The sequence below is a fragment of the Simochromis diagramma genome, unplaced genomic scaffold (assembly GCF_900408965.1).
Source record: "Simochromis diagramma unplaced genomic scaffold, fSimDia1.1 OVJJ01000606.1, whole genome shotgun sequence".
Taxonomy (NCBI): domain Eukaryota; kingdom Metazoa; phylum Chordata; class Actinopteri; order Cichliformes; family Cichlidae; genus Simochromis; species Simochromis diagramma.
In genome coordinates this window covers 683,948-754,587 of record NW_024387233.1, presented here as the reverse complement: position 1 = coordinate 754,587, position 70,640 = coordinate 683,948, and the positions used below count along the sequence as shown (strand labels likewise).

The 70,640-nt window shown below is 42.2% G+C and overlaps 5 protein-coding genes across 10 annotated transcripts in view; 1 reads left to right on the top strand and 4 right to left on the bottom strand.

Annotated features, from left to right (window-relative positions):
* The first annotated feature begins 7,538 nt into the window (after positions 1-7,538).
* On the top strand, positions 7,539-9,804 carry LOC120746904 (gastrula zinc finger protein XlCGF8.2DB-like). Its single transcript, XM_040052435.1, has 3 exons — positions 7,539-7,553; positions 7,768-8,866; positions 9,372-9,804. The coding sequence occupies exons 1-2, from the start codon at positions 7,539-7,541 to the stop codon at positions 8,863-8,865; spliced, it is 1,113 nt and encodes a 370-aa protein (XP_039908369.1). The 3' UTR covers position 8,866; positions 9,372-9,804.
* Positions 9,805-23,870: 14,066 nt separating this feature from the next.
* Positions 23,871-40,551, bottom strand: LOC120746931 (gastrula zinc finger protein XlCGF26.1-like). Of its 4 annotated transcripts, XM_040052494.1 has the most exons (5): positions 40,081-40,551; positions 39,608-39,793; positions 26,083-26,369; positions 25,884-25,943; positions 23,871-25,810 (listed from the first exon to the last, which is right to left on the bottom strand). In XM_040052494.1, exon 5 carries the CDS (start codon positions 25,773-25,775, stop codon positions 24,321-24,323), a length of 1,455 nt encoding a protein of 484 aa, XP_039908428.1. In that variant the 5' UTR covers positions 25,776-25,810; positions 25,884-25,943; positions 26,083-26,369; positions 39,608-39,793; positions 40,081-40,551; the 3' UTR covers positions 23,871-24,320. The 4 variants fall into 4 exon arrangements, with proteins under 4 accessions (XP_039908428.1, XP_039908427.1, XP_039908426.1 ...); XM_040052493.1 differs by having other exon boundaries at positions 25,884-26,369; XM_040052492.1 differs by lacking the exons at positions 25,884-25,943; positions 26,083-26,369 and having other exon boundaries at positions 40,081-40,543.
* A 4,065-nt stretch (positions 40,552-44,616) lies between these two features.
* Positions 44,617-54,997, bottom strand: chrnd (cholinergic receptor, nicotinic, delta (muscle)). Of its 2 annotated transcripts, XM_040052477.1 has the most exons (12): positions 54,866-54,997; positions 52,890-53,035; positions 52,722-52,766; positions 52,443-52,552; positions 51,357-51,512; positions 51,088-51,200; positions 50,023-50,223; positions 49,462-49,573; positions 48,466-48,580; positions 47,017-47,227; positions 46,637-46,755; positions 44,617-45,465 (listed from the first exon to the last, which is right to left on the bottom strand). In XM_040052477.1, the coding sequence occupies exons 1-12, from the start codon at positions 54,921-54,923 to the stop codon at positions 45,283-45,285; spliced, it is 1,569 nt and encodes a 522-aa protein (XP_039908411.1). In that variant the 5' UTR covers positions 54,924-54,997; the 3' UTR covers positions 44,617-45,282. The 2 variants fall into 2 exon arrangements, with proteins under 2 accessions (XP_039908411.1, XP_039908412.1); XM_040052478.1 differs by lacking the exon at positions 51,357-51,512 and having other exon boundaries at positions 45,107-45,465.
* Positions 54,998-56,883: 1,886 nt separating this feature from the next.
* Positions 56,884-62,236, bottom strand: LOC120746938 (protein CIP2A homolog). 2 transcript variants are annotated; one of them, XM_040052509.1, is made up of 10 exons: positions 61,864-62,235; positions 61,622-61,740; positions 61,350-61,530; positions 60,078-60,152; positions 59,749-59,859; positions 59,103-59,299; positions 58,516-58,629; positions 58,346-58,428; positions 57,899-58,038; positions 56,885-57,326 (listed from the first exon to the last, which is right to left on the bottom strand). In XM_040052509.1, exons 1-10 carry the CDS (start codon positions 61,921-61,923, stop codon positions 57,180-57,182), a joined length of 1,227 nt encoding a protein of 408 aa, XP_039908443.1. In that variant the 5' UTR covers positions 61,924-62,235; the 3' UTR covers positions 56,885-57,179. The 2 variants fall into 2 exon arrangements, with proteins under 2 accessions (XP_039908444.1, XP_039908443.1); XM_040052510.1 differs by lacking the exon at positions 60,078-60,152 and having other exon boundaries at positions 56,884-57,326; positions 61,864-62,236.
* A 6,672-nt stretch (positions 62,237-68,908) lies between these two features.
* Positions 68,909-70,640, bottom strand: part of LOC120746903 (acetylcholine receptor subunit delta-like) — a 2,319-nt gene continuing 587 nt past the window's right edge. Inside the window, exons 2-4 of the mRNA XM_040052434.1 lie at positions 69,254-69,399; positions 69,079-69,123; positions 68,909-68,935 (exon numbers count right to left, since the gene is read on the bottom strand). Of these exons, the coding sequence (XP_039908368.1) occupies positions 68,909-68,935; positions 69,079-69,123; positions 69,254-69,399 (218 nt within the window). The remainder of the gene's footprint in view (positions 68,936-69,078; positions 69,124-69,253; positions 69,400-70,640) is intronic.

Here is a 70,640-nt window from a genome sequence, read left to right as displayed (position 1 = left end):
TCAAGGTGCTTCAACAATCATATGACCCCGGGGCCTGGCGCCTGTTGCTCGGTCAGGCTTCCTCCGGGGTGCGGGAGGCCCTCGGGCCTCTGGCCTCTGGGCCTGCGGCTCGGTTCACTCTGGCACAGCTGGCTGCCGGCAGAGCCGGCGGGCATGCCGGTGCAGCCCCCTCTAGCTTCTGCTCGATGGCTACTGGGTGACCCCTCGTCTGGGGATCCTCAGCCCTTCCCATGAGGGTGGCACGGATGCCCCTCCAGTGGTCCTCCTTGGGCTCTCGCACTCTGGGGCCTCTGGATGTCTGGGGCCTGGATCTCCTCCATGCCTACTTCATGCCCTGGGGGACAGGGCTATGGCTCTCTACATCCTCTTGCAGACCATTACATGGGGAAACCATTTGAATATAAGCGCGCTGATCCACACGTGTGCACATGGGTGTTCACTGTTCGTAGACTTAAATCACACCTTTCTTGGTTGCTACGTCAAAGCACATTGTGCGCTGTCTGTCCTGCGTACTGCACAACAACATTCAATATTTAGTGTTTACTGCTGTTTACACTTAGCTAGATTAATGCGATGCTAGAATAATGTGTTGTGTTTAGTATGTTGCTTTGGGTTTTTTTGCTTGTTTTCTATTCTTTTTCTCTCAGCAGGTGATCCAGGAGGTTTTTTTCCCCTTTCTCACTGTCCCTCTCCCCTTCTGTTTTTCTTTTCCTTCCTCTTTCTTTCTCCCTTTCCTATCCCTCACTCATGTCTGTCCCGTCTGTAACAACTGAAAATAAAATAAAATAAATAATAAAAACAAAGGTCGATCAAATGGACCAATACGGCAATGCCATGATGACCCATTTGGCAAAATAAATCCATTGGGTATCCTTGTTGGTCTTCAGACAACAATTCTGACGGCTAAAGAACCAAATGGGACAGGAAAAAAAAAAAAAAAGAAATTCCCTGACAGATAGCAATGCTCAAAAAGGCATATATTTCAATTCAATTCAATTTTATTTATATAGCGCCAAATCACAACAAAGGTCGCCTCAAGGTGCTTCAACAATCATATGACCCCCTATGAGCAGCACTTTGGCAACAGCGGGAAGGAAAAACTCCCTTTTAACAGGAAGAAACCTCCGGCAGAACAGAGGCGGAGGCAGACATTTGAAACACCCGGGGCTTAGCCCTAAAGGGTAGTATGAATGTGGGATTTTTTTTTTTATTTTTTTTTTGGGGGGGGGGGGGTAGAAATGACTGAAAGATTAATTGGCTCTGTTTTGAGTTTTGTTCAAAAAAGAATGACTTCATATAGGGAAAAATATATATCACATGTGCAGGACACCTTAAACTAGTTTTTTAATTAAGCAGCAAGGCAGAACAAAGTCGGGGCTGTATCAAGACACGAGGACTAAACCCCAATTCAACCAGACCCAGAACTGATCCTGAATTAAAACAGGACTACAACAGTTCAATATCAGGACTACTTGGGATTTAACCAAGACGGAACCACAATCAGAACTAGATGATAGTAGCACTAAAAATCATCATAGACCTGCACTACACTTGTTTTTTTTAATTCTACCAAAGTACAATATTTAGATTTAGAAAAGTTTATATAATTATTTAGCCTTGTTGTGCAAACAAGCCTGCAAAACATAATAAATGTAGAATTTGAAAAATAGCAAACCTAAAAAGAAACACTAGGTACGAGATACATGAGGACCTATGATACGGTGATACTTTTGGTAAACAACCATTTGACTAACATGTGTGTCTCACCTGCTCTTGTTCCATCTCTGTTCTGTCCTCATTCTCCATCTCCCTCTCTGCTCCTCTCTCTCCCTCTCTGTTCCTCTCTCTCCCTCTTTGTGCTGACAATCATCAAATATACAGTTGAAACCACATATTTATGTACTCTTCAGATAAAAACACAAACACTTTTTTAATTGTAACATCAAATCAGACTAAATATTTTTTTTTTAGATTGATAAATATAAAAAACATATTTGTTAACTTTAAGAGTAAAGAGATAAATTGTCTGTATTTCTTAATTGCAAATGGCACAAATTGTATTCAAAATTGAGCCACACTTATGGAGCTCCACAGTTCTTTTTCTGGTGTTTTGGTTGACATCTCTTGATTTTCCCATGTCACAGAAACAGGCTCTGTGTTTTGCCTTATATGCATCCACAGCTGTGCCACCAATTTACTCACATGGACTCTACGAACCTATCAGAAGCTTCTTCAGCTCAGAATGGAATCGTGTGGAGTTTCTTATTAATTAACAATAAACTTAGTGTATATGTGCTCCTAAATTTGATGAAAGTGATAAAAATAGACAGCTCTGTCTCTCTTTATTCTGACATTTAACTAATTCAAAAGATATTTCAATATTTATCTAAAACAAAAGTTTACTCTAAATTGATGTTGTACAGTAAAAATGTTTTATGTTTTCTCCCTAAAGTGTATGTAAATATCTGGTTACAAATGTGAATATCCTGCTGTGTACTGAAATCCCTCTTGTTTTGCATAGAAATATACTGAACAACATACAAAGCATAATATATAAAATAACATTTACCTGAGTTTTTTCTTTGAAAGAAGCCTCTAATGTCCATTCTTATATTTCAGTACATAACTGAAACCGATTTAGTCGGGGAGGGTAAGAACTGAAAATATGAAATAAACACACGTAAGCTAAGACTCTCTAAAAAAATAGAATTTGTTCGGCTTTTCATTTCGCCATTTGTTGATTCACTTGAAGAGCAAGTAACGTAATATTGGTCAAGTGATCAGTTTGATATCAATCTTTCGTGATGCACCGTCATATTTACATTATTTGTACGCTACGAATGATTTGCTTTGGTACCTGGTCAAACTTTAGCTCTCCTTAGTATGGCTGGCTCCGTTTCTCCAACAGCGCACTCACAGGCAGCAGCTGCCCCGCCCCCTCGCTCAGTTGCTTAGTGCCTGAGCTCGGATCATACCAATATCAGGGGGGATTCACGCACAGTTGTAAATTCCCACAGTGTGCATTATGTGCTTCGAATATTGTGTGTACTTTTTGTTTTATACAGTTGTCAGCCAGGCATCTAACTATGAAAAAATTACACTCCAAAAGACCCCGGGCTTCTGACAAAACAACCGGGGCTTAAGCCCAGTAAGCCACCCCCACGCTCCGCCCCTGCGGCAGAACCAGGCTCAGGGAGGGGCGGGGCCATCTGCTGTGACCGGTTGGGGTGAGAGAAGGAAGACAGGATAAAGACATGCTGTGGAAGAGAGACAGAGGTTAATAACAGATATGATTCAATGCAGAGAGGTCTATTAATACATAGTGAGTGAGAAAGATGACTGAGGAAGAAATACTCAATACATCATGGGAATCCCCCGGCAGCCTACGTCTATTGCAGCATAACTAAGGGAGGATTCAGAGTCACCTGGTCCAGCCCTAACTATATGCTTTAGCAAAAAGGAAAGTTTTAAGCCTAATCTTAAAAGTAGATAGTGTCTGTCTCCCGAATCCAAACTGGAAGCTGGTTCCACAGAAGAGGGGCCTGAAAACTGAAGGCTCTGCCTCCCATTCTACTTTTAAATACTCTAGGAACAACAAGTAGGCCTGCAGAGCGAGAGCGAAGTGCTCTAATAGGGTGATATGGTACTACAAGGTCATTAAGATAAGATGGGGCCTGATTATTTGAGACCTTGTATGTGAGGAGCAGGATTTTGAATTCAATTCTGGATTTAACAGGAAGCCAATGAAGGGAAGCCAAAACAGGAGAAATCTGCTCTCTTTCTAGTCCCTGTCAGTACTCTTGCTGCAGCATTTTGGATTAGCTGAAGGCTTTTCAGCGAGTTTTTTGGACATCCTGATAATAATGAATTACAGTCGTCCAGCCTGGAAGTAATAAATGCATGAACTAGTTTTTCAGCGTCACTCTGAGACAGGATATTTCTAACTTTAGAGATGTTGCGCATTAAGAAAGCAGTCTTACATATTTGTTTAATAAGTGCGTTGAAGGACATGTCCTGGTCAAAAATGACTCCAAGGTTCCTCACAGCGTTACTGGAGGCCAAGGTAATGCCATCCAGAGTAAGAATCTGGTTAGATACCATATTTCTAAGATTTTCAGGGCCGAGTACAATAACCTCAGTTTTATCTGAATTAAGAAGCAGAAAGTTAGCGGCCATCCAGGTCTTTATGTCTTTAAGACATTCCTGCAGTTTAACTAATTGGTGTGTGTTATCTGGCTTCATGGATAGATAGAGCTGGGTGTCATCAGCATAGCAGTGAAAATTTATGCTATGTCTTCTAATGATGCTGCCTAAGGGAAGCATGTATAATGTAAGCAGAATTGGTCCTAGCACTGAACCCTGTGGAACTCCATAATTAACCTCAGTGTGTGAAGAGGACTCTCCATTTACATGCACAAACTGGAGTCTATTAGATAGATATGATACAAACCACTGCAGTGCAGTACCTGTAATACCTACAGCATGTTCTAATCGCTCTAATAGGATATTATGGTCAATAGTATCGAATGCTGCACTGAGGTCTAGCAGGACAAGCACAGAGATGAGTCCACTGTCAGAGGCCATAAGAAGATCATTTGTAGCCTTCACTAAAGCTGTTGAAACCTGACTGAAACTCTTAAAATAAGCCATTCCTCTGCAGATGATCTGTTAGCTGTTTGACAACTACTCTTTCAAAGATTTTTGATATGAAAGGAAGGTTGGAGATTGGCCTATGATTAGCTAAGACTGCTGGATCTAGAGATGCTTTTTGAGTAAAGGTTTAACTACAGCCAGCTTGAAGGCCTGTGGTACATAGAGGATTATTAGAGATAGTTTGATCATGTTGAGGCTGTCATTTTTAGCATTTACATCAGGGGTCAGCAACCCTAGGCACGCGTGCCACAGTTTGCACGCGAAGGGTTAAGTGTTGGCACAACCAATGCTGGACTGGCCATCGGGCATTTCCTCGGTGGCCCGGTAACTTTTTTTCCCCTCTGTACACAAATATTAAAATAAACAATAAAAACAATAGACATTATATACAATGTAAAAGATCAAATGTAAATAATGTAAAAAAATAAAATAAAATATGTAGATCAACAAAAGGCTTGTTTGAACAGAAAAGTTTTTAACTGTTTTTTAAAAGAATCCACAGAGTCAAGCAAACGTAATTGATGTGGTAAACTGTTCTACAGGCTTGGTGCAACTGACCGAAAGGCTCTGTCCCCTTTTGTCTTCAGTCGTGTACGGGGAACAACTAACAGACTCTGAGTCTGTGAGTGGAGATGACAAGCAGCAGTGTATTTTATAAGAAGCTTGGATAAATAATCTGGGGCCTGGCCATTTAGTGCTCTGTATGTTAAAACAAGAATTTTTAAAGCAAATTCTAAACTGTATTGGGAGCCAATGTAAAGAATATAAGATGGGAGTGATGTGAACACGCTTGGTAGAGCGAGTTAGTTGTCTGGCTGCTGCGTTTTGTATTGCCTGGAGGCGACAGAGAGATGATTTATCCAAGCTAGTAAACAGGGAATTACAGTAATCTAAGCGTGATGACACAAATGCCTGAATGAGTTTTTCCAGTTCAGCTGAGGAAATCACATGTCGCAGTTTAGAGATGTTTCTTAAATGATAGAAACAGGAACGAGAAAAATATTTTACATGAGAGTCAAGGCCCAAAGAAGAGTCGAATATTACTCCAAGACTGTGAATATTTTACTTGACAGACTGTGCAGTGAGAATTCAGTCAAAGCATTTACCTGAGATGTGAAAAAACTAAGCTGAACTCTACATCTTGTTGTGGTCTCCTGTGGCTTTAGGTGCTGACATGCCTTCCATCTGTTTTCTAGCATTTTCATTTACAACCGTAAAATATCTCCACATGGTGCTCCTCTCTCTCTCTCTCTGCAGCCCAAATGCGTCTTCCGAGCGCATCTGAGTCACGTGACCGCACAGTAACAAATCCCAGCAGGGCAAGAAGAAGGGGGCGGAGCAAAGTGAGTCTCCCGCATAAGAAGCGGTGTTCAAACAGACAGAGCTGCTTTTTCATCCAAAGGGAGTAAAGTTCTAAATTTAGAGGAGAGGGACGAACTAAAGCATCGATCATAAACCACTACCACCGTTTGGATCGATATCTGCATCGATCTGCCCACCCTTGTCTCCTGGATCGTAGCTGAGATCAGCGTGAACCACGTGGGTCTCTGCTCCCTGATCTGTTTCCTGTGTTTGGAAAGAGTTGCAGCTTCATCTCGGAGTTTCTCTCGGTTTGTGGGCTCATCTAAAGGTAAGCACCGAGCTAACTTTACTGTGAGTTCAGTTCATGTTGAGTTTAGCTCCTGAATGAGGTCTTCTGCTGCTCTCCTCGGTGTCTGTTCACAGTTTATTGTGAACACGTTGAGAGAAGAGTGAGAGAGTGTTTGGAGAAAAACACCAACTAATCATTAGCTCAGCATGCTGGGAGAAGTTGGAGCAGAAAAGTCTTTTCATTGTCCCTGCAGCTGTTTTTCTGCCTGCACCAAACCTCTACAGCCTCGTTTCTATTTGAAGTGATAACAGGAAATGGATGAGAGCGATCTGCTGCAGTATCAGGGTCACAATAAACGTTATTGTCCAGCTGCTGTGGATGAACACATGAGAGGAAGTGGTTTTCTTTTTTTAATTAGCAAAAGAAAAACACCAACTAATCATTGGCTCAGCACGCTGGGAGAAGTTGAGCATTTGCTGGCAGAAAGTTGGAGTAGAAAAGTCTTTTCACTGATAGAAGCTCATTGATCAATGGTCATGAGTACCTTTCACGAAGAGTTTGGGGAATGGCTGCAATCACATGGTCATGAGAATTTGCATATTAACGGTCAAGGAACTGACCTCCCAGCCCATTGTTCCTTCAGTGGTGCTAGTTTCAGTCATTGTGTAGGTGGAGCTGGGGGCCTGAAGGAGTTGAAAGTGTGGGGTGGGGGAGTAACAGGTCTGTCCCTGTTTGTGGAAACCACAGGAGGAGCTGTTCAGGCTGTTGCTGGGTGTGAATTGTTGATGGAGTCTTTAAACTTGTAGTTGCTGTTTTCCAGACTGAAGCAGAGTCGTTAGCTGAAAACTGGTTTTAGAGGTTCATTCAGGACACCTTCTCAGGCTCTTACAGCCTTACCTGTATCATAACAAAGTGTATAAACCCCAATCCACCTTTAACATGGTCCTTCTCCCAAACCTTCAAATAGGACTTTCTGGCCCTGTCATAGTAAAGGGCTGCTTAGAATATTAGAGCCAATGTCACAAAGTTCCTCCTGAAGTATAAGTGAGTGAGAGAGTTTCCTCACTTTGCAGCACAACACGTCTCACAAGATTTCTACAAGCAATCAGAGTGAAATTTGTACTTTGTGTTGTCAGATGAACATATGAGACACTTTGACTCTTCAGTGCAGTGTGGAGCCTAACAAAGATCTGTTTTGTGTCCCAGCTGATCAGCAGGAGGAGAAGAGTCTGACGGAGCAGCAGAGGAACATTTTCAGCCATCTGGACTCAGCTGAGTCACTACAGAGGAAACGATGAGCTCAACACAGGTGTGTGTGTGTGTGTGTGTGTGTGTGTGTGTGTGTGTGTGTGTGTGTGTGTGTGTGTGTGTGTGTGTGCGCACGCACGCACACTCGGTGGTCCAAATGTGGTATAGATAATCTCTGTAGCACACTCGGACCACCCATAAAGGGTTAATGGAGTTCAGTTTGTTCCACGACTGCATTTCACTCACTGCCTCTGTTTGTTTCTCTGTCACTGCAGGACCAACGTGGACCAAGAAGTCAGCGCTCTCAGGAGGCCGACAAACCTCACAGAAGAAAGGGAGAGAGAAAATACAGTTGTGACGAGTGTGGGAAGGATTTTACCGTTAAAGCTTCCCTAAAAATGCATCAGGTCATCCACACTGGAGAGAGACCGTTCAGCTGTGACGAGTGCGGAAAGTCTTTTACCCTGTCTGGAAACTTAAAAAAACACCTACTCATCCACACTGGAGAGAGACCATTCAGCTGTGGAGACTGTGGAAAGTCTTTTACCGAGTCTGGAACCTTTAAAAAACACCAACTCATCCACACTGGAGAGAGACCGTTCAGCTGTGGAGACTGTGGAAAGTCTTTTACCGAGTCTGGAAACTTAAAAAAACACCAACTCATCCACACTGGAGAGAGACCGTTCAGCTGTGGAGACTGTGGAAAGTCTTTTACCCTGTCTGGAAGCTTAAAAAACCACCAACTCATCCACACTGGAGAGAGACCATTCAGCTGTGGAGACTGTGGAAAGTCTTTTACCGAGTCTGGAACCTTTAAAAAACACCAACTCATCCACACTGGAGAGAGACCGTTCAGCTGTGATGAGTGCGGGAAGTCTTTTACCCAGTCTGGAAGCTTAAAAAACCACCAACTCATCCACACTGGAGAGAGACCGTTCAGCTGTGGAGACTGTGGAAAGTCGTTTACTCAGCCTAGAAGCTTAAAATCACATCAACTCATCCACAGTGGAGTTAAAGCGTACAGCTGTGATCAGTGTGGCAGAGCTTTTACTCAGAGTAGCAGCTTACAGAGTCATCTAGTTACCCACTCTGGGATTAAAGCATACAGCTGTGACGTTTGTGGAAAAACCTTCAGCCGGAAACAGAACCGAAATACACACCTACGCATTCACACCGGACATGATGTGTACAGCTGTGATCAGTGTGGTAAACTATGTTTATCAGGCACACAGTTACAACGCCACATGTTTACCCACTCTGAGGAGAGACCTTATAAATGTGACTTGTGTGACAAGACTTTTAAATCTCCACATGACCTGAAAGCACACCAAAAGATCCACACAAGAAAGACTCTACAAGTGCAGTTACTGTGAGGTATGTATCTATATTTTTATCTTGTCAACCCAACTGTTTGAAACAACTTGTATTAGCATGTTAGCAATTTTACTGCATGGAAAAACACCTCTGAGTGATTATTCAAAAGTGTGTGTAAAGTGTGCGTGCTAGTCCCCATAGGGAAATAGTTCCTCTGCATTTAACCCATTCACCCAGTGAAGCAGTGGGCAGCCACCAGTGCAGCGCCCGGGGAGCAGTGTGTAGGGACGGTACCTTGCTCAGGGGTACCTCAGAGTAGCCGTTCAGTGGAGTCGAACCCCCAACCTTCCGATCATGGGGCCACCACTCTACCTACTGAGCTATCCCTGGGGCAGGGATAGCTCAGTAGGTCAAATTCTTATGACCATTGATTAGCAAACCCGGGTTAATAGCCATGAGTACCATTCACAGAGTAAAGATTTGCATAATGATTATGAAGGAACTTGTTTTACTGTTACAATGTTCAAAAACATTTACTAAATTATCTCCTCTGTGCAAACATCAGCCTAATCATGCAGGACTGAAATCATTGCCATCTCTGGATCACAGTGAATCTGAAGAGACAGAAAGATCCTCTTCTGGTTTCAGGGTCAGACTTAAACCCTTGAGATCAGACTCCAGAGTTCAGGTAGAGTCTCCTTATCTGATGAGGCAGCTATGAATGAAAACGTGCCTCGTTACATTTTAAGCTTTCTAAACTGTTCTACTGTAGTGTTCATGTTGAGTGGTTAGCTTTGTTCCAGCAGTTGAATCAAAAAATCTGTTTCCTGTTATCATGTTTTTAATGAATGCATCGATCCATGTTTTCTGCAGTTTTTTTCAGCTTGTTTGTTATGAAATCCTGCAACAGTTAAACCAAAATTTTACATGTTAAATAAAGAAATTGTTTACTGACAAAGAGTTTGAGCCGTGATGTCATTTCCTGTATATCAGAGCAACACCTGAAGTTACCACTGTTTAAAGTCATAGTCAAATTATGTGTCAGCATGACCTTGTGAAAACTGCTTGGCGCTGCTTCACTATGTTATCTGCTAACTGTTAGGGCGTAGAAGGACGAAACTCCCAGGATGACCAGTGCCAGGACCTTCCTGATGCAGAGAGTTGTGTGTGGGGGGATAAAGGAGAAGCTGAGGCATCCCAAGGTTAAAGCTGGCATAACTGAACTTTAATGTTTGATGTGTGTTGTGGTTCTCCTGCGCGCAGTAATTAATAGCTTGAACACAGCAGAGCTTGATATAAAGACCTGGGTGACAACTAGCTTTCTGCTGCTGATTATACTTGGCCCTAAAATACCTAGAAATGTGGTATCTAACCAGATACTTGCTCTGGATGCCATTACCTTGGCCTCCAGTCACACCTTGGAGTAATATTTGACCAGGACATTAACCAAATATTTAGGTCTGTGTGATGGACCGAGTTGAAAAAGCAGGAGTCACAAGAATTATTAGAAAAACAGGGTTTTTATTCATTTAACCCAAAAATTATGTTTACAAAAGTAATTAATGTTGAGCTCATAAAAAAGGTCAAAGAAACAAAACTGAACTGAGGCAAAGAACTGCGAACTTAACAAACCAAATGACTGCACAAAGAAATATAACTGACCTAAACATGAAATGGCACAGAAGGTCCATCTGCTGTATATCACTGGGAAAGAAAAGAAAGAGCTAATTTCACACAGAGATGGAGAAAGATAATAAAGACAGGAGAGAAAGAAGAGAGGTGAGCTTTAAGGGTAAGGACTGCTTATATAAAGCGTACAGGTAAGAGTCGGTGAAGGTTCTCAGCCATCCAGGTCATCGTAGTCTAAGGAGCTTGGAAAGAAAAGCGTCTGGACTTCCTTAAGTTGCTTGAAGATGCTTCACCTCTCATCCGAGAAGCTTCTTCAGTTCTCAAGAAGCTCATTACAAAGACGGCAGCTGCAGAGAGTGACGGTACAGTAGAGCGACACAAGAGGGCGCCATTACACAAGCTTACTGCTCACAAGCAGCCAAGCACAGCAGCAACTACGGTATACAACTGGAGTAAGGTGGAAATTAACAAAGGACAGTGTTAAAAGTAGAATGAGAGTGGTGTAAGGCAAGTTGAAAGATCCACAATAAGTTTCTATAACATGTTCATCAAAGGTAACTTAATTTCTGCTGTACTTCAAAGTGATGCTTTGTAGTTTAGGGAAGAGTTCTGTGTGCTTGTTTAAGGTCGAACTATGAGTGAAGTTTGCAGGGTTCTTTCAGTACAAACGCATCTGCATTAAGAGTGAATGTCATTACAGCTAAAGTATATGCAACAGTAACCCCAGAGTAATACTTAAGGATTTTGAAATCTAAACACAGACCATTAAATGACATTTAACTAGACTCACAAGACGGTTGACAAAGATCTCCAAGAGCACTATGCTGTACCACTTACTGCAGTGGAAGAAGATGATGCTGAGCAAATTACAGAACTACAGACTGCTCATAAAAGCGAAAGAGTATGAACACTAACCGAAAAGGCTAAAGAGCTTTAAGAGAAGGACTTAAACATATTGTGGCGTCAGTGGCGAACACCTTCTATGTAATGTAAATGCGTGGGGGGAGGTACAGTATGAGGTCATTGAAAATTAGTTCGGATTTATGTTCTTCACAGAAAATAAGCCAAAGCCAATGAATTTCAGGTTGAAAAAATAATTCATTGTTTAATTTTTCTTTTGAGAAAAACTGAAAACGGGTCTCACAGACCCGAACACCATACAAGGGTTAAAACATGTACCTCGCTCCGCATTCCTAGGGCTGCAAATTGTTAATTTCGCTAGAGTCTGGTATCACGCTGCTTCACGCTTCATTGAGAGCTGCCTACTGGGACATGTGCGCCACAAAACCGGTCTGAGCTGGAAGTGCAGCTTGCCGCTAACTAAACAACAGAGCCCTCTACTGGATACTACGCGTAGCTGTTCAGGCTTAGATCAATAAACAAAACTGGACCTTTACATCCCTGGTGAGGAGGCGGGACACAGCGGAGAATGTAACAGTAATGGTGGGTCAACGGAGCTCGTATTTGTTGCTCTGGATCTTTCTGACGATTGTAGATGGAGGTGAGTGAGATGTTTGCTGTCAGTTGATCAGAGCGTTTGTAAAAAAAAACAAAAAAAGTTTTTTGGGGAACTTGGTCGAAACTTTTCACTGTATTCAGTTTTCACGCTTTGGCTCTGCGACTGGACTTCTTTCCACTTCTTTCGACGTTTCGTGAAGGCATTTACTGCTCCCTCGTGACAAGGCGGGGTTTGTTCATTTATCTATTTATTTATTATCCCTGCTGGAACTGAACCAACGAACTTTTGCTTAGAAGTAACGAAAATAAAGATCTACAATAAGCATCTTAACAGAGTACAGGCTGTAATAAGAAGCTTGACGTCTGTGTTCTTCAAAAGACGCATAAACCTTTTAGTTAAAAACATTAAAAATCAGGAAACAAACTCAGCCCGACTACACGGAATTTCCTGCGACGGAGGGAAAGCCCTGAGAATCTCAGCAGGCTGAACAAAAATCTAAACGTAGACATGATGTCGCAGTCAGGATTTGAGTAATGCGTCGTATTTATCAGTGGGTCTGGAAATGCTTTTAAAGCGGAGAAGTTAACGGTCGGGCTGGGTGGGAGACGTCCTCTTCCTGAGCGACTACAATGGGACAGCAGCAAAAGCACATCTCGGCTTTTATTCGTAGCCAAAGCCAGTTACACGAGTCTGGACGGCACGTCAGTGGATGGGCTCCATAGTTAACTTTGATTATTAGAGGAAACTGTAGTTTGGTTATTGGGGCTTAGAGCAGAGGAGACATGCATCACTGTGCCTGTTAATCATGTAAATATAATCAGTAACTGAAATCTCCGAACACTGAAGTCCTTATGTCTGAATATTTGCGAAGATCAAGTATCAATGTTACTTCCTTTTTCCCTTCCTCTTCTGAAAACCTCATTCTAAGTACTTTAAACATTTCAGTTTACTTTCCAATCAGTCCGCCCGGTTTCACTTACAAAATATTAAACAGAAGTCTAAATTCTGTAATTTAGGTTGTAAAAATACAGCATATCAAAACACAACATAGCTAAAGATCTACAATAATTAAAAGAGTACAGGCTGTAATAATAAGCTCACACTCAGGGTTAGACACAATGTTAATAATGTCTGAGACCTACAGTCAAAAACTAAGAATCCCATCACTCAAAATCTGTTTCACTTAGTGAACTGAACCAAAAGTAAGAGCAGATTTCAAACAAGAGAAGTCCGATAAATCACAGCCGACTGTCCAACATGAATACAAATGTAATAGCCTGCACACACTCATCACCAGCAGGTACATCTTGTTGCGTCCTCTTGCCTTCAGAGCTGCCTTCATCCTTCATTACAAAGACGCAGCTATTTTCTGGAAACCCTCCTCTGAGATTCTGGTCCACGTTGACTTGATAGCTTCTCACAGCTGCTGGAGATTTGTCAGATCCGTGATGTGAATCTGCCGTTCCACCACATCTCATAGTTGCTTTATTGGCTGTCGTTTTATAGCAGTGAACTCACAGCCATTTTCAAGAAGAGAGCGTGCTCTCCTCCTGCCTGGGTGTTTGGAGCTAGATGTGCAGGGGCCACGACTGAGAACAGGCTGCTCAGAGGGTAATTAACACTGCCCAAAAATCACTGGCTGCCCTCTGCGACCCCTGGAGGCCATGGCCAGATCCTCCTGTGTCAGAAAAAGCAGGACTATCTCAGGTGACCTCTCGCACCCCGTCCACCACCTGTTTGACTGCTGCCCTCTGGTCAGTGCCTCGGGTAAATCTCCCACTATTTAAACCCTAGTGGGAGTTGTCCATTAAGACAGAAATAATGGCTGTCCAACACAATTTTTAAGCTCTCCTCTAGTAACAGTACGAAGTTACAACATGTAACCTTTGCAGGAAGAAGTGCTGCAGCTGTTACGTATACAGTGCTGTGTAAAAGTTTTGAGCCACCACTCATGTTTTTATAATTCACTAGAAAAATTGAGGAATTTGTAAACATTCATGGAAATACAGCATATAGGGCAAAATCGGCATTTACACAACTGTAACATGCTTGAAAGTCAACGTTTGGTTTGACCATATTTATTCTTCAACACAGCCTGAACTCTTAGGCAAGCTTATTTCTAATATTTTAAAGTTAGATGTTCTTATGTTTCAGGTACATGGGCCAGACGTGGCTGTCAAAAAGGCCAGGTGGGTCAGATACTAATAGTTGTGCTATGGACAGATTCCCCCACCTGAGCTGTAGATCTCTGCAGCTCGTCTAGAGTCACCATGGGCCTCTTGGCTGCATTTCTGATCAGCATGCTCCTTGTTCGGCCTGTGAGTTTAGGTGGTTGTCTTGGTAGGTTTACAGTTGTGCCATACTCCTTCCATTTCTGAATGATGGCTTGAACAGTGCTCCGTGGGATGTTCAAGGCTTGGGAAATCTTTTTGTAGTCTAAGCCTGCTTTAAATTTCTCAATAACTTTATCCCTGACCTGTCTGGTGTGTTCTTTGGACTTCATGGTGTTGTTGCTCCCAATATTCTCTTAGACAACCTCTGAGGCCGTCACAGAGCAGCTGTATTTGTACTGACATTACATTACACACAGGTGCACTCTGTTTAGTCATTAGCACTCATCAGGCAACGTCTATGTGCAACTGACTGCACTCAGACCAAAGGGGGCTGAATAATTACGCACACCCCACTTTACAGTTATTTATTTGTAAAAAATGTTTGGAGTCATGTATGATTTTCGTTCCACTTCTCACGTGTTCACCACTTTGTGTTGGTCTTTCACGTGGAATTCCAATCAAATTGATTCATGTTTGTGGAAAAGTTCAAGGGGACGAATACTTTTGCAAGCCGCTGTATGTGTTTAGTTTTAGTGTTTGTCTGTTCTGATGTTTCAGATACTGAGGTGTCCTGTGTTTTCATGGAGAGATGCGTCTTACCGTGCAGTTTCAAGATTGGGAATGAAATCGTCATCCACTGGTTTAAGACACCAAGAGACCTTCATGTCCACTCATTCTACTACAGCAGAGACCAGCTTGGAAACCAGGACCAGTACTACAGAAACAGGACTTCACTGTTCAAGGACCAGATCTCCAGTGGAAATGCCTCACTCCAGCTGACAAGTGTGGAGGTTCAGGATGAGGGCAGATATAAGTGCCACACCAGCACCATCAAGGGAAACCAGGAGTCATTTGTCAACCTAAAAGTGGACGGTAGGAGAAACTTGCAGTAAACATCAGCTCAGTTCTCCGTGCACTGTCAGATGAATGAAGATTTTGTGTTCATTTTTGTCATCAGATTAATGATGAGTTTTTGATCCGTGATTTTTTGTTGCAGCTCCAGTTAATAAGGTCAAAATGAATCAGGTTGAAAACAGGATCAGCTGCAGGTCAGAGGGGATCTACCCTGAACCTCAGCTCACCTGGTCCACCAGCCCTCCATCCAACATCACCTTCACTAACACCACCACAGTCGAGCGGACTGAGCAGCTGCTTTACAACATCAGCAGCTCTCAGATGCTTTCAGCTGGTGTTTATCACCTGCTCTTTATCTGCACCATCAGCACTCGCAGGAACAGGAGGAGAGCCACTCTGCAGAGACTATGTGAGTATTTCAACCAAACTAGGAGAACTGCAGATGGGACGTAGATAACTAGGAAAAATATGAAGGAAAACTGCATTAAATATGTTTTCTGTAAAATTAAAACAAACAAACAAAAAAACACAAAACCTGTTTATCTATCCTGATGAAACAATGCAAGGAAATCTCTATCTGTGATGTATCTTCGTCACCTTGCACTTTCAGATAAAATGCAGCATCCACACAAAGACTGTGGACCTTTAAAAAGTGTCAAGATGAACAAGGCGCACCAGAATGATCAAAAAGCAGAAAAGTTAAAGGCGGACTTTGGATGTGGTTTATGCAAAAAAGAAGAAAAAACTGTTGAGCTCTCTCTCATCAAAACACTGTTAGAAAATACAGGAATTTCTTTAAATATCAGTAATAACATACATATATCAGTATGCGGAGGGCTCAGCTGCAGGGGTCTATATGAGCTCAGTGAGAACAAGGAAGATTGGTCTGCCAGCGGGGCAGAGGTCACTGAGGTATTTATTAAGCTGTTTGGTGGTTGGTGCACTGAGGTGGATGAAATTCAACTCAAGTTCTTTTAGGCTTTGGGTCTTGAAGGCTTCTCCTGGGTGACATCAGTGGGGGTTTGGGAACAGCTCCTCCGGATTGGTGCTCTGGATCCACAGAGGAACCAGAGGGTTCACATTTCTCAGCCATCCTGGGAAGGTCCGTGCTACGATACTTTTAGGAAGACTCCAAGCTTCAGGAGGAACAGTGCAGCATGGATCAGTCTGATACCCTGTTACAAATATCTGAGGATATTGACTTGGATGTTTTGTTCTAGAAGTGAAGCACAACAGTGGGTGTGTGATGACATTCGTAGACGACATCACGAGTTCCTGTTGATATCCCAAATTGATGGCTGTCTGAGAGTCCCTCAGAGTCAGGACTCCTCTTCTTTACCATTTTTCCTGCTTTTTGTTACAGAATTAAAATCACCAAACACAAACTTTGTATCCTTAACTTTTGCCGGTGAGTTTAAGTTTCGCTTCTCGTCCAATTGCGTTCTGTCTTCTCTGCATTGTAAGATGCTGTGGCAACAGAACCTGAAAACTCAAGCAAATATCACGTCACCGATGAGTGTTGGACAACGCTCTTTGCTGGGGTCTTTTGGCTGGTGAGGGTTCACTATGTGGTTACCATGGATATGTCTGTGAAGGTTCTCAGTCATCCAGGTCATCGTAGTCAAAGGAGCTTGCAAAGAAAAGCGTCTGGACTTCTTTAAGTTACTTGAAGACGTTTCACCTCTCATCCGAGAAGCTTCTTCAGTTCTAAGGTCAAATGGTGGAGAGTCCCAGATATAAACCTAGTGGGAGTTTCCCCCCACAGAGGGACAAAAGAACCCCCTGATGATCCTCTAATTGCCTGAGCCAAGGTGTGAAACTGGGTGTGGGTCTCAATCAGCCAGAGTTTCGGGTGAGTTCATTGTGAAACCTGGCCCCACCTTATCATGCAAATTCCTGAGATCAGATGGTCCAGGATGTGAGTGGGCGTTAAGGCAAAACGTCTTCAAGTATCTTAAAGAAGTCCAGATGCTTTTCTTTGCAAGCTCCTTTGATTACCATGGATACATGACGCTCTGTGTGGGAGTGCTCGCCTCGGCTCGGTGTTGCTTGGGGCTGCATGGACCTCTTACTAATTTCCCAAGACTGTAGTTTTTAATATTGTTGTTAATCATTTACGTTGTATGCCTTCAGCTGATATCAGTGGTCCCAGCACTGGTGTGACAATCCCCTGCACCCCCTCAAACACTTCACTCACCAACTTCACCCTCCTCTGGAGATTCAACCACACTCAGACCGTCCTGAGCCAGTCCTGGACCGACGTCACCTACTCGGTGTCAGACGGGTGGAGGCAGAAGGTGGAGAATGTGTCCAAGTCAGGCAGCCTCATGCTAAAGGACTTATCCACAAAGCAGGAGGGGATGTACACCTGTAAGCTCAGTAATGCTGAGGAGACGCACATTACCCACATCCACCTGAGAATAACTGAAGGTAAGATCGAGCTGATATAAAACACTGCAGGGAGAAACTTGCCCGGCTGATGACCAGATAAAGCCAGATTTCTAAAGAAATTAATTAATCATTGGGCGATCGTGGCTCAAGAGTTGGGAGTTCGCCTTGTAATCGGAAGGTTGCCGGTTCGAGCCCCGGCTTGGACAGTCTCGGTCGTTGTGTCCTTGGGCAAGACACTTCACCCGTTGCCTACTGGTGGTGGTCAGAAGGCGCCAGTGTCTGGCAGCCTCGCCTCTGTCTGTGCGCCCCAGGGTGGCTATGCAAATAAATTTGGATAATTGGACAAAAGCATAAAGTAAACTACTAAATGTGTATTTTGGACATTTTCTTTGCATTGGTTTAAAAAGTGAAACAACATGACCCAAAATCTCAACTTCTCATAACAAATACCTTCTTACCTGTAGAGTCCTGACTAAATGTGTAACCATGCACCTGCCAGAGCTTTTATTATTGCATTTGTAAAGTGGGGACATTCAGCCAGACAAAGACTTATTCTACTCAGAAATGTTTGCTGTTCAAACATAACTACACAGACCAATAACGTAAAAGTAAAGATTCAGTGTAACTGTATCAAAAGTGAACCTATCAGTGTTTCTGCAGCTATGACCTCGTGTTATTACTGCACGTGAGCTTTACTCATAATTTCCTAAAATAAGACATGTGAGCGACTGTGAGGAGAACAATTGGAGGGGAATTGGACTTTTTTTACAGGTTTCTCTCTTCATGGTTCAGTTAACAAGTTAAAGCTTATTGAGGAAGTGAATCTGTCAGTTGAACCAAAATAGAAAACATAACTAATCCTGATGCAGCAGCAAGTTTTACTGTCACTTAGTCATCATACACTTCAGTTTTTGAATAATTCAGCAGTAAAACAAGCCTGTCGGGATTGCAGTAATATTCTGGTGCGCAAACTAGTATGAAGTATTAAGTCAGCTGTGTTTATACTTATAAAGATCATGTACATTCTTTGATAATCACCAACATTATGATTAGTAACTGTACTTTCATTACACATTTTTCCACAGGGGCTCGCTCCAACACTGCAGTCATTGCTACAGCTGTTATGTGTGGACTGGTATTGATCGGCCTGTCGATCGCTGCCCTAATCTCCATCAGGAGGTCTGTGCTACACTTTGATTACTTTGTTTGACTTTGAGTTGTTTATAGTCCAGGGTTGAATCACTGCAGTGTCTACACACCATAGAGTGTGATGGCGTTTGTTTGTGCTGGTCTGTCTGCATCGTTCTGCCATCCTGAGGGAAACTAATCTGTTCATGTCACACTTTGAGCTGATAAATATTGAACAGCTGGTACTTTTGTTCAAGTAAAAAAAAAAAGAAAGCTGATTCTGTTCATCTGCACGTAGCGTTTTGTGGGAGAAACGTTTCGTCACTCATCCAAGTGACTTCTTCAGTCTCAGCTGACTGCAGGTTTCAATCTTATAAACAGTACATTTGCATAATGACTGAAACCAGCCCACTGAAGGAACAAAGGGCTGGGAGGTCAGTTCCTTAATCTTAAGCAGAGAGTTTAGATGAAGGAACTCGGGAACTATGTTACTGATGACACCCAGTTTGTGCTCCAGTGGATGACGAGAGTCAAACCTTAAATACTGATCCGTATGTGTAGGTTTATGGTGCACGTCTGCTCCCACAAAACGCTACGTGCAGAATCAACTTTTGGAGATTTACTTACCTGGATGATTGAGCATGCACCAAGACAATGAAACTCTCAGGGTTTTTTACAATAGGGTGAAAAGAAAGCACCAAAAACATCAGTGAAGTACAAAAACAATAAAAATATATAACAAATATAACAAGAAACAAACAACTTAATGAAACAGGAAATAAACTAATTCATTGTGGATACAGAAAAATGAATACTAAACTAACGGATCCTATAAATGGATTTTAAAAAATCTAAATTTTTCTACTTGATATGATGTAACAGCTACTGTAGATTAGACATGAATGGCTTTCTGACCTTCTTATTCTGAGGACGAATATGTGTCTTACTGTCTTTTTATTTTGCAGGTGACTGTGTAATGAAGCTGAGCCTCATCTATAACCTTTGTTCATGGCATCAGCTGAGTTTACCTCATCATTGCCAACGTCTCTAATACATAGTTAACCTTTGTTTTCTGATTTTAAATAATACAATTCCATATCAGCTAGTAACACTATAATCACATTACTTTTTTGTGGGACGCTGTAATGTAATATTACATTGATTCATTAATTGTACTAAATTTAATAATCAGGAAGTTAAGAAAGGATTCATCAATCATCCGCAGGACAGTTGGATAGAACAGCAATAATCACATGAGCCTTCTTTTTCTGTGTATTACAATATACAGCTACCCACTGCTGCTAACGCGCTACAGACACGCGGCCTTTGTATCGTCGTCACAAACCAGGATGGACTCTGCTTTGTTCAGAGTCACAACAAAGAGAAACCTTATTTTACTACCTGATGAAGAACAAAGTAAAAACATAGTGACGTAGAGTTAACCATTAGGCTGTTTTCACCAACAGTCTCTGTATGCAGTCAGCTCAGATCAGACGCTGCTGTGATTTGAAAAATGCTGACCCCTGGTGGACAAAGTCTTAATTACAAGAACTAGTTCAACTTGACTCACTTGTACTTGTTTAGTCTACGAAACAATTGATAGACTAAACATGCTGTATCAGTATTATTAGAGGTGGGGAAATGGACCATAAGCATCTTTGTCTGTTCAAAGATGTTTGATGAAGGACCATCACTGAGAACTCTTGAAAACAACGTTTGTAAATCAGCAGTCTTGCCTTTGACAATCTGTTGTGTTTAAAGGATGTGCTGAATGTGTTTATGCTTCAATTGATTCCTTTTCTTTCAAGAATTGTCTCCAGTTTTATTCTTACCTGAAGTGAAAACATCCCAGTGAAAATGTGACCAACTGTCAGTTTAGACAAAGGTTTCAAAACAGCCACAGCTGTTAGTTTGTGTGTGTAAGCTAACAGCTAAAATAATGTTAATTATTAGTTTTTAGCGCTTAGTTTTTTATGTTGTTTAGTCTAGAAAACATTTTTGGCCAATACTCTGACAGTATTATGATCACTATGATCACAACACAGCTAAACACAGATCAGGTTCAGCATCTAAACTGCTGAAGCAGACCTCTATAGAGGGGGGACGTCACGCTCTGACGTTTTTCTGGCCTAATGTTTAACACTGAAATGTTTCCCATTTAAAAAATTTCAAAAACGCCTTTTTCGATTGATATATGTTTGTAATTTGCTGTTTGTATTTGCACAATTTGAATGAAAATGTGAATTTCTGTAAATGACCACTGTAAAACAGTGGTCGCATGCCAATAAAGATTTCTGTCATAATGTATATGTAAGTGAAGAACTGAGACTTTATTTTTTCAACCCTGTGATACTTAGTGTATCACATTTGATACATCACATTACATCATCAATAGTGATGCGCGAATCGTTCAATACTGGAGAATCACTTTACTGACTCATGAATCATGATTCACAAGTCCAACTGACTCACTGACTCATCCCTGTTGCTGTTAGCAGCAATGTATCTAGCTTGTAATTAAAATTGTGGAGAAAAACACAACATCCAGTATCTTAACAAAAACATTTCTGCTCTGAACTGGAAGAAAAGACCTTGAGTAGAAGCTCAACCAATGTTGAGCTTCTACTCAATGCGCTTTAACCAATGTTAAAGCGCATTACCGCCCCCAGGCTCACATTTCAGTGGACATTTAGATGAGAAAATATATATTTAACACATTTAAGGAAAATACTAATAAAATAAAAATAAACAAAATAAATGTTTATTAAGCAATTTTGATAGGAAATTGCTTAATTTTAGAAAAAAATTTTACTCTTTTTTTTGCTCTATAAAATAGTTGTTTTTAGAATCATTCATCTTAGCAGTGGGATTTACATGAAAAGAGAAACAAATTAAGTTTGAGTGAAAATGTACATTTTTTTTGCACTCTCTGGTCAACTGACTCAGTGAATCAAATGACTCAAAAAACCCGATTCACTTTGGTGAGTGACTCATTAAAACTCGATTCAGTAAAAAGTATCAAATTTACCATCACTACCTGTGTCGGGTAATCTCGGCGAGTTTTTGTGAAGCGCGTATCGAGGCTCGCTTTGATTACGTATGCAGTGACTGATTCAGTAACTGGCTCGCCGGTTCGCGCCAGATTCGAAATAAAATGGGCAGCAAAACACAGCTGATTGGAAGAAGGAAGAGATTTTTTTTAAATCTCATCTCTTCTAATAAAGTATGCACACAGTAATAAATATCACGAATGATAAGAACCATAATATAAATAAACAACACTACAGATCCTATAATCTGATTTCTGTCTTTTAGTTTTTTAAAAAGTGAAGCGCCACACACTAGTTTGTGTCATTATCCAGATGTACATAAGCATGATTACACAGTTACTAGGGGTGGGCTTTGATGATCGATTAAAATAGATTCTTTGATAACGTCATATCGATTCATTAAAATCCCGAATCAATTTTTTTTATATAAATGTATTTTGCCCGAAATGCCAGAATCTCAGGTTAAACCTCACAAAATTTCAACAACCACCAAACAGCTAAAGCAGTAAATGAGAGCAGGAACACGGATTCTGCACAAAGACGTAAACACAAAGCACAGAGCCTCCGACGGATCAGAAGCAGTGAGATGTCGCCTTTCTCAGACGACGGCTCGTACGTGGACATGGACACGGTCGGGACTGAAAGCCGACAGCTCGCTGATTCTGATGTTTCGGCGGGTCCGCGCTTTGTGTTTACGCCCTTTTTGCACCGATTCTAAAGCTGTTTGATCTCTCTCCAAACAATATTGACCGAACCAGCAGCAAACAAAGATTCAAACTACGCTTCACATAAACGTCGTCATGAATTCCAAATGAATCATCACAATGCTTCGAACCATGAGTCGACCAGTTGGATGGAAAGCTTCAGTTCATCACAAGGCTTCATCTCACCATCACTACCAAGACGGACCACTATCTGAAACAACTTCAGTCAAGTGAGCACAGAGCAGAAGTACATAAGGGTGAAGGCTTATGAGAAGTGTTGGCACTGGGATCTGCAAAGTGTCATCTTAAGACTACTTGCAAGCAATTTATAAAGACCCACTCGGATGCCCTCCATGCTGTAAATATAAAGCATGTTCCAGACGACGGGCCTGCTCCCAGAGAAAATTATGTATTCAATCTGAATCAATGGTCAGGCTGCTACTTAGTACTGCTGCTAATATTTAATCAAGTACCATTTATATTGTCAGACCCTATAAAATATTCTTGCTCTTATACACAGCGACTTTACCATTTCTGGTTCGGGACCACTGTCTTCTAAAGGCTGGTAAGTTTTCTGGTACAAAATGTGAAGAAGTAAATGTGATGCATTCAGCTAGAAATGGAGCGGACAATGTACACTCCAATAGTGGATTTAGTGATCAGTGTTCATGACACTTTGCATACTAATGATCAAGGAACTGACCTCACAGCCCATTGTTCATTCATTATGCAAAAATTATGCAAGTGTTTATAAGATTGGAGAAACCTGCAGTCAGCTGAGACTGAAGAAGTCTCTGGGATGAGTTACGAAACGTTTGTCCCACTGAAAACGCTACGTCCAGATGAACAGAATCAACTTCTGGGATTTCCTTACCTGGATGATTGAGCATGCATCAAGATATTACCCACAATTACTTAGGTACACGGGAACAAAGGGACAGCAAGTCAGTTTCTTACAGAGGAAGAAATAAACAAATAATTATACTACAATTAATTTTAAGCAGTGTGTAATTATTCAGAAAAAGACGGAAAGATACGTCACATCTTTCTACATTTTATTTTTCATAGGATTCAGTTAATCTTTTACATCCTGCCTGGATAAAATGACAAAAATATATGACTTACAATAAAAATATTTTTACTGCAACATAACAAAAAAAATGAAGGTTTGTGTCTTCATGGAGCAAAACACACTCACATCCTGTAAGAAAACAGACCACTGAAAACATTAAATATATTCTTACCCATTCTTTAAAATGACACAAATTTATGAATTTACTTTTTTTACTGTAACATTAAAAATTGCAGGAATGGTTGTGTCCTTCTGGAGCAAAACAGACTCACAGAATATTGTAAGACAATAGAGCCCATTTAAAACACATTTCCTGTGAGTTACAACAGAAGTGGCACAGCACTGACACTGATAATTACCTCACGATGAACAGCCAAATAAACAGTAACAGGTCTGACAGTTTGACCCAGAAGGTGAACTCTTCTGACATTTTGCTTTTCTTGTGATCAGATGATGGGAGTAATGTTGGCTCTGCATGCTGTTTGTGGACACAGCCAGTGAAGTTTAACTTGCTAAACTTGTGTTGGGATAACTAACTCCATAAGCTAAGATTTTGTAATCGCGGCTCGATCGCTTCACAACATTCATGATCTTCTCTTAAACTCTTTTTCTTTCCATCCTGTCTTGCAGCTCTATTGTCATCATCCTTTCCTGAGTATTGCCCTCTCTTTGAAAAAGGAAGAAGGGGCTCAGAATTGATGTAATCCTGCCCCCACCTTCAACCCAAGTATGTGTGGTAGTCACTGCTACCACACATACATGTCCTGAACCACGCTCACATACTTCTCTGTCACTTCTGACTTCATCATGCAGTACCACAGTGCCTCTTTTTGCACCCTTTCATGTTTTCACTAGATCTACAAAGACAGTGAAGCTCTGACTTTCTCAGGAAATTAAAGCTGAATTCTGTGAAGCCTGATCTCAAGCTTTTTAAGTTTGACGCAGCATCCAGAAGAACTTTTGTTCAGATCCCCTGTTTCTCCCACTGTGTTCAAATGAACCCTGTCAGGGTAATGTCCCATTGGTCTGCCACTTTTCTCACAGGAGGACACTTTGTGGGTCTTTTGATGGCTCAATAGACTTTTGTAATGGATGAAAGACTTTCCACACTGATCACATACAAATGATTTAACTCCAGAGTGGGTGCGCTGATGTGATTTTAAGCTAGTCATACGAGTAAAAGCCTTTCCACAGTCACCACATACAAATGATTTAACTCCAGAGTGGGTGCGCTGATGTGATTTTAAGCCAGTCATGTGAGTAAAAGACTTTCCACAGTCACCACATACAAATTGTTTAGTACCAGAGTGGATGCGCTGATGCAATTTTAACCTTTCAATCTGAAGAAAAGCCTTTCCACAGTCACCACATACAAATGATTTAACTCCAGAGTGGATGCGCTGATGCATTTTTAACCTATCAATCGCAGTAAAAGACTTTCCACACTGATCACAGACAAATGATTTACCTCCAACATGGATCATATAATGTCTGTTAAAGTGAGTTTTTAGAGTAAAAGACTTTCCACACTGATCACAGCTGAATGGTTTCACACCGGTGTGGATCAGCTGATGTCTTTCTAAGCTGCATCTATGAGTAAAGGTCTTCCCACATTGATCACAGCTGAATGGTTTCACCCCTGTGTGGATCAGCTGATGTGATTTTAAGTGACCAATCTGATTAAAAGACTTTCCACACAGATCACAGTTGAAAGCTTTAACTTCAGTGTGGATGACCTGATGTAATTTTAAGCTCCATCTATGAATAAAGGTCTTCCCACATTGATCACAGCTGAATGGTTTCACCCCTGTGTGGATCAGCTGATGTGCTTTTAAGTGACCAATCTGAGTAAAAGACTTTCCACACTGATCACAGCTGAAAGCTTTAAATTTCGTGTGGACGACCTGATGTGTTTTTAAGCTGGATCTATGAGTAAAGGTCTTCCCACATTGATCACAGCTGAATGATTTCACCCCCGTGTGGATCAGCTGATGTGATTTCAAGTTAGAAATCTGAGTAAAAGACTTTCCACACTGATCACAGCTGAATGGTTTCACACCGGTGTGGATCAGCTGATGTCTTTCTAAGCTGCATCTATGAGTAAAGGTCTTTCCACACTGATCACAGCTGAATGGTTTCACACCGGTGTGGATCAGCTGATGTGATTTTAAGCTACCAATCAGAGTAAAGGTCTTTCCACACTGGTCACAGCTCAAGCTTCTCTCCTCCCCGTTGGCGCGCTTGCGTCTTCTGGGCTGCTTCATAGCAGGAAAAGTCTTTTCCACAGGGATCGCCGCTGGCTCATCTTTACTTTCTGGTGCTGGATGTTTTTGGTTGATGTCATCCATGTGCTGAGGTTTCGGCCTGCTTTCACTTCTTTCTCCTGTAATGACAAAGAACCCAAACAGTGACATCAGGTCTATACCTTCAGCTCATCCACAAGTGCCCCCTCTTACCTCACAAAGATAAACAGTTTCACCATCTTCCAAACGTCTCAGGTGCCTGGGGACGCTATGCTGTGGTAAACATTCGAAGTGAGCTCATTTTGGGGATAAAAGTAGTAAAAGTTCAAGATTGTGAATAAAATTTTGGCTTGTGTGACTTCAAAGTTTTTTAGTTTTTACTTTGTTCAAATTTGAAAAACATCACACTTACAATGTGCAGTTCAGGTTGTATGTGTGAGAGCTGTACAACCAAATCCACACTGACTCAGATTTCCCTCTGATTAACCACGAGGGTGACACAGTTATCAAAGTCTGCAGACAATGTCAGCTGCAATCAACACCTTTGTGGCGGAGGTGTGGTCCGGGGCGCGGCTGCAGGGGAGGAGTGGTGCAGTGAGCTCGACGGGGCGGTGCTGGTAAGAACAGCTGATGGCGATTTTGGACTGATGGTGGTTTTCCTTCCTTTTATATAGTGAGGCGGAGAGGAGTGGAGGAGCGCTAAGGGAAAAGAGAGACACATCAGCTGGGATCGAGAGCTGTCAGTCTGTGCGTCATATTGTCTGCTGTGTAAATATCAATAAATGTGGTCCTTGGCAATACGGATCTGCGTGTGTGTGTGCGCTTGGGCCTGGTATACTCCACAACCTTTTATTATAATGCACAGGTGATGTTGTGGATAGGCGTAGCTTTGGGTCACGTGGTGCCGGTAATAGTAATAGTGATTGCTATATCACCTGTTCACATCCCGAGGGAATTTTTGTGAATGAGTGGGTGATGGAGGAAGTCGACCATTGCTGACCGCTCAAGCTTAGAATGTTTTTTTGATCACTGTTTTTCTACAGATTTTAAGGATTTGATAACAAACAAAGAAGTTTTTAATCTGGAACTTTGACATGCGTTTTGAACTGCGGGCGCGTCAACATTATTCCCCTATTCAGCTGCTCGGCAACTCAAAGGCTTGACAGTCGCCAATATTTGTCAGCAAAAACGTGCGACGGCAATGGAGCCTCCCGCAATCAGCGCTGAATAAATGCCGACGCGAGCCCACACGCCATCGCCACTACACCCATAAAATCGGCTAGTCTGACAGATAAGGAGAAGACGACAGTGGTATGTAAACTGTGTTATTGTGCTGCGTGTTGTTTGTTTGAATGCAGTTTGGATTCTGACCATACGAAGATGTTTTTGTGACATGCCCACCGCTACGTTTGCTGTTGGATTTGGTGTGTGTGTGTGCTGTGGCTCTGCAGGCATTCAACTGAGTTTGAAGGAATCGCTGTTGCCTTTGTTTTGGATTTTGGCATGCTGCTTATGTTGAATGCTTAAAATGACTGGATCGCAGGCTGCATCTGTTGTTGGAAAAACTGAAAAGGATAAAAGATTAATTTCCCTCACTGAGAAAGCTCTTGCAAACAAAATTGAAACCATCCAAACAGATCGGAAAAGGCATGTAAACAAAATAAAAAGTGTTATTATGGCACTTAAAGAGCTAATGAAAGGTGATAAAAATCATTCACAAGTCAAAAAAACAGTTTGATGAGTTAACACACCTGTTTAAGGATGCCAGTGCATTGCATGAATCTTTACTTTCTCTAATCTCATTTGATGAGAAAGATAAACAAAATACATGGTTCTCAAGCATCGCTAAATACAATAAAGGGTTTATGGAGGATGTTAAGATATGGCTTTCTGAAACGTTCGGGGAGGCCATCATCTGACAAAGCACAGTCACAGGAAACTTCCCTGGGAGGAGAAGTGGAGGTGCGAGAACACATTGGAAAATCAAGATGGCGGCGCGCACGGGTGCAGCTCTCCAGTTTGGTGCTCATTTTTACTTTTAATGTGGATATTTTTTAATGTTTGCAACACCGCCATCTCTTACAGTCGCCAGAACCTAATTGACCTAGGTTTTAAATATAGTTTGTCTGTTTCTGGCGACTATCAGCGAACACAAAACATCCTGGAGGAGATAGCGAGACCGCCGGGGTCACCGTGGATGGTCTGCCCGCCCAGCAAGCGTAGAAGGCGACGGAGGGAAAGAAAGAAGAGGGGATGCCGGTCGGGCTCAGACGCTAGGCTACGCAAACATCCACACCGGCCAGCACTTCCGAGCCTTTTCCTATCGAACGCCAGATCCATCACCCACAAATTGGACGAATTGGAGCTACAGATAGCCACCACGAGCTTTGCACGTAACTGCAGCATTATTCTTATTACGGAGACGTGGCTTCACCCGCTGATTCCCGACGCTGCAGTCGAGTTAGCAGGCCGCACGCTACACCGGCATGACAGAAACAGCAACTCAGGTAAAAGCAGAGGAGGGGGGCTATGTGTTTACATGCATAACGAGTGGTGTTGTAACAGCAGGATCATTCACACACACTGCTCTCCTGATTTGGAGGTTCTGGCAGTCTCGTACAGACCTTTTTACATCCCGAGGGAGTTTAGAGTAGTCATTGTGATAGCTGTTTATATACCGCCGGATGCTAACGTTAGCACGGCTCTCAGCCTCTTGCTCAACACCATAAACAAACAACAGCTTGCCCACCCCGATGGGGTTTTTATTGTCGCCGGCGACTTTAACAAAGCGTGCCTAAAGACTGTGCTTCCTAAATTTGCCCAGTTTGTGGACTTTGCTACCAGAGGAGAACCCACTTTGGACCATGTCTATAGAGATTGACAGACCACGTGACTTTCGCGCATTGCATGCCGGGAACTCGTGGCAAAACAATCCAAGTACCGCATTAAATGCAAGCATTTGCAGCACCGCAAAACGTTCATTCTTCGGTTCCAATAAATTCTTGCTTTTTCTTTGCCCCCCAAAAAGGTATGTACAAAACGAAGGAGAACAATCCCGGTCCGTACAAAGACAGACTTGATGAAAAGTCAAAGAAAAGATACGAGGAAAAAAATCAAACCAGTGAAAGGGTTAGACCCTTACGAGCACACAGAGGGACAAAATACGTTAGCATGCTGCCCAACTTTCACCACGCTCATATTTATAATTATACGGTTCTTGGAGTGAGTGCATACACTCGTGAAGTTTAGTACCGTATTTTCACGACCATAAGGCGCACTGTGCTAAAAGGCGCAGTCTCAGTTATGTGTGCCCTTACTGTATTTAACACACACATAAGGCGCACTGGAACATAGGGCGCATACAAGTACCGTATGCGTATTTAAAAATAAAGCGGGAGCAAACCTGAATTCGGTACCTTACTCACATTTTTATTACCAGTAATCGTCATCATCAACAACACACAAGCATACAAGTGTGCGTATTTAAAAATAAAGCAGGAGCAAAACAAAGTTTGGTACTCACATTTTTATCATCAATCAAACCCATCGAAGTCCTCATCCTCTGTGTCTGAATTGAACAGCTGCACTAAATCTCCATCAAACATGCCAGGTTCACTGTCTTCACTGTCAGAGTCACTTTCCGTGCCGTGCGGCTCCTCGGAAACGATGCCGGCTTTTGCGAAAGCTCGAACAACAGTGCCAGCAGACATGTTAGCCCAAGCATCTACAATCCATTGGCAAATTGTGGCGTAACTCGCCCGGCGCTGCCTTCCACTCTTAGTGAAACTGCGTGGAAAAAAACCACCTGGTCTCCTTACATACACCTCCCTCAGCCAGTCTTTCATCATTTCCTCATCCATCCAGCCCTTTTCATTTGCCTTAATGATGATTCCTGCTGGAAACTTCTCTTTAGGCAAAGTCTTTCGCTTAAAAATCACCATAGGCGGCACTTTCTGTCCATTAGCATGGCAGCCAAGCACAACAGTAAAAGAAGACTTTTCATACCCCGTTGTGCGTATCGCTACCGTGCTGGTCCCCTTCTTCTCCACAGTGTGACTCACCGGGATGTCGAAAGTGAGCGGGACCTCGTCCATGTTTGTGATGTGGCTGGGCTGGATGTTTTTGTCGCCGATGTGTTTGCTGCAGTAGGAGCGGAAGATGGCCAGCTTTTCCTTATAATCCGCTGGAAGTTGCTGCGCTACCGTAGTCCTGGTCCGGATGGAAAAATGGCACCGTTTCATAAAACGAAAGCACCAAGACGGACCTCCTTGGAAATGTTCAATGTTCATCTCTTCAGCTAGTGAAACTGCTTTTAGCCGAATGGTGACCGTCGAAACGCTTCTCCCGCTCGCTCTTTGCTCGATGATCCACCGCTCGAGTCTTTCCTCCAACTCGGGCCACCTCGCCTTATGTCCGCGGAAACTCAGCTGCGTTTTCTTGACCTGCCGGAGCTTGTTTTCCAGCTTCCTCCATTTGCGAACCATCGATTCGTTAATCTTAAATTCTCTCGCCGCTGCTCGCTTTCCATGTTCCTCCGCGTAGCTGATTGCCTTCAGTTTAAACTGTGCTTCGTAAGCGTGTCTCTTTGCCATTTTCAGGGTTGTTAAAACAACGATGTCCTGCATAATGCACATACCTGTTCTTTTATACAGGTATGTGCGATTGTCCCGGTATATACGATCAACGCCCACACTTCACCCTTTAACGTTCTCATGGTGTTCTCTACTACGTCCTCCTTACAACACATAGGGCGCACCGCGCTATAGGGCGCGCCGCACTTTTTGAAGAAAATCTAAGACTTTTAAGTGCGCCTTATGGTCGTGAAAATACGGTAACTTCAGGTCACTGCAACAAGCCCAGGTACAGTTTACCGACGGATGGGTGCAGGACCTTGAAATGCACCGTGTAGAACGAAAGACCATCGTACGTATCATAAGTTTACCAGTCTTACAAATCGTCTTCATAAATACACATTCGTTAACCGTTTATTAATAGGACCTTTGAGCTCAACAATAATTAATTAGTAGTGGAAATAATTTCTGGTACGCATCACAGAAATGTAGCAGTGACAAATATTGTATGCTGTAATCGTACTGGGCAATTAGTGATACAAAACAACTGTTTTATCCTGTGAATAAAAGTATATGTTTTTGTCAATGTACCATGGTAATAACAGAAGCGAAACGCAATATTGTGTCAGGACAATTCACTATTTATGCACAATAAACAAAGGAGCATAGCGCGATAATTTCTGTTCAGCGCCAGACTTGCTTGTAACCTATATCACTAATTATGTTAAGAAAAATGACGCATTAACTACAACAGCAGACTGACCTTTGTGGAAATGCTTGGAGCAGACTAACCTGTGAGCTGGAGTGTTCTGGGACGTTATATTTGGTCTTTGAATGGCTGCAATCCAGTCGCCTCTTTGTTACTTCGGAAACATGGCTCGAACAATTTCTCTTCAACGACGTAATCCGATAACAACCGATCTCTTTACCCGTCGGCTTCCCGTGGCTGTCATGCGACCGGCTATTGCAGTTAATAATACAACAGCTTCTTGCCATTTTTTGTGTTTCTTTTTATCGCTGTATAACCGATTTCAATTGAAAGCCTGCGTGCGCTAGTACCTCTTGCCACGAGTTCCCAGAATTCTTTACGGTTTTACCCCTGAATGACGTCACATTTTCAATCTCTATTCAAACATCAGGCATGCTTTCAGAGCGACACCCCTCCCCCACCTGGCTGGATCTGACCACCTCTGCATGTCCCTCACCCCCACCTACACCCCCCTGCTGAGAAAAATAAAGCCCCAGACAAAGACAATAAAAACCTGGCCTGAAGGAGCCCTTTCTCAACTGCAGGACTGCTTCTCAACAACTGTATGGGATTTATTCTCCAGCCACAACCTCCAGGAGTACACGGACACTGTACTCTCGTACATCAGGAACTGTGTTGACAATGTCACCGTCAACAAAAGGGTCAGGGTGTTTCCAAATCAAAAACCCTGGATGAATAGCAAAGTGCAATCCCTCCTAAAAAGCCGCAACACTGCCTTCAAGTCAGGGGACAGGGCTGCATATAGGGCGGCCAGGGCAGACAGGAGTAGAGGAATCAGAAAAGCTAAGGCTGCCTATAGGAGGAGGATTGAAGATCACTTTGCTGACAACGACCCCAGAAAAATGTGGCAGGGGATCAATCACATTACCAACTACAGAAGCAATAACCAAGCGACATCTAGGACTGATGCCTCGCTGGCTGAGGATCTAAACCGTTTCTTCGCCCGCTTTGAGACGACCAGGCCCCCAGCTGCCACACCACTTCCACCCGCCCCCAGCACTGGCACACTAACACTCAGGGAGCATCAAGTGAGGTGTGTTCTAAGGTCAGTGAATCCCAGGAAGGCGGCAGGTCCTGATGGAATACATGGAAAGGTTCTCAGAGCATGTGCTGACGAACTGACCGGAGTCTTCACTAAAATCTTCAACCTTTCCTTGTCATCAAACACCATCCCGCCCTGCCTCAAAACCTCCACCATCATCCCCATCGCCAAGAAGACAGCTGTGGCCAGCCCAAATGACTACAGGCCTCTTACACTTACGCCTGTAGTGATGAAGTGCTTTGAGAGACTGGTCTGTCAGCACATCAGGGCCGGTCTGCCTCCCACTCTGGACCCCCACCAATTTGCCTAGAGGACAAATCGATCCACCGAGGACGCTATCACCATAGCGCTCCACACTGCGCTGAGTCACCTGGAGCACCGAGGAAGCTATGTGAGAATGCTCTTCCTGGACTTCAGCTCAGCATTCAATCATATCATCCCGGAGATCCTGGTCCAGAAACTGTCTCACCTGGGACTCTCCACCCCCATCTGCCTCTGGATCAAGGACTTCCTGACAAATAGACCACAGTCTGTCAGACTCGGCCCCCACCAGCACCATCACACTCAGCACCGGGTCTCCACAAGGATGTGTTTTGAGTCCCCTCTTGTTTATGCTCTACACATCCGACTGCTCCCCTACCCATCTCTCAAACACCATCATAAAGTTCGCGGATGACACCACTGTGCTTGGACTCATCTCAAGGGGGGATGAGTCGGACTACAGAGATGAGGTCAACAGAATGACTAAGTGGTGTTCAGTTAACAACCTCCAACTGAACACCACGAAAACTAAAGAACTTATCTTGGACTTCAGGAAGGACAGAGCAGACCCGGCCCCACTCTACATCCACGGGAACTGTGTGGAGAGGGTACACTCCATGAGGTTTCTGGGCGTGCACATCTCTGATGACCTCTCCTGGACTGCAAATACCACAGCGGTGGTTAAAAAGGCCCAGCAGCGTCTCCACTATCTGAAAGTGCTCAGGAGGAACAACCTGGAGGAGAGGCTGCTGGTGACATTTTACAGAGCCACCATAGAGAGCGTCCTAACGTACGGCATAACATCATGGTATGCAGGATGCTCAGCTGCGGACAGGAAAGTACTGCAGAGGGTCATCAACACAGCCCAGAAGATCACTGGCTGCTCTCTGCCCAGCCTGGAGGTCACTGCAAACTCTCGGTACCTCAGCAGAGCTGGCAATATCATCAAGGACCACTCTCACCCCAGCAACCAACTGTTTGAACTACTACCGTCAGGCCGACGGTACAGGTCACATAAAACCAGGACAAACAGATTCAGGGATAGCTTCTTTCCCAGAGCTATCACCGTAGTAAATAAGCACAAAAACAATTGAACCTTAGCTATTCCATACAGTCACTGTCATTATATTATGCTGCTATTCATGCTGTCATTATATTAATGCTGCTATCCTGTATATATTGTACATACTATTGTTTGAGTACTTACGATTGTTTTTTTTTTCGTACTTTTTATATTTTACATTTATATTTATTATTGAAACTTGCACCAAGGGAGTGGCACTCCAATTTTGTTGTACTCTGTATAATGACAATAAAGGCTATTCTATTCTATTCTGAAAAGAACCTCAATCATCTCTTAATCCCCAGAATGATGTTAATGATGACGTGTCGCCATCCGACAGTGTGTCAAATAAAGGCAGTAGGTCAAGCTCAAGAGTATCATCTACTTCATCTGCACGTCTCAGGGCAGAAGCTGAAATGGCCGCCTTGCTCGCACATCAACATGTGCTGAAAGAAAAACACTCTCTTGAAGAACAAGAGGAACTGAGGAGAAAGAACAACTTCAGCTTGAAGCAGATATAGCTGCAACTGTTGCAAAGGTGAACGTGCTAAGAACTGGATCCACTATGCGGAGCGTCACTTCACGGAAATCTAATGGAATGGAATCATATTTTAAAACAAAGGGAAAACGGCCTTGAAATTCTTAATGCGGATGCAGAGACTTTTGTTCCACAGACGCTTACAAAAGGAAATGCAATCACTGGGAATGCAGAGCTTCAAGTAAAAACAGTGCAACAGAATATGAAAAAGGAAAGGCCTGCACCAGCTCTTATGGGCCTTCTGACGCTTTTGGATCAATTCCACCTTTGCCTAAGCCACAAGCTGCTCATCCAGTAGCCAATGAAAATCTGTTGTCCATTATGGAAAAACAAAATGAATTAACTTGTATGTTGGTCCATCAGCAAAGTCTTTCTTCACTGCCCAAAATGGAGATTCAAACCTTTGATGGTGACCCTTTACATTTTCAGGCTTTTATGCGCTCGTTTGAACAGGTCATAGAAGCAAAGACTGGCGATGCTGGCGACTGCCTGCATTATCTTGCAAAGTACACCAAGGGGCAGCCCAATGAACTTGTTAAAAGCTGTCAACATATGTCTGGAAGTGCTGGATATGTAAAGGCAAAGACTCTGCTGTATGAGCACTTTGGGAATGGACATGTGATTGCATCTGCTTGTTTGAACAAAGTTCACTCATGGTCACTGATTAGATCGGAAGATGGAAAAGCTCTTCAGGCATATTGTTTGTTCTTACGTGGATGCTGCAATGCAATGGAAGAGATTAATGATCTCTCTGAATTAAATACACCTGCCAATATGCTTGCTGTGATTAGAAGACTGCCATATAAGTTAAAAGACAAATGGCGAACAGTACCATGTGACATTCAGGAGAGGCAACATCGCAGAGCCGCATTCATTGACATTGTTTCCTTCCTTGAGCGTAAAGTTAAAATTGCAACAGATCCTGTCTTTGGAAATCTATGTGACATTCCAGCAACACATCTAACAGCCAAGGGCAGCAATGGAGGGAAACGTTCTCCACATCTAAGAGCTAAAGGAAGTAGCTTTGCCACAACAGTCTCTGATGTTGAGAGACAGCACTGTGAAGGCTTGTTTTTTTCTGCAAAGGCAGACACACACTGGAGTCATGTGCTCTGCTTGATAAGAAACCTCATAATAAGAAGATTTCTTTTCTTAAAAAGAATAGCATCTGTTTTGGCTGTTTGTATACTGGGCACATAAACAAAGAATGCAGAAAACGCCTTTCATGTAAAATCTGTGGTCTCTGACATGCAAGTATACTCCATATCCACCACAAAGAGAAGAATGAAGTCAAACCTAATAATGAGGCAGATAACATTCCTGTTACGATCCAGACTAGTGGTCTTACTGGGGCCGGTGAACAGGACTGTAAGCTTGCCATTGTGCCAGTTAAAGTAAAATCAAAGAGAGGTCAAAGAATAGTGGAAACGTATGCCTTTCTGGACCAAGGGAGTTCAGCATCCTTTTGTACAGTGGGTCTTATGGACAAGCTGAATTTTTCTGGGAGGAGGACAAAGATTCTCCTGCGCACCATGGAACAGGAGAAAGTGGTGGACAGTTTCATTGTACCTGAACTTGAAGTTGCTGGATTGGACAGTGACATGTACTGTGATATGCCTAACCTCTTCACTCAGCATAAAATGCCTGTAGATATTGGTAACATCCCAAATCAACAGGACCTGGATGACTGGCCACATTTGAAGCATGTTCATTTGCCAGAAATTAAGGCCAATGTGGAGCTTTTGATTGGCATGAATATGCCCAGAGCTCTAGAACCTTTGGAGGTCATCCGGAGTGTAGGTGATGGACCTTTTGCCATTAGGACTGTGCTTGGCTGGACAGTGAATGGGCCACTTAATCGAGAATGCTGTGGAAGGCCAGGATGTTTGGCAACAGTTACTGCCAACAGAGTTTCTGCTGTCAACCTGGACAAGCTATGGAAACAGCAGTTCAAGATGGACTTTCCAGAGAGCAGCGATGATGAACAGATGGGGCTGTCAAAGGAAGACTTGAAGTTCCTGGAATTGGCCAGCAAGTCGGTGACTTTGGGGGATTGGCACTACAGCATTGCCCTGCCACTGAAAGACCGAGACATAAGAATGCCTGACAACCGTGCAATCACTGAGCAACGAGCCTTAGGTTTGAAGAAAAGGTTAATCAGAGATAAAGACTTTCACAAAGACTACACTGCCTTCATGACAGATCTCATATCTAAAGGATATGCAAAGAGAGTGCCAGTCGCAGAATTAGAGCGCAGTGATTGGAAGCTTTGGTATATCCCTCACCATGGGGTTTACCATCCTACCAAGGGGAAGATGCGGGTCGTCTTTGACTGTGCAGCATCATTCCAGGGTGTCTCTCTTAATGCGCAGCTCCTGAGTGGTCCTGACTTAACAAACTGTTTGGTTGGCGTACTGACGAGGTTCAGAAAAGAGCCTATTGTTTTGATGTCTGACATCGAGGCTATGTTTCACCAGGTGCATGTGCCAGAGGAAGATGCTGACCTTTTGAGGTTTCTTTGGTGGCCCGGTGGTGATTTCAATCAGAGCATGCAGGAGTACAGGATGGGTGTTCATTTGTTTGGGGCAACGTCCTCTCTGAGCTGTGCTAACTACGCCCTGCGGAAATGCGCAGAGGACAACAAAGCATACTTCAGCCAGCAGGTGACTGACACCATTCTGTATAGTTTTTATGTGGATGACTGCCTTGCTTCAATATGCTCTGAAGAAGAAGCCATCAATCTTTACTCAGACCTCAGAGACATTTGCACCAAGGGTGGTTTCCACTTAACAAAGTGGATCAGCAATAGCCGCAGCGTTTTGGCAGTTATACCTGAGGAGGAAAGAGCAAATGAAGTTAAGGACCTAGACCTGGATTGTGACCTTTTACCTATTGAGCGGGCATTGGGAGTGAAGTGGTGCCTGCAGTCAGATGCATATAAGTTCTGCATATCCATCCCAAACAGACCATTGACTGGGAGAGCGATCCTATCCACAGTAAGCTCCTTCTATGACCCTCTGGGGTTCCTTGCTCCTGTTATCTTCACAGCCAAGAGAATCCTTCAAGATCTGTGCCAGAGGGGGATAGGATGGGATGATGCTATACCATCAGCAGTTGCTCAAGAGTGGAAAAGCTGGGTAGAAGAATTGCATCTGTTGAACAACATCAGCACGGGACGATGTTTAAAACCTTCTGATTTTGGACAGACGACCACTGCTCAGTTGCACCACTTTGCAGATGCGAGTGAGTGAGAAGGGCTATGGGGCCGTTACCTACCTGTTGCTGTACAACAGTCGCTCACAGATGCACAGTTCCTTCATAATGGGAAAATCCAGGGTGGCACCTTTAAAACCAGTCACAATCCCTCGCATGGAATTGACGGCAGCAGTGGTAGCAGTTTGCATGGATAGAATGTGGAGGAGGGAGTTGAGACTACCTCTCCTAAACTGTCTTTTGGACGGACAGCACCGCAGTGTTGAAATATATAAACAATGAGACTTCCAGGTTCCATGTTTTTGTGGCGAACAGAGTGTCAGAAATCCTCAAGGCTTCTAGTGCCTCCCAATGGAGGTATGTGAACACCACACATAACCCTGCGGACCTTGCCTCCAGAGGTATGAAGGCAGAGACCTTTTTACGTGACACTGAATGGATATCTGGTCCTGCATTTCTTAAACAGCCAGAGAACAATTGGCCTGTGAACCCAGAAAACTTGCAAGAACTTCCACATGAAGATCCTGAAGTTAAGGTGTCTGCTGCCATCGAGGTCTTACAAGCACACGATGATGATCATCCTCTGACCCTTTTAATCCATCGTGCCTCATACTGGACTCGTCTCATCAGGGTGATGGGTTGGATTTTGAGGTTCAAGACATTGGACGAGGAAGGGCTCCAAACTGCTCTTTGTGAAGTGGAGTCAATCCTCAACAGTAGACCCATTACGCTGGAATCCACTGATCCAAATTATTTGGAAGCATTAACACCAAACCATCTCCTTCTTCTCAAGTCCAACCCGTCTTTACCACCTGGCCTGTTCCGCCTGTTCTACGCACGTAAACGATGGAGGCAAGTTCAATATATATCTGACCTGTTTTGGAACAGATGGACTAAAGAGTACTTGCCACAACTTCAGCAGTGCCAGAAATGGGGAAGGATTAAATGCAACTTTGTTCCTGGAGATGTGGTCCTTATAGTGGATGATTCTGCACCTTGTGGTTCATGGATCATTGGGAGAGTCACCGGAGCTGCACCAGATGAAAAGGGGCTTGTGCGTCAGGTCTGGATTAAGACCTCAAACCAGCCATGTGTGCAGACCCGTCACAAAGATATGCCTTCTTCAGGAGGCCTCTGACCCATGACGATGACATTTTTGACACAGAGTGACATAACTAACTTTGAATTGACTTTAATGTTATGAGATGTACATCACAGACTGACTATATTTAGGCTAAGTGCTGGTAACCTCTGGCCTATGAATGACTGACCGTGTGCAGACAGAAGAAAAGAAATGAGAAAATAACTTTGGTGGACTTTTGAGTATGTTACGTTGTCTCACTGGGTGTCTGTGATGTGATGAAGTGTGTCTGTGATGTGATGAAGTGTGTGTTGTGAGTTATGGTGTTGGATGTGTAATTATTACTGTAAGAATGTAATAATTAGGGGCCGGAATGTTATGGATAGGCGTAGCTTTGGGTCACGTGGTGCCGGTAATAGTAATAGTGATTGCTATATCACCTGTTCACATCCCGAGGGAATTTTTGTGAATGAGTGGGTGATGGGAGAAGTCGACTTTTGCTGACCGCTCAAGCTTAGAATGTTTTTTGATCACTGTTTTTCTACGGATTTTAAGGATTTGATAACAAATAAAGAAGCTTGCAATCTGGAACTTTGACATACGTTTTGAACTGCAGGCGCGTCAACATTATTCCCCTATTCAGCTGCTCGGCAACTCAAAGGCTTGACAGTCGCCAATAGGTGAGTTATAATGCATCTCCACTAGAAGATGGTCCCCTGTTATCTACTTTTTCACAGGCAAGCGTGGGTGAGAGTCTACAGCATTCTACCCCCCAAGGACACGTAGTCTAATGCCTTTATTTTTCATGGCCATGTCCACTTAATACTGCACTATATGGTTATATGGCATTTTAGTTAATATACAGCATAGAATTGAGGCACTTCAAATATTTTCATCTCAACACCTCCTCCCTGGAGATAAGGAGTCTCACTATCTGCCTGATGTCTCATGGTGCCTGGGAGTGTCAGTCCAACTCACTCACAATACCCATCTGTGTGTGGAATAACATATTTGATGTTTTCCTATATGTAGAACAAAGTCGCACAAAATGTACTATAGATATTACTAAAGTGATATTGTCAAAACATATGATCAACACATAAAATAAAGAAATGTCCATCACAAGAGTTAGCAGCTTACACAAGAACAGAAAGAATATGAAAGAGAAGTGGAAAAGGAAAACAGAGGATTTTTAATGAAGTCATGATCACTCCACAGACATCACCTTCATATGAAGGGAAACAGAGAGTTTAACTCAAATGATAAAACATTAAGTTCCTGAGGCAGACAAACAGAGAGGCTAAACAGAAGGCAGAAATCAAACCAAAGTGAGCTAAGAGAGAGAGACCCTGTAGAAAATGATGAAGTTAAGCAACCAGTGTAGTTATAACTGACTTACTCTGGATCTCCTCTCAGACTCAGGAGGGGGCGAGCGGGCCGGCTTTGTAGTTGGAGTCGGACCAGCAGAGACAATGGGCTCACTGACCTCCACTTCCCAAGTCAGTCACCACGAGGACAAGTTCTTTGTTTAGAGATGATTTAATCCAAGCTCACCAACAACATCACTCAGCTGTCCTTGTCAGAACTGATAAAATAAAAGCAGTTACATTTAGAAACGTCAGTTTACTAAACATAAAAATATTGCTTTATTAGCCTCGCTCACATGTTCTGTAAAGATTAAATGACTTAAATCATCACGTGGTTTACAAAAACACATTGTTAATCTCAGCAAATAAGTGCGCATCCAGAAATAACTGTTTCATCTCGTTTGACATGGAAACTTAAAATTACAAAGAGACACTGAACGCACCTTCCTACCAGCTGTAAGCTAGCAGGAGAACGTACGTTCGTCTTCGCAGCTGCGATACATACCTGACAAAAAGCCGTTCATCAATTAGATTTAACACGACGCTTCTCTACAATACCTTGATGCGGGTTCTTCAAAAAGTGCCCATTTTTTTTAAACGGCGGAAAGACACAGCAAAGAGCACAGTATGCACACCCCTTCGTCTTCGTCTTCTCCCCTGCTTCTTCTTCTTCTTCTGCTTCTTCTTCTTAAATTCTATTGGCGGTTTGCAAACAATAAAATGGTGCGTTACCGCCACCAACTGGTATGGAGTGTCGACCCTCAAACCCTCCCCAAATGTTTACTCTCTTTTAAAAACTGGAATAAAGCCTGATAATTAGTGATGTGTCCTGTGTGTCGAAGCTTCGATACCTGTGTCGGGTAATCTCGGCGAGTTTTCGCGCCAGATTCAGTTCAGTTCAGTTCATTTTTATTTCAAACATTTCAAACATGTGCCTTCACGATCATTACAAAATATCATTCCATTATTTGTTTGAAAAGGAGTAGGCAGAAGTATTTACTTATTTGTCCCTACCCCCTCAAGTTCAATAAATTTATTCTAAATAAAATGGGCAGCAAAACACAGCTGATTTCCCCATCAGTGTTGTTGAACAGATTACGTACGTGTTACATAGTTACTTGAGCATTTATTGTTCGATGGAACCAGCAAGGAAGAGATTTTTTTTATCTCATCTCTTCTAATAAAGTATGCACACAGTACTAAATATCACGAATGATTAGTACCACAATATAAATAAACAACACTACATATCCTACACAGCAAATTCAAAAGTGTTAAATGTTTTGGTGTTAATGGTCTTCTTGCAAAAGTAGAGTTAATTTTACTCTAATCAGAGTCACATTCTTTTAATGTAACTCTGAGGTGTAAAATGATAGTAGTTAAAATCGAGTGTTAAAAATGAGTGTTTCGCTGTCAAATCTGGAGGTGTTACAATGGAAACATTAACTCTTGACCTCTTAACTCTGAACTCCTAGAGGGGCTATGACACCAACAGAGTAAATTCACAGACTCCGCCCCCAGCACGGCTCCAATCGAAGCTGAAGTGAAGCCGTTTCAGAACATTTTGCTCTACATATTTGAGTTGTTTGCCATGCTTGGTAAGTCATTTTTTTCAAAGATTGTTTCAATTATTATTATGAGCTTTTACTTCTGTGGCTCTTTGGAGTTGAGACAAAGCTGTGTGAAAGGCATTAGCCATGTTGCTTGGTGATAGCATAATATTCTGTTTTAGCTAGCTGAAAGGTATTGTTTGCGGGCAAATACCACAGCCTTGAAAAAAAGCTTGCATGTGAATTTTCAGTCAAACCTTTGGTCAAATACACCTAAAACAATGTCTAGAATGTGAAATGTTGGTATAATGGTGCTACTTGAAGCCTGAAAACGATCGCCCATAAAAAAAACAAAAAGCGAGCAAACAGCAGTAGCAGGCGTCCTGACTGGGTTCTACATTAGCATAGATCCCTCCAGAGTTTTGTGCACACGGTTTAGGTAAAAATTAAAAAGGTTGAGGTTTTACATTTAGTTCAGTATTACCTGTTGCCTGTGTCCTTGTCTTTTGGGAAAATACTTTACACAAGTAATGGCTCAAAGAGGATTCCTTTTTTTTTTTACTGTGCTGCAATTGTTTACTGGATTATTTGTGCCATTAATTAGTGTAAACTAATTTTTATTCAATCTCCGCACAGGATATGCTTGTGAAGATGGAATATGGGGGAGAGCAGAAGTGCGTTGAAGTTCCACAAAGGGATGAATGAAGGACATGCATATTGTATTGAAGAAATAAGTGATGAGAATGTTGTTATTTGCATTTACCATGTCAGACCTTTTGATAAACAAAATTCTAATGAAAGTGAGAACATGTATACTGTTACATCTTTCAGAAAATGTTTTGAAATTGTGGTGCACAGTTCAGAATAAATGTTTTTCAAAAACCATTGCATCTTTTTAGTAAATGTTTATTTCCAAAAGAAATTTCTAGAAGTTCAGAACAGTAAAATTCCTGCTTTTTAGAATGAATTAGAAGATAACTCTTACGTAGTTAAACTAAAATACTCTTTGAGAGTTAATATATAAACTCTTAACACCAAGTGTTAAATTATCAACTCCAGACAGATTTGGTGTTTAACACTAAATCAGAGTTAACGTACCAACTCTCCAAAAAGAGTTAAATTAACACTCTCTGGTGTGGACCCATATAGACACTTTAATAGTGTTGAAATCAAATCCGACAGTGTTAATTTGGACATGCTGGATTTGCTGTGTATAATCTGATTTCTGTCTTTTAGTTTTTTAAAAAGTGAAGCGCCACACACTAGTTTGTGTCATTATCCAGATGTACATAAGCATGATTACACAGTTACTAGGGGTGGGTTTTGATTATCGATTAAAATCGATTCTTGGATAACGTCATATCGATTCATTAAAATCCTGAATCATTTTTTTATATAAATGTATTTTGCCCGAAATGCCAGAATCTCAGGTTAAACCTCACAAAATTTCAACAACCACCAAACAGCTAAAGCAGTAAATGAGAGCAGGAACACGGATTCTGCAAAAAGACGTAAACACAAAGCACGGAGCCTCCGACGGATCAGAAGCAGTGAGATGTCGCCTTTCTCACCCGACGGCTCGTACGGGGATGCGGTCGGGGCTGAAAGCCGACAGCTCGCTGATTCTAATGTTTCGGCGGGTCCGCGCTTTGTGTTTACGCCCTTTTTGCTCAAGTTCTGAAGCTGCAGGTTTTATCTCTCACCAAACAATATTGACCAAACCAGCAGCAAAAGAAGATCCAAACTACACTTCACATGGAAGAAATAAACATGATAATTATCTCGTTTGGCTCTCAGCGAAGGCGGTCGCACTTTTTCTCCTCTCCTCTCCCTTATCTTCCCTGCAATTGACACCCCTTTCTCAACGAGAAGTCTGGGCTTGGGTGAGCCTGAGTGCTGAAGATATCTACCTATTAGGAACCATGGTAACATTGTTCTGGTTGATCGGAGCTGGCTTGGCCCTGACTTATCGAAGAATTAAGAAAGCAGAACTGGCTGTTCAAACCCCCACAAGGCTGCCCACTGGGATTGGAATGATGGGAGAGGTGTGAGTTTCTCAAATGGGCTCATTGAGTCAGCACGGATAAGATCTGGACTTCTTTAAGTTGCTTGAAGACGTTTCACCTCTCATCCGAGAAGCTTCTTCAGTTCTAAGGTCAAATGGTGGAGAGTCCCAGATATAAACCTAGTGGGAGTGACCCCCCACAGAGGGACAAAAGGACCCCCTGATGATCCTCTAATCGCCTGAGCCAAGGTGTGAAACTGGGTGTGGGTCCCAATCAGCCAGAGTTTCGTGTGAGTTCATTGTGAAACCTGGCCCCACCTTATCATGCGAATTCCTGAGATCAGATGGCCCAGGATGTGAGTGGGCGTTAAGGCGTCTGGGAAGGATCTCCAAACTGGATTATAGATGGCAGAGAGTTGGTGTCGTAAACCCCACCTCTGTTCAAAGATGGTCGCTCACAGTGGACATAGATGGCTTCTTTCACTCCTCTTTCAAACCATCTGTCCTCTCTGTCCAAAATGTGAACATTGGCATCCTCGAAAGAGTGTCCTTTGTCCTTAAGATGCAGATGGACTGCTGAGTCTTGTCCTGTGGAGGTGGCTCTTCTGTGTTGTGCCATGCGCTTGTGAAGTGGCTGTTTGGTCTCTCCAATGTAGAGGTCTGGGCATTCCTCGCTGCACTGTACAGCATACACCACATTGTTAAGTCTGTGTTTTGGCGTTTTATCTTTCGGGTGAACCAGTTTCTGTCTGAGCGTGTTGCTGGGTCTGAAATGCACCGGGATGTCATGCTTGGAGAAAACTCTCCTGAGTTTCTCTGATACACCGGCTACATAGGGGATGACAATGTTGTTGCGTCTGTCCTTCTTATCCTCCCTCGCTGGTGTCTGGTCTTCTTTTCTCTGCCTCTTTGCTGACTTTAAGAACGCCCATTTAGGATAGCTGCACGTTTTGAGTGCTTCCTTTACATGCGTGTGTTCCTTCTTTTTTCCTTCAGGCTTAGAGGGAACATGTTCTGCCCGGTGGTGTAGGGTCCTAATTACTCCAAGTTTGTGTTCCAAAGGGTGATGGGAGTCAAAGAGGAGGTACTGGTCCGTGTGTGTGGGCTTCCGGTAAACTTCGATGTTGAGTTTGCCGTTCTCTTCAATGTGCACAGCGCAGTCCAGGAAAGGCAAACAGTCGTCCTTTGTGTCTTCCCTGGTGAACTTGATGTTTTTATCCACAGAGTTAATGTGTGCAGTGAAGGATTCCACTTCTTGTGTCTTGATTTTGACCCAGGTGTCGTCCACATATCTGTACCAGTGGCTGGGTACTCTTCCTTTGAAAGAGCCAAGAGCCTTCCTTTCCACTTCCTCCATGTAAAGGTTGGCTACAATAGGTGACACGGGGGAGCCCATGGCACAGCCATGTTTTTGTCTGTAAAAGCCTTTCCGCCATTATGACAGGTAATGTAGGACTGAAGTGTCCTAAAAATCACACTTAAACAGTTTTTTTAAAGGTAAAGTACATTCTCACATCATACGAGTTTATTATCCAAGTCTCAGAATCCAACAAAGTTACATCCACTTTACAGACTGTTGTACTAATGCTGACTAACAGCAGCACTTAACAACAGAAACATGCAGGATATCCTCACCAGCTCACCTTGATATCTGTGTCACTGGACAGCTTTCTCCAGAGTGAATCGACGTGGACACCAGCCGAGGTAAACAGCTGACTGACAGAGGAGTCACAACATAGACTTGTTTGTCCTGCTGCAGCTGGACATGCATTCGAATTGGGAGAGTTGCAAACATAGAATTTAACTGACTGCACTATGCAATCTAATAACATCTAGTGGTGACATTTTACACACCGAACCTTGGAGAGTTTAAAAAAACAGTCTTTAGTTCATGCAAAGAAAAAAAGGTTAAAGAGTGAAAGTGAATATTCTCTGCTGGTTCAATCATTGTGAACAGAAACAAATCATGTCAAAGATTTCTGATTATAAATCTTTATTCAAACCACAAACCCTGGATTAAATCAAATACAGACTTATTCATTCAACACAAGAAAACACACAGCTACAATATTTTGTCATACAGAGTAACAAACCTCAGGATATGAACACAGTAACAGCGCTCTCTGCTGTGTTGGGTGCTTTTGTTCATGTGCTACAGCAGACGTGCATGGTTCTCCATGTAGTCATGCGGGTCTCCTTCAAAGGGCAGACGTGGAGGACTGTTGCAGGCTCCCATCAGGAAGATGATGATGGTGCCAAAGATCATCACAGGAGTGATCAGGAAGAGGCAGAGACGGTCGACGGTGCGAGCGATGCCGCTCCAGTTATCTTTCTCCTGTGACGACACCAGCGAGGGCAGAGTTTTATGTTTCACCTCATTTTTTATTCAATAAAAACAATAAAGCCATAACCAAAGGAACTAATGAGCTTCTAGTCCTCTCATCAGATGTTGTTACAGTCTGGCCCCAGATCCAAGAATAATGAAGTCAACACAGCAGTGTTAAAAACTGCTGGTTTGGGGACTCCAGTGAACCACAGTGGAAGATTTGGAAGAGACGTGAATCTTCCTAGCAGTGGCCAGACTACCGAAATTACTCCAAGAGCACATCAACGACTCATCTAGGATGTCACAAAAGAACATCTAAAGAACTGCAGGCATCACTTAAGGTCAGAGTTCACGATTCAACAATAAGAAAGTGACTGGGCAAAAATGTCATCCATGGGCGAGATCCAAGACGAAAACCACTGCTGACCAACAAAACATCTGGATGATCCCCAGACTGACCAGATGTAACGGGTTTAAGTCCAGTTACATCAGGTTTAAAACGAATACAACTTTTCAATCAAACATGGAGGTAGTGTGATGGGTTGGGGCTGCGTTGCTGCTTCAGGTCCTGGACGACTTGCTGTAAATGAACCGTGAATTCTGATCTGTACCAGAAAATCCTGAAGGAGAATGTCCGACCATCAGTTCATACACTGAAGCTCAAGATCACTTGGGTTATACAACTGGATGATGAGCCCAAAAAAACAGATGAAAGTTTTGGACTGGCTTTGGAGTCCAGACTAAAGTCCAATGGAGATGCTGTTTATGCTGAAAAACCCTCCAATGTGGCAGAATTCTGCGAAAAAGAGTGGGGCCAAAATTCCTCCCCAGTGATGTGTAACATTTGTTTTTATTTTTTATCAATGCATGAACTTTCCCCCCCTCAGGTTGGCACAACCAGTTCTGAGGCTTAAGGGGCGATGACTTTCACACAGGGCCAGGTCGGTTTGGGCAGCTTTTTCTCTTTATCAATGAAACCATCATTTGAAAACTGTGTTTTGTATTTTCTTGGATTAACTTTGACAAATATTAGAATTTGTTTGTTGATTTGAAACATGTGCGTGTGGGAAATACTGAAAAAAATGCAAAATGTTGATGAAAACGTGCTAACATTTTTTACACAATTCAAAGCATCTTGAATCAAGCGGAGCATCGTCACGTTCTGGTTGTTCGCTCTCACCTCGTTGTATTCGTTCTTGTTGCGCATGTGTTTGATGATGTAGTTCGCTCCGTCCACAGCTGGCTTCATTTCAGAGTACAGCTGATCCGTCACACCTCCGTCATCCTGGGGTTTCACCACTACACACACACACACACACACACACACACACACACACACCTCAATTTAAACATCCTCTCTGCAGGTTTTACTGCAGAGTCCACTGATCACGTATACGACCAAACAGCTGGCCCCAGCAGCATCAGACTCCAACACAAAGATGCAAAACTACGTGTAATACTGATGTGCTAAAGCCTGGCGACGAAGGCCACATCACTACATCTGATTTCCTGTCACAATAACGCAGCATCTTATAAACACACTCAGGCGACGGTGCGTACATGCTGCATGGGTGACTCGAGTGGTGAAGCCGTGTCTCTCCGATTGTTTCTCAAACATCAGCTCGCTGCGAGACTTGACGGTGTAGTACTCGTCCGCTTTGGCAATGTAACCCACTGAACTCGATCGTCGCGGCAACGCTCCATCCCACGCTGGCTCTGCCTCCGCAGGGTGGGACATGAGCAAGAGCCGAGGCAACCGTTCGAGGAAAAACTGGACGTGGAGAGAAACGTGTTTATTTACATAAAACTCAGAAGGTTTTATATTTAATACATTACTATTGCTGTATGGCACTATTACAGTACTACACTGCAGTGTGTCTGAAAGCTGACACTTTAAGTTGGCATATATTGGACAAACAAAAGTAAATCAAATATAAACAAATGAATTTTAATGCCATAAATATTCTTAAAGATGTAGTCGTTGAATTAATGCTCAAATATGCCATAAATACATATATGTAGTATTTACTTCTGTAGTTATGTACCTTGATATTGATTCTCCTATTTTTGCTTTTGAATTAATTTTACTTTATTATTTTATTTTCAGCTGTGCTGCCTCAGCACTGTCAGTGTGAATCAGTGAATACACATCAATAAGCAGCAAAGCATTAAAATAAGCTGGGAAAATATTGTGAGAGAAAGATGCAAAGCAAATAAAAAATTGTGCAGCTCGGGTCATAACTCGCACTCCGTTAAGAGCTCACATTACCCCAGTTCTTCAGCAGCTTCACTGGTTGCCCATAGAGGCCAGAATAAATGTTAAAATCTTACTTCTTACATACAGGTGTATCCATAAATCTGCTCCTTCATATTTGTGTGACCTACTCCATATCACCACTGTTTCCTGCCTTCTCAGATCATCATCTGCTATTCATCTTACTGCTCCATCCTCACACCTTAGCACTCTGGGGAGCAGAGCTTTCAGTCGCTCTGCTCCTCGGCTCTGGAAGTCTCTTCCTCCTCCTTCCTCCTATTGACTCCCTCTCCGTATTTAAGTCACAGCTCAAAACACATCTGTTTAAACTGGCTTATTCGCTTCAATGCTGATTTTATCTGTTGTCTGTTTTGTAATTTTAACTTATTTTATGTATTTTATGACAATTGTTTCTTTTATTAATTGTGTTTTTTGTAAGGTGACCTTGGGTTTCTGAAAGGCGCCCTTAAATGAAATGTATTATTATTATTATAAATAAGTTCTTAATAAATAAATCAGTAAGTAAATAAATAAGTTTTCAAAACGTGCAACAGATATTTAAAATAAATGCACAGAAATATTCTTTGGCTGCTGCTTAAAATGTGTAATATGTTTGTGCATTGAATGGTATATTTTATAAATTCATTTCACCTGGACAGGATGTACATCACATGTTGTGTGTGTGTGTGTGTGTGTGTGTGTGTGTGTGTGTGTGTGTGTGTGTGTGTGTGTGTGTGTGTGTGTGTGTGTTTTACCCTCTTGGTCCACTCAGTCATGACGTGCGTGCTCGGCGTCCTGAAGTGCAGGTTGAGGACGACCACACAGTTTAAAACGACCACAGTAACCAGCACCATGATGAACATCAAATACCTGAGAGACAGTTTAACTTTAGCTTTGATCTATTATTTCTTTCTTTTTTAAATTATATATACACATTATTTTCTCACTTTTCATTTCTTGTTATTTGTCAGCGAGTGTTTACAGACTGGGAACTTTAAAAAACAGCAGTCCATATTTGGAGAGTCTTCACCCCAAACAGGAAAACTGTAATTCTGGGCATCAAACTGGCTCCAAAGCAAACAGCTGTGCTACACTTTACTGAACAAATGATGCACTTCCAGTATGCAGACTCTTTCTCCAAGTTCTCATTATTACTTCAGTCTCGTTTGAAGGCTTCTGTCCTGCAGTCCATTCCTCTCATGACTCTCTCCTTTGAGGCTACGATTCCCAACTGTTGGACGTCACATATCTCAGTCGTTTTTCGTTTGCTTCCTGCCTCTGCCAGGCTCGTTCTGTCCTGCGTGTCTCTGAATTTCTTGACGACACTTCTCACTCCAGTTCATGATACACGCTGTGATACTAACTTTGAATATTCATCTCCTGCGTTGTGAGCATCAACGATTCTTTTTCTCAAATCTAAACAAATGTATCTGGTTTTGGCATGACGCTTTCTCAGGTGACATGTTAAAGCCTTGTTGAAGTTTTTAAACTGCATTGCAAAGTTTAAGTACATCCCTGCACAGCAGTGGTTTGCGCTCTGGCTCAATAAAAAGGGCGTCAGAAGGCTAATAACACTGACCCTGGTAACTCTACTGTTCTCTGAAATAATCGTGTTGCTGGGTGCAAACAGAAATCATTCATGTTTACTGAAGAAAACCAGCATATTATAAAGAAGCACTTGGAAAAGCTTCAATCTGAATCTAAAGCTGATGTTTCCAGCTGTTGTTGGGAGTATGTTTTGCATTTCTTACTTAACAATAAGCGGCACAGACATGGAAGTTTCCGGCAGCCTTTGAGAGATCAGCAGCAGGAAGACAGACTGAGCGAGCAGCACAGAGATGGACAAGGTCATCTTCTCGCCACCTGCACACAAAACGCACAAACTGTTTCAACAAGTGAAGGAAACCAGTTCAGACTGGAATCATTTTAAACCTCCAACAAACTATTTCTGGGCAGTTTAAGAGCAAAGTGTTTGCAAAGTGTTTGCAGGTGAGCTCTGTTTACACTAAGACCAGAGGAATCGACAGGAGATTCCCAGTTACGGTGATTTCTGACTTTTTCCCAGATTAATGTTTAAAAATATAAATGATTTAATTATAATTAGTTTACAAATACATTTAATCTGCCTTGCTGCAGTTTCCTGTTGACAGCCTGCAGAAGATTATAAGCTTTCAGAGTTGGCACATTTCTCTGTCTTATAAAAAAAACAAAACTGAGTGTGTCTCTGTGCATGTCGAGGAATATTTGCACAGCTCGGTAACACCACAGGTTACAGAGAAATGGTTGAAATTGCTCTTTAAACGTGCACTGACTGTCAGCGGGCAGGTAGTAGACGAGGCAGGCCAGGAAGGAGATGAGCACACAGGGAATGATGATGTTGACAATGTAGAACAGAGGTTTGCGTTTGATGATCAGGTAGAAGGTGATGTCCTGGTGCTTGTTGCTGTCCATGGGGATGTGCTTGTAGATGTTTCTCTTGGCTGGCCGGTGGACGATCTCCCACTCACCGTTTTCTGCCAACATTAGTGGAAAACATGAGATGAGACCCAAACAGAAGAAAGTTTACATAACGGCGCTTCCTCCACGTTTGACTGCCAAACCTGACTGCGTCGTTTCAGCCTAAAGTGAAAAGATGTCTGTTCTTTGACATTAGAAGCACTAAAATGTGTTTTTCATGTCCATGTTTGTGAAAAATGTATTTAAATGCAGTGAAGTCCAAACTTTTTTTTTTTTTTTTGCCTTGCACACTACAGTAATTATACATTTTTTATAAAGATGCAATAAAAGTGTTGGAGTTTCACTGGAACTCTTCATATGAGGTGTTGATGTACTGGTGATGAAATAAAAGAGGCCAGAGTTGGGCTGAAAAAACTGAATAAACCCATCGAAGAAAGAGCAACACTTTCAGTCTGGTTCATTCATAAAAAGACGGAATCCACTGACCAGCTCAGGATCACCAAAAACCCAGAAAGACCACAAAAGACAATTAAAGTGGATGATGGCAGAATTTTTTCCATGGTTAAGAAAACTAACTTCACAAGATCTAACCTTAAGAAGAGACTCAAAGAGGTAAGAGTATCACTGTCAGCAATCAAGACACACCTTCATGAATACAAATACAGACGGTTTACAACAAGATGCAAAGCTCAAGACAAGAAGACCAGCTACATGATCTTTATGTGCAAGTTAAATCCTGACTAATACTGTGGGAGGAGGTGTGGTTCTTTGTGGACAGGCGGCTGCACGGACACTTTCCCAGATGAGCCAAAAATATATATTTGGACGGGATCGAGTTACAGTACAGTATGGCATGGGCATTTCTGACAGGGAAAAGTAAAGTGTGAACATAACACTGGAGTGCAGAAAAGAGCATCTACCTGTAAAGCTAGCAGGGTCAATAACGACCCACTCTACTGTATAGTTGGCGACTTCTCCGGCGTATTCTTCTTTCAGGAGCATCCGGATCTCTTTGGCGTTGTAGGTCAGAGAGCTGCAAAGCACCGTGACAAACACGGATTAAATTAATCTGAGATCTTTCAGGAGAAAAACACCATAAAAACTTTATAGATTTGCTTCACAGCAGGCTGTAAATTCTGATTTTGGATCCATAACTGTCAACAGAGAGCTTTAAATAATTCTTTCTTACGTGAACTTGAGCGTGCAGTTCTGCCAGTCGAAGGGGAAGTATCTGACGTTGATGGAGCAGGAGGAGCGGAAGATGGCCGGTGGCAACCAGTAGCAGAAACCATTTTCATACACCAGTACATTACTGTAGTAGGCCACTTCAAACTGGGCATCATTACTGAGACATGGGGGAAGGAGGAAAGGACATACAGTTAGGAAAATCTGTTTTTGCACAATGATTTATTTATTTTATTTGGGCTCTTTGCTCCACCACAGTGGGTTTTACATCAGTGCAGACTTTCAGCTGTAATTTAAGGAGATCAACACAAAGTGTAGCCTTAAAACTGATTTGGTTTTGCAGTACTGTGAAAAAGTTTTTGCAACACTTGAATGTTTGAGATCTTTAAAGACAACCTGAGTAAATAGAAATGTAGTTTTTAAATTATGATTTTAATTATTAAGGGAAAAAACATTCAAACCTGCGTGAAAAAACCTAATAACATGTGCCAGCCTTACTGGCAAGAACTGCAGTCAAGTGTTTGAGATAACTGCCAGTGAGTCTTTCACATCACTGTGGAGGACGTTTGGCCAACTTTACTTTGCAGAGTTGTTTTAATACAGTCACATTGGAGGATTTTTGAGCATGAACAGCAGCTTTAAGGTCACACCAAAGCATTTGACTCACTCATTCTCAGATGGACTTCCTGCTGTGTTTTGGATCATTGTCCTGCTGTATAATACAAGTGCTCCCAAGGTTCAAGACAGCAAATTAATGGCCAAACAGACCAGAATTAATGGTTCCATCAATTACACCAAATCGTCCTGAAGCAGCAAAGTAGCCCCTCCACCATTCTTTTGCTGTTGGCTTGGTTTAACACCAGATGTAACGGGACTCAAACCTCCCAAAAAGTTCAGCTTTTGTCTCATAAATCCACAGAATACCAGCAGTGGTTTTCACTCAGGGTGGCAAAAACAGGGCCAGGCCTTAATGACTGGGATTATCATGACAAAATAGTTTTCATTTACTTATCTCATAGAGACGGACAAATACATTTAAACTTTTTAATTTTCCATTGGCATAAAAATGAGTTTTTTTGTGTGACCTCACTTGTTTTCCAGAACGATCTCCGGCAGCCACACCATGCTGGGCGGCAGCCGGAGTATCTCAATGCCACCAAACTCTGTGGAATTCCACGTCAGCCGGTAGTCAGTCCACGTCTGCCATAACACACACACACACACACACACACACACACACACACACACACACACACACACACACACACACACACACACACACACACACACACACACACACACACACACAAGTAAATAAAGAGCTGCAAGTACTGAATATGAAGATGTAAAAGAATGAATTGTTACCCACAATTTCCAGCCACACGTTCGTCAGCAGCGTCTCATCTACTTCTTTCTACAGAGGAGAACAAAGACAAACATCGATGTTTCTGTTTGAATGTGTTCGATTTAAACCTAACGGACACATTTAAAGTTTTAATGACAGGATGAACTACATAAACACACAGAAGCTGCGAACCAGAGAGATGAGGTTGGAGAGCGTGAGGGCGAGGTTGACATCGACAACATCCTGCTGCTTCTCGACGGGGCGCAGCTCCTTGTTGTATCCCATCTCTTTGAACACGTATTCAATAACACGCTCCTCTTCGTTCCTGCCATTGCACTCTAACACACACACAGATTAAAACACACACGTTTTACAACTGCTGTTCATATTCTCTAAGCTGCTCCTACTAAAACTGGGAGAGATTATACAAAAGTCCAGCAGGCCAACAAAGGACACGTTTCAGTATTTAAGATGAGCAAACCAAACCTGCTGAGGAGCCAGTGGGCAAAAAACTCTGCTGGAAACCTAGAAACCAACCAGTACTGTGAAGGAGGAATGAGACACGCAACAGTAAATCTATTTCTAGAATTAAACATGAGTTAAAAGAAAAAAGCAACTTTACTTTTTTCTACCATTTTTCAAGTTATCTTTAAAATTTTGCACAAAGATGTCAGTTTTCATTTTTTTCTCATGACGTAATAATCTATTATTTTAAAAAACAGCTTTTTTTTTGCTGTTGTTAATAATTTCTGGTTGCAGTCCAATGCTTTTCAGGATCTTTATGATTAGATGGGCCACTTTTTTCCTTGACTGCTGCTCACGCTGACACTTCTGACCCTGCTCAGAGTGATTTTAATCCCAGCTCCTCTCCTCACCTTCCAGCCTTAAAGTCATTTATTGCCGAATATGGAAGGAAGACATACATGAAAACACACACGCCTTTCATATTATACTGCTAATTCATTTCAGTTCAATTCAATTTTCCTTACACTGAGCTTAATCTCAACCACAGTCACTTCAAGGTGTTTTATATTGTAAGGTGAAGTAAACTCTTTGGACTGACCAGTGCTCAGAACAATGGGAAGGTCTAAAGATCAACTGCAAACATTAGAGGTGGATGCTGGGTGGGTGCAGCAGTGCTGACATCAGAGGGACAGGTGGGGTATGACGTGGATGAGGCGTGTAGAGAGTATGAAGCGGTGCAGCTCAACTCGGCTCCCTGCACTAGCTCAGACCCCCCCAACCAGCTTCTTTCTGTTGACGGTGTTTGAATTTAGACATGTTTACTCTTTAAATTAAAATCTGAGTCTTAAGATCAAAATAAATCAAACGGTATCACCAGTGACAGTTTGGTTTACAGTGTGGAGTCTGATCCCAGTATTAGTCCAAAGCTGAATCAGAGCGACTCCATCTGCTCAGGAGATGAGACACTTGAAAGCTTCAATGTTGCTTCCTAATGGGCTTCCAGCTCCTGTTTCCGAGGTCAAACATAAACTCATCTCTAAACTCAAAGAATGTGCTGCTCAATTTAGAAATCCACAATCCCACAAAGTCCAGGTGACATCTTTTTGTGTTTGTTTTTAGTTTGTTTTTTGAGTAACGGCCAGGCCTAGTGACATAAATACACTGTAAACAAGCATGACATTCAGAGAGGAAAACAGACGGGATCCAAGCGCATGAATGCTTCATGCTGCTCGGATTTCACAGCTGCTCTGCAGATCCATCGACCACGACGGATAACTGGCTTCCCATCCTACAGCTCACCACACAGCAGCGCTTTGATTTTCACCAATCTGATTCAAAGCGCACGCTGCACATCACTGAGTTTACATTTCTCTATTTGAGATGATCATTTTTCACTAACGAGGTTTTAATTTGGATTTTAAAAAAACCCTCTGTAATGTCTCAATACCCAACTATTTGCTCAATGAGTCCTTCCTTAGAAACCCCCCCAAAAACACTTCCATTTAAAAAAAAGACTTGAAATAAGTCTGACACAAAAGTTTAGTCGGTCACATAACAGACCAACTGCTTTAGCTGTAGATTACATTTTCCAGTAAGAATAAACTTCCTGCTTTATGATTAAAGATATTTTCAACCTTTAAAATAAAAGATTTGCTTTGAAAACATTTCGTCAGGTTATCAGCTTAACGTTTTCACTAACTTACCCGACGACAGCAGTGTGAGCAGGAACAGAGTGGCCAGTGCTGCACGCTGAAGCTCCATGGCTGAGTGGAAGTGAGAGGTCCAGAGCCCTTTCACCCACCGACCTGCTGCCAGAACCCGAGAGGCAGAGTGACAAACAACAGCTGCAGACACACCGAGCAGAAAATAGAAAGCACAGAGCAGGCCTGAGCCGCCAGCTGCTGTCACCTCCACCCCGTACGGGAAACTGATAATAAACATGGAGTTTTAAATTATGAGATCTGAATAAGTTAAAAAAAACAACAACAACACTCAGTTTGAGACACTTTTTTCACTCTTGGGTCTGTATGATGTCACAGACAGGCGATATTCAAACACCAATAAATATGGAAGCAGGTACAAATAAATCGATCATCCCTCCAATTTATATTTGGGCAGAAAAAAAATCCTGATTCCTGTTTCTCCCTGCTGACCTGCTGGATTCAAAGCTCATACCATTACATCGTTAGTTACTATTATTCTAATGTTTTCACAGTAAGCTTTAAGCTGTGTTCGACTCTCATGGTTCAAGGTAACTTTATTTATACCCACAGGCAAGAAAAATGACAGCATTTGGCATCCCTTCAAAAACACACATACCTAATAAAAATATAAACCTCACTGTAGCACATGTATAGTAATTTAAACATTTCGAATCAAAAACTGTCCCTGTTGCTGTCACTGAATTAAATAAGCACTAAGCTGTTTTTATAACGCTTTGTCCTGCATCCTGGAAACAGAAACCTCCGTCCTGAGAAAAGAAGCTGAAATTCAGCCCTTAGAGGATGGGAACCATTTTTAAGGACTGATAAAGCCATCTTCTGTACCTGCTTAGAGTACAGGGAGGCTAAACAAGACTGTTAGGGATGCACCGATACCGATACTGGTATCAGGTATCGGGGCCGATACTGTAAATTGTGTGTGTACTCATACTCGTAAAAGTTAACCGATACCATGAACCGATACCAACTTATTTCATTAATCAGAGGGTGGCTTGTCATTTCTGTTGTAGTTTTTTAGATTGGCCACTAGGGGGACATCCCGCGCTAAACAGGCACAGGGTTAGGCGAGTGAGACTGGCAGCTCCAGATTTAAAAAAAGAGAGAAACTGGAGGCTGCTGTAGCTAGGCTAAACAAAATGTCAGCAGTGTGGACCGGAACAGCCAACTTTAACTCAGGTTTTGGAAAAGCGATGAAAAATGTCAAGAGAAAATCCACGGGCAGTTTAAATAACAGAGGCTCTGACTCATTTTATCGCTCTGGATGACCAGCCAATGCCGGTCGTGGAAAACATAGGATTGCATCGTCTTCTAAGCATCCTCGAGCTGCGATATGAAATTCCCAACCGCCCACACATCAGGGAGGTAATGGTGCCAAAACTTTCTAAAGAGGTAAAGACAAGCAGTGTGTGCGCGATGTCAGTCCTCGGTTTAACGGCACAGTGGACTGATGATCCACGGGCAGATGAGGAGTTCGTTCGTCAATGCCAAATACTTTCGTTCTTTTGTTTGTTTGTTTACAATATGGACACTCTGCAATAATTTAAAAGTTTATTTTATTCGCAAATCTAATTTGTATTTATTTTATTCCAAACAGAAGCGTTTATTTATTATTCTGAAAGCTCGAGACGGTGCCAATAGTTCAGTGATATTTTGTAAAATTATAATGTGGAGACTCTGCAATAATGTAACAGAAGTGCTTATTTTTCACTTGAAATTTTTTTGTGGTCATTTTTAGATTTAATTTTTTATCGGCAGGGAATATAATAAAACCTGTCTTCCAATTAATTGTATTATAGTATCGGTTTGAAAAAACTGGTATCGTTGCATCCCTAAAGACTGCGGCTCACCTATCAGACGACTGGACCATCTCAATATTTGATCTGTTGGGAAGCCAGATAATATTCTGTTCACAAGAATTATGAAAAAATACTGAACAAATCAGAAACATCTGCCTGAAAACATCCGTCAGCTCTATAAATATGTAAATGATAATTAAAAATTTATTTCAAAAAGCAGGCCGAGGCTACAGTTTATTTTAGTTACGTTTTAAAATATTTTTTAAAAGAGGAATTTACAAAAACGATCTAGGATGTACACACATATCTATCATTTATTTACCAAATAAAAACACAGACACAGACAAACTGACATATTTTAAAATATAAGTTGTGTTTAATACAGTTCATTAAGTGTTTTCTATAAAGTTTCCTGAAGGTTTAAAGCTCAAGCTTATAGTCTTGAAAGTTGAGGGGATGTTTTTCAAATCAGATTTTCTCCGGTGCAGCTCGGTCGCTGCTCAGAGCGACAGGTTGACGTCGCTCTTCATCTTGCCGCTGCTGAGGCTGTGGATCATGGCGATCATCGCAGAGTGTTTGTTCAACTCGTCCTCCTTCTGCTTCAGCTTCGTCTCCAGCTGACTCTTCTGCAGCTCCAGAGACGACGCCTGGAAAACAGAAAATGTTCTACATCAAGAAACCAGCCTGGGTTTATCTCCTGTCTGCTGCCTGATCATCGACTTAAACCGTGACAAGCTTGGATTCGTCTGTGGACAGAAGCTTTGGGACAGGCTGCAGGAATCTGTTTTTGACTCCGTCTCACGCCTCGATGGTTAAAAGCTCTTCAATTTTGGGATTTTTTTTTTTAAAGATCTGAATCTAAAAGGCTGTTTTAATTTATTTTATTACGTTTATTAAGCTGTCAAAAAGGCGTTTCACTTTATGTGAATTTGGACATTTTGTTTTCCCTTTTTGGAGGATTTTAGTTTCTTTCTTTGTTCATTTTCCAAGCATCGTTTGTTTCTTATCAGCATCTCTTCACACACGTGAGAACAGAGAACGACTTTTCTGTCAATTGTCCATCAAATCACAGGTGCATGCATGAGCTAAAATTAAGGCGTCAAATAAAAGAAAAAGAAGCCCAACAAAATACTTTACATGTTAAGGAAACAAAGGTATAGAAGCTGCAGGTGTAGCTTGGAGCAAACGTGTCGCGTTGGATCGGCACTCCTGTTGTTACCTTGATGCTGGCGTCCTTCCGGGCCTGCTCTGTTTTGTTGAGTTCTTTCCTTAAAACATCCACCGTCTCCTCCAGGTCTCTCCTCTCCTGCTCCTTTTCCTTCACCTTCTCCTCCTCAGCCCGGAGTTCAGCACGCAGACCTGACAGGAACAAAGCAAAGTGCTCCTGAGGCTCATGGATAGGTTACAAATCCTTTAGGTTGTTTTTAATCTCAGCGCTGATAAAAACATCATATAATCTTGACTTTATCAGTCAGAGGCGGTTTTGGACAAACATTTGCAGGCGACAATAAAAACGTTCCTCTAATAAACAAATAAAAGTTACACAGATTTTCTCACATCTCTGATGAATGAAGAGTCTTGGGATCAGATTTCAGGGGGAAAGGTCATTTCCCATATTTAGGATACACACATTTGTCTGTTACTGTGAAATTAACTGAAAACCAACCTGAGATTTCACCGTTTTTCTTCTGTAGATCTGAATTAAGCGATCTGATCTCCTCTTCTCTCTCCTGCAACAATGACGCCGTCCTAACAAAGAGCAACGAGCGTCAGAAACCTCGTCTTCAGGTCAAAGGAAACAAGTGTCGCACGTGTGTGTGTGTGTGTGTGGCACACTTGTTTTGCTGCAGCTGGAGGGCTTCATGGTTCTTCTTCAGGGTGTCCGTCTGTTTGGTGAGAGAAACGTGAGCCGCCTGCACCTCCTTCAGCAGCCGCTCCGTCTCATTGAACCTGCAGAGCAGAACTGTCACACATCTGCACGTCCCAATAAACCAGCCCAAAGTTTCATTTCCACAGCCTGAAATAAAGTCTTGTTATACACGTGTTATAAGATCATTTCTCTCAGGTGGAAACAAAGCAGGACAGTACTGGTTAAATCTGCAGCAGTGATCACAGATCAAGCCTGTGGACTTTAAAAGTGAGAACTAAAAAAGGAACAGAAAAAAGAGACTTTGGTGGTTAAGAAGTCAAAACACGTTTGACCCCAGCATCTGTAACTTCATCAAAACACAAAAAAGTGTTTTTCCTCTTCTTACTGGCGTTAAAAGGAAATAGTGCAGATTGAACTGTGTTGGCTCAGAGAGCGAAGTGTGAGGAAAACCTTCACTGTTTAACTACAGCTGTTATTAAAAATAGAGCCAAAATAAACAAATAAACAAACAAATAAATAAATCCCACCATGGTTTCACCAAAGTGCCTCTGACCTGTTGAGCAGGGTGTTGTAGGCTCCTTTCAGGGCCTGGTGCTCCTCAGAGTCCCGCTGTAGCCTGGAGTTGTGCTGCAGCAGCTCCTCCATGTCAGCTCTGGAGCGCTCCACCTCCAGCACCTGGCCGCTCAGCTCCACCTTCAGCTCCTCGCGCCGCCGCTCGGCGTCCTTCAGCAGACCGCCCAGCTTACGAGCCTGCGGGCAGAACACGGGGCAAAATTAACATACAGGAAAAGTGGATTTTACTAAAAACAGCGAGGATCAGTGATTACACTTCTAAGCAAAGATGAACTTTCCCATGGCTTGATTTAATTTAATGATTTTAGGAGGTGCTCACACTGACACTGCTTCACATTTAACATCAGAAAAGCATTTGGCACGGACAGCGTGACGCGGTGCATCTGCAAACTACAACCTGGGACTGAATTAAACGTCGTAATTACACGTATTTATTCACTATTAATCTTCTAGCACAAAATGTGAGAAAAAACAGGAAAAACAAAGTTTAAATAGCTCATTATGATGTTTGTTTTAACATCACAAAAAAGATAAAGCACATGATCCTCACGTTTAAGAAGCTGGCACTGCAAACAGTGCATTATCATAATCTAAAGGAAAGAATAAAAACAATAACAACATGTTACCTCAGCCTCAGCCTGAGCTCTCTGAAAGCGATACTGAGCGAGGAGACGGTCGGCCTGAGAAAGAGCCAGAGCCTTCGCCTCCAACAAGTCCTGCAGACGGCTCTCCTTAGACTGAGGAGACACACAGAAACCTTCATCAGATACAGAAATGCTAAAATCCAGATAAAGTCTGAATGCTCCTGCAGAGGCTTCAGTGTTACATCAACAAATAACTCTCAAGAAGTAAAAATCAGACGGTTAAAAACAAACAAAGATTTTTAAACTGCGTGGTTACTCGTGTGCAACATTACAGCAGTGTTCATCGCTTTTCTTAGGCCTGATGTACTCACCGCGTACGCGCCCAGCTTCTGTTCATACACGTCGATGATCTCGGACACGTGCGAGTCTTTGACCTGCTCCTGCAGCTGCAAGCATCAGACAGACTTCAGTGGAAACGTCGACGGGAAGATTGAAAACATTTATGACACAGTTTTGTTTGTCTGGAAATGTTGCTGACACCGTTTCCAGGGGTTACACCAAATTTTCCCAAACTTTACGACCTTTAAACACTTTAAATAATAAAATATTTCTTTGTGAAACAGTTTTCGAGGCCCCGACGACTTTAAATTATCCAGGGAACAAAAAAAGTGGAAAATAATATCAGAATCTAATATTTTAGTGTTTTTACTTCTGTGCATTATCTGATAAAACTGCACTGTGTGTGCACAGCCTGTAGCTACATTATAAAGTTTGATAAATCACGTTTGTTTCTGTAATTTAAGACGTTTCCTTTGTTAGCAGCAGTCCAAACAACGTTTTATTGTTTTGACCCACAAAAATCAAGCAAAAACATTTTGGTCCTAAAATATTTCAAAGTAAAAGTTAAACATGGATGCAGGACACGCATGTGGTTGGACGCCACGACATTTTAGAGAACCCATAATCTGCAGTACGCTCAAAAGGTGATTTTATTTAAATTATTTTTATTGTATCAATTGATTTTAATTTTGGACATTTAAACAACTTATGGTTTCCGGTAAAATGTGAATATTAAAATGAAAATAAATAAAATAAAAGCCTGGTGGTGTTCTTGAATAATTTACATTACCTAATAGTTAATTTGAGGATGAAATTTAATTTGCATTTGTTAAAGTGCACCAAAAGATGGCGTCTTCCCCCTTTTGGTTGTGTTGATCTGACTGATCCTCATCGTGTATGACTAATGAACGCAGGACTTCACGCTGTGAGCCACCGAGAGGCCACGATCCTTGACTAGCATCTGTAATCTAGTTTGTACATGTGTAGTCTGTAAAGCATGCTTCATCTGATGACAACAACAACAACAAACAAAGAAAGAGACTAACCAACCCAACCATCCCACAGTTTCCAGGAGTCGATCTGAAGGCGTTTATTGTAAAACTTTTTCACCTTTTTTGGTCTTAAAACTTTAACGGTTTTAATAAAATTAACCCGTAGAAGCAAATCACCTGAAGATCAAATCTGTTTGAATGAAAGAAGAAAATGCTTCATCCTGGTCTTATGTTCTGATCACAGCTGTTTGCCTCCCCCATGGAAATGTTCACGTTTCAACAGTCACAGAGAAACACTCTTGCACACTCTACCTCCAGCCCAGTCTGAATCTTCTCCACCAGACTGTGGACACTTTTGCTGTGGACACTGGAAGAGTCCAGCGTGCTGGTGTTTGTCCTGAGAGGCGGGACTTCCTGCACTGCCACACGCTTCACAGACAGCTCGGCCTCTCGCTGGCGATAAGCGTTGTTGGCGGCGATGCTTTCTCCCAGACTTGAGAAAAAACAAAGAAATGTTGTCCACGATTCACAGAACTATTAAATATTTCTGGATAAAAATGTGTAGTTTGGATCATGAGACTCACACGAACGAGGGGAAGTCTGGGAGGGGAGTGGCTTCAAGCAGCAGAGAGAGCCCGGTCTGCACACGGTCTCTGTGGTGGGACGTGAGGGCCAGAGAGAGCGGCGTCACAATCCTCTGGTCCTGAGGGATAAAACAGAGAGAATAACGGCTCGTTTCAACTGAACACAAAACCCTGCGTGCACTAAAAACATGCAGTCAGTGAGAATGTACGGAAGGTAAATAACGTCAGCCTGTATGTAATACCTGCAGCATCCTGTAGAAGCTGGTCTCCATGTCCTTCACATGCTGTCTCAGTTTGCTCATCAACTCCAGGGTCTTCAGCAGAGCTTCTGCACACACCTGACTGAAACCACACACACACTTTAATATCTTAAAATACCTCAAAAGTAGTTAGAAAACTTTCATCAGCTAAATTAACTCAACATAATAACGTAACATTATGTCTATGAGTTCTTTAATTCATCATGAAAAGCTGATTTAAGCTGTTTCAGGATCAGGGTGGCAGCTGATTTTTCAAACTTACATTTGTGCCTGAATGTTATTTGCAGCTCTGTGGGAAGGAAGCATTTTAAGGCCTTTCTAAGTATGTAAGTGGCCAAACGCCTTCGCTTAAATCCTGTTATCAATAGTAACAATACTAAGTATAGACTGATCATTCTGCCTCAGGAGATGAGACACTTGAAAGCTACATGTTGCTCCTAATGGGCTTCCAGCTCCTGTTTCCGAGGTCAACATAAACTCATCTCTAAACTCAAAGAATGTGCTGCTCAATTTAGAAATCCACAATCCCACAAGTCCAGGTGAATCTTTTTTGTTTGTTTTTAGTTTGTTTTTTGAGTAACGGCCAGGCCTGTGACATAAATACACTGTAAACAAGCATGACATTCAGAGAGGAAAACAGACGGGATCCAAGCGCATGATGCTTCATGCTGCTCGGTTTCACAGCTGCTCTGCAGATCCATCGACCACGACGGATAACTGGCTTCCCATCCTACAGCTCACCACACAGCAGCGCTTTGATTTTCACCAATCTGATTCAAAGGGCACGCTGCACATCACTGAGTTTACATTTTCTATTTGAGATGATCATTTTCACTAACGAGTTTTAATTTGGATTTTAAAAAAACCCTCTGTAATGTCTCAATACCACCTATTTGCTCAATGAGTCCTTCCTTAGAACCCCCCCAAAAACACTTCCATTTAAAAAAAAGACTTGAAATAAGTCTGACAAAAAGTTTAGTCGGTCACATACAGACCAACTGCTTTAGCTGTAGATTACATTTTCCAGTAAGAATAAATTCTGCTTTATGATTAAAGATATTTTCAACCTTTAAATAAAAGATTTGCTTTGAAAACATTTCGTCCAGGTTATCAGCTTAACGTTTTCACTAACTTACCCGACGACAGCAGTGTGAGCAGGAACAGAGTGGCCAGTGCTGCACGCTGAAGCTCCATGGCTGAGTGGAAGTGAGAGGTCCAGAGCCCTTTCACCCACCGACCTGCTGCCAGAACCCGAGAGGCAGAGTGACAAACAACAGCGCAGACACACCGAGCAGAAAATAGAAAGCACAGAGCAGGCCTGAGCCGCCAGCTGCTGTCACCTCCACCCCGTACGGGAAACTGATAATAAACATGGAGTTTTTAAATTTGAGATCTGAATAAGTTAAAAAAAACAACAACAACACTCAGTTTGAGACACTTTTTTCACTCGTTGGGTCTGTATGATGTCACAGACAGGCGATATTCAAACACCAATAAATATGGAAGCAGGTACAAATAAATCGATCATCCCTCCAATTTATATTTGGGCAGAAAAAAATCCTGATTCCTGTTTCTCCCTGCTGACCTGCTGGATTCAAAGCTCATACCATTACATCGTTAGTTACTATTATTCTAATGTTTTCACAGTAAGCTTAAGCTGTTTCGACTCTCATGGTTCAAGGTAACTTTATTTTACCCACAGGCAAGAAAATGACAGCATTTGGCATCCCTTCAAAAACCACATACCTAATAAATATAAACCTCACTGTAACACATTTATAGTACTTTAACGTTTCGAGTCAAAAACTGTCCCTGTTGCTCACTGAATTAAATAAGCACTAAGCTGTTTTATAACGCTTTGTCCTGCCTCCTGGAAACAGAAACCTCCGTCCTGAGAAAAGAAGCTGAAATTCAGCCCTTAGAGGATGGGACCATTTTAAGGACTGATAAAGCCATCTTCTGTACCTGCTTAGAGTACAGGGAGGCTAAACAAGACTGTTAGGGATGCACCATACCGATACTGGTATCAGGTATCGGGGCCGATACTGTAAATTGTTGTTGTACTCATACTCGTAAAAGTTAACCGATACCATGAACCGATACCAACTTATTTCATTAATCAGAGGTGGCTTGTCATTTCTGTTGTAGTTTTTTAGATTGGCCACTAGGGGGACATCCCGCGCTAAACAGGCACAGGGTTAGGCGAGTGAGACTGGCAGCTCCAGATTTAAAAAAAGAGAGAAACTGGAGGCTGCTGTAGCTAGGCTAAACAAAATGTCAGCAGTGTGGACCGGAACAGCCAACTTTAACTCAGGTTTTGAAAAGCGATGAAAAATGTCAAAGAAAATCCACGGGCAGTTTAAATAACAGAGGCTCTGACTCTTTATCGCTCTGGATGACCAGCCAATGCGGTCGTGGAAACATAGGATTGCATCGTCTTCTAAGCATCCTCGAGCTGCGATATGAAATTCCCAACCGCCCACACATCAGGGAGGTAATGGTGCCAAAACTTTCTAAAGAGGTAAAGCAAGCAGTTGTGCGCGATGTCAGTCCTCGTTTAACGCACAGTGGACTGATGATCCACGGGCAGATGAGGAGTTCGTTCGTCAATGCCAAATACTTTCGTTCTTTTGTTTGTTTGTTTACATGGACACTCTGCATAATTTAAAAGTTTATTTTATTCGCAAATCTAATTTGTATTTATTTTATTCCAAACAGAAGCGTTTATTTATTATCTGAAGCTCGAGACGGTGCCAATAGTTCAGTGATATTTTGTAAAATTATATGTGGAGACTCTGCATATGTACAGAAGTGCTTATTTTTCACTTGAAATTTTTGTGTTCATTTTTAGATTTAATTTTTTATCGGCAGGGAATATAATAAAAACCTGTCTTCCAATTAATGTATTATGTATCGTTTGAAAAAACTGGTATCGTTGCATCCCTAAGACTGCGGCTCACCTATCAGACGACTGGACCATCTCATATTTGATCTGTGGGAGCCAGATAATATTCTGTTCACAAGAATATGAAAAAATACTGAACAAATCAGAAACATCTGCCTGAAAACATCCGTCGCTCTATAAATATGTAAATGTATTAAAATTATTTCAAAAAGCAGGCCGAGGCTACAGTTATTTAGTTACGTTTTAAAATATTTTTTAAAAGAGGAATTTACAAAAACGATCTAGGATGTACACACATATCTATCATTTATTTACCAAATAAAAACACAGACCAGACAAACTGACATATTTTAAAATATAATTGTGTTTAATACAGTTCATTAAGTGTTTTCTATAAAGTTTCCTGAAGGTTTAAAGCTCAAGCTTATAGTCTTGAAAGTTGATGGGGATGTTTTTCAAACTAGATTTTCTCCGGTGCAGCTCGGTCGCTGCTCAGAGCGACAGTTGACGTCGCTCTTCATTTTGCCGCTGCTGAGGCTGTGGTCATGGCGATCATCGCAGGTGTTTGTTCACTCGTCCTCCTTCTGCTTCAGCTTCGTCTCCCGCTGACTCTTCTGCAGCTCCAGAGACGCGCCTGGAAAACAGAAATGTTCTACATCAAAACCAGCCTGGGTTTATCTCCTGTCTGCTGCCTGATCATCGACTTAAACCGTGACAAGCTTGGATTCGTCTGTGGACAGAAGCTTTGGGACAGGCTGCAGGATCTGTTTTTGACTCCGTCTCACGCCTCGATGGTTAAGCTCTTCAATTTTGGGATTTTTTTTTTTAAAGTCTGAATCTAAAAGGCTGTTTTAATTTATTTATTACGTTTATTAAGCTGTCAAAAAGGCGTTTCACTTTATGTGAATTTGGACATTTTGTTTTCCTTTTGGAGGATTTTAGTTTCTTTCTTTGTTCATTTTCCAAGCATCGTTTGTTTCTTATCAGCATCTCTTCACACACGTGAGAACAGAGAACGACTTTTCTGTCAATTGTCCATCAAATCACAGGTGCATGCATGAGCTAAAATTAAGGCGTCAAATAAGAAAAAGAAGCCCAACAAATACTTTACATGTTAAGGAAACAAAGTATAGAAGCTGCAGGTGTAGCTTGGAGCAAACGTGTCGCGTTGGATCGGCACTCCTGTTGTTACCTTGATGCTGGCGTCCTTCCGGGCCTGCTCTGTTTTGTTGAGTTCTTTCCTTAAAACATCCACCGTCTCCTCCAGGTCTCTCCTCTCCTGCTCCTTTTCCTTCACCTTCTCCTCCTCAGCCCGGAGTTCAGCCGCAGACCTGACAGGAACAAAGCAAAGTGCTCCTGAGGCTCATGGATAGGTTACAAATCCTTTAGGTTGTTTTTAATCTCAGCGCTGATAAAAAACATCATATAATCTTGACTTTATCGTCAGAGGCGGTTTTGGACAAACTTTGCAGGCGACAATAAAAACGTTCCTCTAATAAACAAATAAAGTTACACAGATTTTCTCACATCTCTGATGAATGAAGGTCTTGGGATCAGATTTCAGGGGGAAGGTCATTTCCCATATTTGGATACACACATTTGTCTGTTACTGTGAAATTAACTGAAAACCAACCTAGAATTTCACCGTTTTTCTTCTGTAGATCTGAATTAACGATCTGATCTCCTCTTCTCTCTCGCCCAACAATGACGCCGTCCTAACAGAGCACGAGCGTCAGAAACCTCGTCTTCAGGTCAAAGGAAACAAGTGTCGCACGTGTGTGTGTGTGTGGTGGCACACTTGTTTTGCTGCGCTGGAGGCTTCATGGTTCTTCTTCAGGGTGTCCGTCTGTTTGGTGGAGAAACGTGAGCCGCCTGCACCTCCTTCAGCAGCCGCTCCGTCTCATTGAACCTGCAGAGCAGACTGTCACACATCTGCACGTCCCAATAAACCAGCCCAAAGTTTCATTTCCACAGCCTGAAATAAGTCTTGTTATACACGTGTTATAAGATCATTTCTCTCAGGTGGAAACAAAGCGGACGTACTGGTTAAATCTGCAGCAGTGATCACAGATCAGGACTTGTGACTTTAAAGTGAGAACTAAAAAAGGAACAGAAAAAAGAGACTTTGGTGGTTAAGAAGTCAAAACACGTTTGACCCCAGCATCTGTAACTTCATCAAAACACAAAAAAGTGTTTTTCCTCTTCTACTTGCGTTAAAAGGAAATAGTGCAGATTGACTGTGTTGGCTCAGAGAGCGAAGTGTGAGGAAAACCTTCACTGTTTAACTACAGCTGTTATTAAATAGAGCCAAAATAAACAAATAAACAAACAATAAAATAAATCCCACCATGGTTTCACCAAGTGCCTCTGACCTGTTGAGCAGGGTGTTGTAGGCTCCTTTCGGGCCTGGTGCTCCTCAGAGTCCCGCTGTAGCCTGGAGTTGTGCTGCAGCAGCTCCTCCATGTCAGCTCTGGAGCGCTCCACCTCCAGCACCTGGCCGCTCAGCTCCACCTTCAGCTCCTCGCGCCGCCGCTCGGCGTCCTTCAGCAGACCGCCCAGCTTACGAGCCTGCGGGCAGAACACGGGGCATTAACATACAGGAAAGTGGATTTTACTAAAAACAGCGAGGATCAGTGATTACACTTCTAAGCAAAGATGAACTTTCCCTGGCTTGATTTAATTTATGATTTTAGGAGGTGCTCACACTGACACTGCTTCACATTTAACATCAGAAAAGCATTTGGCACGGACAGCGTGACGCGGTGCATCTGCAAACTACAACCTGGGACTGAATTAAACGTCGTTTACACGTATTTATTCACTATTAATCTTCTAGCACAAAATGTGAGAAAAAACAGGAAAAACAAAGTTTAAATGCTCATTATGATGTTTGTTTTAACATCACAAAAAAGAATAAGCACATGATCCTCACGTTTAAGAAGCTGGCACTGCAAACAGTGCATATCATAATCTAAAGGAAAGAATAAAAACTAACACACATGTTACCTCAGCCCTCAGCTGAGCCCTTCGGTGGCAACCAGTAGCAGAAACCATTTTCATCACAGACAATTCTGTAGTAGGCCACTTCAACTGGGGCATCATTACTGAGACATGGGGGAAGGAGGAAAGGACATACAGTTAGGAAAAATCTGTTTTTGCAACATGATTTGTTTATTTTATTGGGCTCTTTACTCCACCACAGTGGGTTTTACATCATTGCAGACTTTCAGCTGTAATTTAAGGAGATCAACACAAAGTGTATGCCTTAAACGGATTTGGTTTTGCAGTACTGTGAAAAAGTTTTTGCAACACTTGAATGTTTGAGAATCTTTAAGACAACCTGAGTAAATAGAAATGTTGTTTTTAAAAATATGATTTTAATTATTAAGGGAAAAAACATTCAAACCTGCGTGAAAAACCTAATAACATGTGCCAGCCTTACTGGCAAGAACTGCAGTCAAGTGTTTGAGATAACTGCCAGTGAGTCTTTCACATCACTGTGGAGGACGTTTGGCCAACTTTACTTTGCAGAGTTGTTTTAATACAGTCACATTGGAGGATTTTTGAGCATGAACAGCAGCTTTAAGGTCACACCAAAGCATTTGACTCACTCATTCTCAGATGGACTTCCTGCTGTGTTTTGGATCATTGTCCTGCTGTATAATACAAGTGCTCCCAAGGTTCAGACAGCAAATTAATGGCCAAACAGACCAGAATTAATGGTTCCATCAATTACACCAAATCGTCCTGAAGCAGCAAAGTAGCCCCTCCACCATTCTTTGCTGTTGGCTTGGTTTAACACCAGATGTAACGGGACTCAAACCTCCCAAAAAGTTCAGCTTTTGTCTCATAAATCCACAGAATACCAGCAGTGGTTTTCACTCAGGGTGGCAAAAACAGGGCCAGGCCTTAATGACTGGGATTATCATGACAAAATAGTTTTAATTTACTTATCTCATAGAGACGGACAAATAACATCTTTAAACTTTTTTAATTTTCCATTGGCATAAACATGAGGTTTTTTGTGTGACCATCACTTGTTTTGTCCAGAACGATCTCCGGCAGCCACACCATGCTGGGCGGCAGCCGGGAGTATCTCAATGCCACCAAACTCTGTGGAATTCACGTCAGCCGGTAGTCAGTCCACGTCTGCCATAACACACACACACACACACACACACACACACACACACACACACACACACCACACACACCCACACACACACACACAAAGTAAATAAAGAGCTGCAAGTACTGAATATGAAGATGTAAAAGAATGAATTGTTACCCACAATTTCCAGCCACACGTTCGTCAGCAGCGTCTCATCTACTTCTTTCTACAGAGGAGAACAAAGACAAACATCGATGTTTCTGTTTGAATGTGTTCGATTTAAACTTTCAGCCTAACGGACACATTTAAAGTTTTAATGACAGGATGAACTACATAAACACACAGAAGCTGCGAACCAGAGAGATGAGGTTGGAGAGCGTGAGGGCGAGGTTGACATCGACAACATCCTGCTGCTTCTCGACGGGGCGCAGCTCCTTGTTGTATCCCATCTCTTTGAACACGTATTCAATAACACGCTCCTCTTCGTTCCTGCCATTGCACTCTAACACACACACAGATTAAAACACACACGTTTTACAACTGCTGTTCATATTCTCTAAGCTGCTCCTACTAAAACTGGGAGAGATTATACAAAAGTCCAGCATGCCAACAAAGGACACGTTTCAGTATTTAAGATGAGCAAACCAAACCTGCTGAGGAGGCAGTGGGCAAAAAACTCTGCTGGAAACCTAGAAAGCAACCAGTACTGTGATGGAGGAATGAGACACTCAACAGTAAATCTATTTCTATAATTAAACATGAGTTAAAAGAAAAAAGCAACTTTACTTTTTTCTACCTTTTTTCAAGTTATCTTTAAAATTTTGCACAAAGATGTCAGTTTTCATTTTTTTCTCATGACGTAATAATCTATTATTTTAAAAAACAGCTTCTTTTTTTTCCAGCCTTAAAGTCATTTATTGCCGAATATGGAAGGAAGACATACATGAAAACACACACGCCTTTCATATTATACTGCTAATTCATTTCAGTTCAATTCAATTTTACTTACACTGAGTTTAATCTCAGCCACAGTCACTTCAAGGTGTTTTATATTGTAAGGTGAAGTAAACTCTTTGGACTGACCAGTGCTCAGAACAATGGGAAGGTCTAAAGATCAACTGCAAACATTAGAGGTGGATGCTGGGTGGGTGCAGCAGTGCTGACATCAGAGGGACAGGTGGGGTATGACGTGGATGAGGCGTGTAGAGAGTATGAAGCAGTGCAGCTCAACTCGGCTCCCTGCACTAGCTCAGACCCCCCCAACCAGCTTCTTTCTGTTGACGGTGTTTGAATTTAGACATGTTTACTCTTTAAATTAAAATCTGAGTCTTAAGATCAAAATAAATCAAACGGTATCACCAGTGACAGTTTGGTTTACAGTGTGGAGTCTGATCCCAGTATTAGTCCAAAGCTGAATCAGAGCGACTCCATCTGCTCAGGAGATGAGACACTTGAAAGCTTCAATGTTGCTTCCTAATGGGCTTCCAGCTCCTGTTTTCCGAGGTCAAACATAAACTCATCTCTAAACTCAAAGAATGTGCTGCTCAATTTAGAAATCCACAATCCCACAAAGTCCAGGTGACATCTTTTGTGTTTGTTTTTAGTTTGTTTTTTGAGTAACGGCCAGGCCTAGTGACATAAATACACTGTAAACAAGCATGACATTCAGAGAGGAAAACAGACGGGATCCAAGCGCATGAATGCTTCATGCTGCTCGGATTTCACAGCTGCTCTGCAGATCCA

Excerpts from the sequence above, each read along its gene's own strand:
- chrnd (XM_040052477.1), bottom strand. The coding sequence starts at position 54,923 with ATGGAGCTTCAGCGTGCAGCACTGGCCACTCTGTTCCTGCTCACACTG. Across the intron at positions 52,767-52,889 it reads TCTCCAACCTCATCTCTCTG|AAAGAAGTAGATGAGACGCT; the intron begins GTTCGCAGCTTC and ends TCTCCTCTGTAG. Across the intron at positions 45,466-46,636 it reads ACAAGAACGAATACAACGAG|GAGAAAGATAACTGGAGCGG; the intron begins GTGAGAGCGAAC and ends GTGTCGTCACAG.
- LOC120746931 (XM_040052493.1), bottom strand. The coding sequence starts at position 25,775 with ATGGATGACATCAACCAAAAACATCCAGCACCAGAAAGTAAAGATGAG.
- LOC120746938 (XM_040052509.1), bottom strand. The coding sequence starts at position 61,923 with ATGAGCAAACTGAGACAGCATGTGAAGGACATGGAGACCAGCTTCTAC. Across the intron at positions 61,531-61,621 it reads CCAGACTTCCCCTCGTTCGT|TCTGGGAGAAAGCATCGCCG; the intron begins GTGAGTCTCATG and ends TTTTTTCTCAAG. Across the intron at positions 59,860-60,077 it reads AGAAGCTGGGCGCGTACGCG|TCTAAGGAGAGCCGTCTGCA; the intron begins GTGAGTACATCA and ends GTGTCTCCTCAG.